The sequence below is a fragment of the Juglans microcarpa x Juglans regia genome, chromosome 2D (genome assembly GCF_004785595.1).
Source record: "Juglans microcarpa x Juglans regia isolate MS1-56 chromosome 2D, Jm3101_v1.0, whole genome shotgun sequence".
In the NCBI taxonomy this organism is placed as follows: domain Eukaryota; kingdom Viridiplantae; phylum Streptophyta; class Magnoliopsida; order Fagales; family Juglandaceae; genus Juglans; species Juglans microcarpa x Juglans regia.
This window is the reverse complement of record NC_054596.1, coordinates 18234327-18306415: the sequence shown is the minus strand read 5'-3', so window position 1 is coordinate 18306415 and position 72089 is coordinate 18234327. Positions and strand designations below refer to the sequence as shown.

The window sequence follows — 72089 nt, the reverse complement described above, 5'->3', positions numbered from 1 at the left end:
CTACTTCCCCCAATCACTCCTTTATCGATTGTGGTCTGCAATTCTTCATTCATTAATTTTCTTTTTTCATATATTGTGTTGGGTGGAATATAATTTTTTTTCTTCTTTTTTCTTTTACACAGATGAAATGAGATGAGATAAAAGTTAAAAGTTTAAAAAAATATTATTAGAATATTATTTTTATTTTAAAATTTAAAAATGTTGAATTGTTTATTGTATTTTATGTGAAAATTTAGAAAGTTGTAATAATTTAGATAAAATGAGATGAGATGGTTTGTGAAAACAAACTAGATCTAAATTTCCCTATGCAAATATCTAAGACTATTTAAAGCATATAATTTCTCCACCATAAGTCGACTCATTTGGAGAGATGTGAATTTTGAGAATAATAGTAAGATAATTTGTAAATAGTTATGAGATAGTTTGAATTGAATATTTTTTAAGTTTTGAAAAATGAGCGAGAAAAAGTTGAATAAAAAATATTATAAAATTAAAATATTATTAGAATATAGTTTTATAATATTATTTTTCTTTGAAAATTTGAAAATGTTGAATTATTTTTTATTTTTTAATTAAAAGTTTAGAAAATTTGTAATAATTAGTTTGAAAATATTATAGTGATTAGTTTGAAAATATTTATATTTAAATAATATTCGAAAATGAGATGAGATCAGATCAGATAAATTTTTTGATATGAGACTTATTTTCAAACAAGCCTCTATGATATGACCAGAACCCACGAAGCTAAAAGAAAATGCTGACATTATTGAAGAATTCTCGGACATAATTCAGTTTCATGGCCTCCATGTGTGAAATAATAATATGTGGCCAACGAAAGAAGAAAAAAATAATCTTTCTTTTCAGGTGGAATAATAATTTTTGCATCTTGTCTACGTACGTTCTATAAAAGGCTACTTTCCTCCAACTTCTATGCCATTGCCACGCCATACTGAGTTTCTAAAGAATGTGCAGAGGACTACAAGAGGAAAAGTTAGGTGGACTCTGCAGGCTGCAGTCCACCCACCTAGATGCAGAAGATACGCCGCCTGCAGGTGCCACCGCCGCCACGGTGCCTTGCGAGCTCTGTGGCTCCAGGGCTTCACTCTATTGCCAAGCCGATGATGCTTTTCTGTGCAGAAAATGCGATAAATGTGTTCATGGGGCTAATTTCTTAGCCCTCAGGCATATTAGGTGCTTTCTCTGCAACACATGCCAAAACCTTACTCAACGATATCTTCTTGGAGCTTCGTTCGAGGTGGTGCTTCCAACAATAGTAAGTTTGTCGGAGGGAAGTGATCATTCATGTAATTCGGACATAGGGAAGCAGTGCTCGAGGAAGCTAAAAATGCCTTTTCTGCTGCTCTGATCTTCACTTTTTTATTCTTGTTTCAGATCAGTATTTTCTTATCTTTCACCATGTATTTTTCTTTTTTTTTTTTCCTTTTCTTTTGAGGCTGTCAGTACTCTTTGTTTGTTCCATTGGCATAGAGGATTTGTATCTATGAAGCATATATATATATATATATATATATATATATTGGCCATACATAGAGCAGTGAATTTCATATGTTTCTGGGTTACCGGATTCGCTAGTTGCAACATCATCACAAGTCTAAACCAATATTGATGGTAATATGAACCATAAGGGTATAAAATTTAACCATATTTACTTCAACAAGACGCATATTTTTTCTTTGATCCTCACGTTCACATATAAATTGTTGAACTTTACTTCACAAAGATGGCTAGCTAGCTATATTGTGGACAAAAGTCTGTCTCACCATACCAGAAGGAATTTGTGGTGGTAAATTAAGAAGGTGATCCAATCATATGCTGGTGGGTAAATATCTGTTACAAAAAGGATGCGTAGTAGCCTCAAAATAATGAATAGATTGTTCATGTTACTCTAGATTTGATCAATGGTTGATACAGATTTATAGCTCTAAAAACAAAAAAAGATGACCCTTGAATATGATTTTGGGAAAGAAAATGCGATTTATATACTATATATCCTTGTTCCACTCGTATCTTAGTACGTTATTATTTAAGAAAAAAAAAAGAGTTAATATAATAATAGATGGACAATATCACTTCAGTATCTAAGAAGGAAATGGAACTAAAATCATATATAAAGAGCATACCCGAATGTACGTCCCAGAAGTTCCAAAAATTCATGGCTCCATCATCTGTTCCACCTTCTGTTAAAACATTTATATAGTGTAATATGGCCTCATGTATTGTTCTTATTACCCCACCACACTGTTTTGTTCTGATCATTGCTAGACTATCACAGAGATAAAACCATTCATATGCGAGAGATGTGAGATGTCCCAACACACCCATCCTAATAATACCACAAGCCAAGACTTGTAGTTTGCACTCTCTAACTTCCATTGACCCCAATGGAAGGCCCAAATCACATGACTTATATGTCAAAAGGACTAGTCAATAATGCAATAGGAGCCTCATTGAAACCTTATAAAGAGCAAGAACTTCTCCTTTTCAAGCAATGTGAAATTCCATACACCACCTACCCTTATCCATATCATATAAGGTATCACAATCTCGTTATAAATGAGGTAATTGGTAGGGTAGCACTGATTAGCCAAACGAAAAAACAGAAAAGAAAATGACGTTCGACAGAAGGGAGAGATCGATGTGGAGTAGTGAGGAATACCGTCAGCACCAAGAGTGTGTCCAAATAGCTCAACATTATAAAATGTCAGCTCAGTTGCTGCCTCGTGATCTTTCACTAATTATTTATTGGTGATTCGTCTTTTAAAGGGAGCTAAAGTTGCTGCTAAAATAGCACACAAGATTGGTATATACAGCTCCCAGATGATTGCAAACTCTTAACCAGAAAGCTTGCTTCAATTCATGTTCTGGACTTCCTTGCCATCCTTCTAAAGAAATTTTACCAAATAGCGCACTCTCAAACTGTAGCCAGTACTTTTTTCCAACAGAGGTCTTATTCATAATCTTTAATTATAAGAGATAATAGAATTTTTCCTTTGCCAATGTTCTTAACTTTAGACCAGCCAGACACTCTTGCAGTTTAATTTTTCTCTTTTCCTGTAAATGAAATGGATCATTACTTCTAGTCTTTCTATGCAAAAAGAGGACAAGAAAAAAAATCATAAATCAAATATTTAGTCAAGTGCTCAATTGGTCTGTTCATATCTGACCAGCTTGAGCAATACTGTAGATCGTACCCTCTTTTTAATTTCTAGCACAGAAACAAGAATTGAGAAAGTACCTGGAGTAGTAAACATGTACTCTAATAACAAAAATATTCCAGTAATGGAACAGAAAGTGTATTGGCTATTTATTCTTTGATATGGAAGCTGTAATTTTATTACAAGTTGTAAAATAGGAATATGGTTAAAAAAATATTACATTTGAGTAAAAACTGATTAAATATATAATGCAACAAAGACAATAGAAAATGACTTGCGACAATGTTTCTACCTTATGGCAAGGTTGCTGGAGGTGGGGGCAGCAAAAGCGAACGAGGCTTTTCGCTAGGATACACAAAAGGACATGAACCAAAGGTTCTCACAGGAGGTTCTTCGTCAATTGCATCTCCCGACTGATTATCTGTTGCCATTGCCAAAACATAAACAAAAGAGTAAGATATTGACTGGTGAAATTGGAAATAATTGCCTATATATGAGTTTATGTGACATATTAAGTATAAAAAGTAACATTATGTAAGCAATTAGTTGGAAGACTTACTAAAATATTAGGTGAGGCAGTATACGGATTCCAGAATCCAGAGATGTGAACGTCTAATTTATTCTAAGGGCTACCAGTGCTGAAGATATGCTAATGTGCACAAAATCTGCTGCCATTTGATTAAAGGAGAAAATCAAGAAAATTCCAAGAAAGGGTGCATAATCAAAATGTTTTGTTTTATATTTTGCATTGTAATGGTTCCAAAATAAAGGCAAAGCACACGTTACAATATTGGATTGGCTGAGAAAGAGACAGAGAAGGTAAACAACCTGTAGGAAGATGATTGTTCAGTGGAACGTGGACTATCCCACTCTGAGATCGGGAAAGAATACACAGGCCAGCAGATATAAGAGAATGATACGAAGTCTATAGCATAAAATGAGACAACTAGGTTCTATGCCATGTGATAAGGAAAAAGACCTTAAGATTCATCCTCATAGTAAAATTTTGCAAGAAGTTTTTTCTTTATACGTGCATGATTGAGTTGCACACCTAATCTCATAAAGTGATAGAACATAGCTTTATCAGATTAAAGTGCCCATAAATCATAAAAATTGTATTTAATATTGATCATCTTGATATCCATAATCTCAGACATGAAACATAATCTAGTTACTGTAAGGACTACCTCATCCGAGCAGGCATTGCCATGCAAGTCAAGGAGTGGACATTGGGTGATATGGCTCAGAAGTTCCTTGTCACAAGAGGGTCATAATCATATGCTTCTCCAGCTTTCACAAATCTCCCTCTCACACGCTTTCTAGTATCAGCTCTGGCTTTGCGTGAGGCATATCTTATTTGTTTACCAAACCTATACATCAACAAAAACAAAAACATAGATTTAATGAAATGATAGATGTCTTAAGGCACACCTCAGTGAATAAACAATGTACAAGGAAGATTAAAGACAATCTATGGAATTTAATCGTAACCGAGAAGCAATACCAGTATTCAGTTGGGTAGTGATAGGCTTACTACCCTATTACTACTCATCTACTACCCAAGTGTATTTCAAGTTTTTTTATTTTTTTATCATTTTCTTTCATGTATTTTTTTAACATCCTTAATCATTAAGAAAAAATTAAAAAAATATATAACTTTACTAATACTCACTTCCTTAATCATTAAGTAAAATAAAAAATTAAAAAAAAAATCAAATACAAAAAGAGTATTAAATGGGTAGTAATAAGGTAGTAAGCCTATCATTATTCTTTATCTTTTCCTAAATATATCAGGATCAAGACTGAAATGAATACCAAAATAATCCATTTTTTTAGACTTATCATATGGAGCATTTGAAAGGGTAGAAATAGAAAAAGACGCCTTTTTGAAGTACTTTTGGAAATGAAACGATGCATATATCAAGATTGTATTTATAATATAAAAACAAAAGGATGCATATACACACACATATACATATCAAGATTGAATTAAAAAATATATATAAATTGAGATCGGAGACACATACGATCGACTTTTCTTTTTCTCATTGTATCTCATCTTAGCTTTTTCCCTTGCTTGTGGGCAGCTAGCCTCCAAATTTGATTCCCAAGGTGATTCAACTGTTAGAAATACGGGTGACAATCCACAATCTTGATAATCAGCTACACTACTTTCACCCGTGATGTTGGATAATGAAAGTGACATGCTTGAGTGAACTTGCCCAGTAGGTAACCCCAGATTGAGGTTTCCAGTGCAAGGTTGATTCATTGGTAAGCAATTTGCATTACCATTAATGGACTGCATAACACTAGTTGACCCACCAAGATGAGAAGATTGAAAAGCCACACAATTTTGTTGTCCTGACGAAGATGCCTGCCGCAATACACAAGGTGAGTCTTGCCCACCGAAAAAAGTTCTCCTTTTAAGTAATAACAGAATAAAAGGTCACACCTAGCTTACTAAAGCAAAAATGAATAGTTTAACGTAGTAGCAGTGCTTAAAAGCCATATTTGAGCCCTAACAAATTAAATGGCGCAAAAATGGATCTATAGTAGACTTCTGGTTCATAAAGGAATTGAATTTCACAAAACTCATGAAAATGAATCTTATCATTTTCGATTATAAGAAGTTCTCAAAAATAGGTGCGTTTTGGAATGCAATTTAAAATGCTGATCAGTGGGACTTTGCAATTTTTTTGTGCGCTATACAGATAAGATTTGTGATAAACTATTGCTTCTTATTAGAAGTATAACTCAGCAGTAATTCACATGTCAATATGAAAATGTGTCCATAATCATGTGAGATGCAAACAAATTGACTTGGATATTTATGGACGCATTATGTTCTAGATTGGACAAGGGAATTTCACGAAAAGAGAAGTGGAATAACAGTAGCAGATTATGTGTAAAAAAAAAAAGATATAAAATCCAAGGGAAGGATATAACCTCCAAAGCACTCTCAATAGGACCATTAGATTCAGTGACTGATAAGTTTTTCTCCATCGATTGGCATTCCATTCCTCCATCCTCGAACTGGTATCTGGTAGTACCTTGTGGACAGCCAAATATCTCACCATCTTTTAAGGTTAATGGAATATCATCCATGTTAAGACCTTCATAGAGATCATTGCCATCATAAATTCCAAGATCCTTGAAATCAGAAGCATCCTGAAGCACATGAAGGAAATCAATGCATGGTTCAGAATTTCAAAACGTACTTGACAAGGAAGATAAAATGTACTTTAGGGAATTACTTTTAGTTCTTTAAATCTCAAAGAGCAAATAAAAAGGCTATATCCTTCAAATAGACATAGACACCATGTAACTATTTAAAATAAAATAGACAAAAATCTTAGCACGTAACTACCTGCTTCACCAAGTTAAGAGCAAAGAAAAATACTACCTTTGGCAAACTTGATTCTTCAGGGAAGAGAGGTGCTCGATCTCTGCAGCGTGGAATGGAATTTGGATTCGGTTGAATCACAGAAGACAGCTCCATCCAAGGGTCAGACTTAGAGCAAGGTTCTAGTTCATTCAGCTTGCTTGCCACCAACCCAAATGATCCCTCACTGTCTCTTTGTTCCAAACAGTTGCTGATGCAATTCTCATCTATAGGCAGTGTGCTCACGTGCTCCCAACCACTATCAAAACCACTTGAAGGGGGCATATCAGGAAGTGAGGACAAAATCCTTGACAACTCTTCCAAAGAAGGGCAACCTGTATAACAATTCAATGGGTGGCACCGATGCCCCAGCCTTGAACACTCACTGCCATTCCAGTCGCAGCCTTGACAAAGAGACATTTTATCATCCATGCATCGGACAATTGCAGGCTGGTAGAAGCACTTTTCACATAAGAGAGAGCGCATGTGCCTTCGGGACAAAGAATTAGCAGAATGTACACACCCATCACAGTGCAAGCAAAGGCAAGCCAAATCTGATTTACAATATACCACTGCCCTCGCCACCCTACAAAACTCACATAGAGGCTCCATACTTCCCTCCTCTAACCTAGTTTAATGGTGTTATTCCTCCTAACTGAACCTTCCACAACCACCCAAGAAGTGAAATATCATTAAAAACTGACAAGAATGAAAAACCCATAAAAATTGTTTGCAGAAGCACGTGTCCTACAAATAGTCCTCAGTATAAATTGTCATTCAGACCATATGATTACGTATACAATACTATTCTCATGGTACTTATAAAAAATGATTTGCATAAACACTAGATCAATTCATAAAACATTTTCACTCATATGCGAAAACTCAAAAATATATAACATAAATACTTATATAATCGATTCCACCGTTGCATCAGTACTCCAATGGAAATACATTGTAGGGACGAAAACTAGATCAATGGAGAGAAGAAAAAAAGCACTCACCGGTGGAAAATGCCGAATTCCCAAAAAAAAAAAAAAAAAAAAACGGTTAAAAATAATCATCCAATAATGGGGAGCGAGAGAAGGTGAGGGAGGTAGAAAAACCAAATCAATCGTTTTGATTCAAAAAAGTTCTTAAAAATATGAAGAGGGTGTAGAAGAACCAGTCCTTAAACTCTCCGCTACACCTTGGTTTTGTGAGAGTGTCTGAAGCAGCTCAATACGCTATTTATAAATGTTTTTCCTTGGCTTTCTGGGTGTTCGACACTTGGCAAAACGTGGCCACTGAAAGGTAATAGCACGGTGACGTGCTACCGCTCAGTACGGAGGACAAGCAATGGCCAGCCTTTTAACTCGGACGGTGGACTGGTGCATGGCATTGATGGTAATTTACGTAAATATAACTAAAGGAGTGAGATCGACTTGAGGTTTATTGATTTCTCACTATACAAAATAATAATAATAATAATAATAATAATTCTTATAATTAGTTCATGAAGCCAGATCAGTATAATTCTTTAAATGATTGGATTTTTTAATTCAAATTTTAAATTTTAAATTTCATAATCTTCAATATATTAATAATTAACATGTCAGTATGTATTATTAATTATGTGAGTAAAAATTACAAGTATAAATAATATTTTCCTATTCAATATATCCAGAAAAATCAAATTATAGAATAAAACAAGAAATCCAATCAAGTTATTATGAAAATTATATTTTCTAAGCTACTGACTGATCTAAATTAAAATTAAATTATTTTATAACTCAAATGACTGACTTACAAGTACAATAATTAATAAATTTACTTACAAATCAATCATTAAATTTCTCAAAAAAAATCTGGTTTTTTTAAGACCGGAAGAATGTAATTATTGGAGGAATACTCGAGATTAGATTTTTGTTTTATACCATCTCATCCTTTTGAAGGATGGAAGAGGAATAAAGTATAAACTCAAGAGATATTTACTATTCTTCGTTATTTGACTGACCTTGTTTTATGGCAATTTGTCCGTTTAAGTTGTTCATAGGGCTTTTGGAATATCTTTAATTGTCAACCCTTATCCACGAGGACACATGTTTACCTTCTATTTAGCTCCGCATCTTCAGATCTCTCTGCCTTTGCTCGCCATTTCTATAGGGCAAGATTGCCTTAATTATCTACTTCATGGATTTTGTTTTTATTTTCTCATATAAATTTGGCTTCCTTTTTTTTTTTTTTTTTGTGTATTTATTTAGGGGATTGAGCCTAAAAGTTTAAAACTACAAGCACGATAATGATAGGAAAATGGCTTATTACTTTATTTATAGTCAAATAATAAAGAAACAAACAAAAGGTCAAAAGATTATTTTTATCATATTTACTTAAAATTATGTTTGGTAGGGGTGGGCAGCGGGGGCCTGCCCCCGCATGGGCGGTGCGGGTGACCCCAGTAGGGTCCCACCCCACCCCCCGCTATGCACAAACTTGTAAGTTGTAAATAGCATAACTCGAATTTAATAGAAATATTTCGAGGCACTATGATATCAACGCCATTGAACTGAAATAAAATCTCATAATGTGTCATAATCTACTGATTAGCATAACAAGAGATACCTAATATAGGATTGAAAAGTCAAAATCAAAATGACTCGTTATGCAGATGTCTTAAACCATTAGTGTGAGGGGAGTAATCCCCTAGATTTGGGTTGGACAGAACAAACTGGCCCAGGTCGCTTGGGTGGCATGGGCCAGGCCGACCTGCAAGGCCCATATAGCAGAAAGGGGCAGAAGACGTGCCTTGTGTGGGAACCGGTCAGAGGTATGGATTGGTCCTGATCACCCACGATCAAGGTATCAGGTATCAGGATCAGATCAGGGTGTCAGTGTCCTGTATCAGGATCAGATCAGGGTGTCAGGAAGGACACTGACACCCAGGCGTTGAAAGCAGCACAGACGGAAGCGCCGACAACTCAGGAGCAGGGTGTCAGGGACAACCCCTTGCCCTCGGGTACTGACGGCATCTCGCCTGACCATGGTCACGCCACATTAAATGGAGGACAACGCCAAGCACGGCGTGGCCTAGACTAAGGTGTCAATGGTTGCCATGATCAGGCATGGGGTCCTGTCACCTTACGAAAAGCTGACAAGACACGAAAAAGCGACAAGAGGGGCGCTGGCAACACCCCCACGACCTGGCTGATAGGTACGGACACACCTCCTCGAATCCCTTTTGTCAGAAGACCACATTGGCCAGGTATAGAAATACCCCTACACCCTCTGGAGGGCTCTCTTTGATTTCGAATAGCTTTCTCCTTCACTTATTTTGGCCACCCTATCCCAGCAACTGACTTAGGCATCGGAGGTACCACGACCCTCGAGCCCCCATTCTCTATCTCAATAAGATCCAAACTGAGCTCAGCAGCGTGGAGTTTTCCAGGCCGCAAAACATGACACTAACATTGGTGCCATCTGTTAGATTCTTTTCTTTCCTATAGTAGCGTGTCTTTCGCATGCCGGCAACAACACATTCCCAAGCCTCACGTCGCGAAGGAGAACAACCTGAAGCAATGGAAGTAAGAGCCAACGAACAAGCTGAAATTATATGGAAGTTGCTGGAGGAGGTGACGGCTCTCCGCTAGGAGAATGCCTCCCTACAGAGGACCAACAGGGAATTGGAGGGAGGCGAGCACAACCACCATTCGGAGTCTCATCGAGCCCTTGAGGTAATGGCAGCTGAAGAAGAGGGGCTTAGGATGCACCTCAAGCTCCGTGAACTCAGGGAAAAATACGCTTAGATGGCCAAGCGGATGGGCATGAAGTCCACGGTGGATCACTTCTCACTAGCACAGACCTGCCATATAGCGCTAAGGTTATGGCAATCCCTTATCTCCTAAGATTCAAAGTCTCGCAGATAAATGCGTATGACAGGTCTAGAGGTCCACTAGATTATCTAGAAACATTCAAGACCCATATGACCCTGCACAAGTTCCCGGGAGAAGTCGCATGCAGGGCATTTCCTCTCACTTTAAAGAGGACAATGAGAGCATGGTTTGAGTCCCTACCGTTCGGTATCATTGACCGCTTCGTCGAGCTGGCCCCGACTCTTCCTAACGCAATTCATGGCAAACAGGAAGATGAGGCATCTTGCTGCCTACCTTTTGATTGTGAAGCAGCGGGACGATGAAAGTTTGTAGCCATACCTCTCTCAGTTCAACAGAAAGTGCATGACAACAAAAGACCAGGATGAAAAGATCACTCTGGCAGCTCTGCTAAGGGGTCTGGCCCCGTAACCCCTTTATGACCAAGATCGCGTAGAAACTCCAATTTCGTTGAGGGAGTTCATGGACCGAGTCGACGGTTTCATCAATGCCGAGACACGCTACGAGAGCTGACGGCTCCCAAGAAGATTGAGTTGGAATGGGCAGACAAGAGAGCTGCTGGCTAGAACAGCGGCATGAGCCGATAAGGTAATAGAAAGAAGGCGTGCGAGACCAAGCTCTAGGAAGAGCAGCCTAGTTGCAGGTGAGTCGAGCCATGCACACACTCCAGCATGGCTGTGGATGCTGAAAGAAACTTGAGCCCGTAGGGGGAACAACAACAGGGCTAGACCCGCCCTAAGTACTGCACCTACCACCGCACTGACAGCCACCAAACAAAAGATTGCTTCACCAAAAAATGGAAGATGGAGGAATTGGAAGCCCAACTAGACTAGTGGGGTGATGAGTGATGCGGCCGACGACGCGATGGTCTCGTGTTGTTGCGTAGGAGTGAAAGTCCAGCAAGGCGAAGGGCAAGAGGATGGCCCTGAGTAAGCCCATGCCAAAGAAGCCCAGCGAGAGAAAATGACCCTGTGGGTGAAATTCGAACAATTGCATAATGGGATCACTTCTGATCGGTTGCGCCCTCCCCAACGCCCCTTAAAGGCTTCACTAGAGACCTAGTCATCATCGCGCTTGGGGGGAGCCCAGCTCAGGCCCCCCGTGGTGAGCAGGGATCGGAGGCATCGGGGGAGATGGGGAATCCATCTCTCTGGTTGAAGGCAAGGCACGAGTTGCTTCCTTTTCGATAAGAGTATCTTCTAAGGTGGGTAGGGACTCGACTACCGGGAAGGCCCCATGGGCTGTAGGATTTAAGAAGGCATTGAGAAACATGGCTTTGAGAACGATGTCGTCCTCCTCATCCTCATCATCGCCAAAAGCGACTATTGGCTGCGGAACCACAGGCTACAGGGATGAAGGGCGAGAGGCATTGGTGGCCAAGACTTGACGGAAAGAGCTGGACAAGCCTCGATGGGAGGTGCCCAAAGAAGCTTGGGAAGAGGTGCTACCAAAGGTACTCTGAGTAGGCCCTGACAGTGCTGGGCGAAATGGGTTGTGGGAGGTACCGTGAGGGGCGCCTGACAAAACCGATCGAGAAGTAGTGCCAAACTCACTGATGGAGACCCCGGCAAAGGTCGACATGATGAATTGGCCAGAGCCCTATGAGAGGAGCTCGGTGGAACGGAGCGGGAAAATGTGGAGGGACGAAAATGAGGGCCCTGAGCTCCTAACCTAGGGGTGACCCTAGCATCGCTATTGTCGATCTGAAGTCGTTTGCCCCTATCGTCCACTGCACGAGTGGAAGGCTGGCGCTTCCTCACAAGAGAAGAAGGGGGAACAAACAGAAACTCTTGGCCAAGTACAAAGGATCGGTCGGGAGGGAGCAGGTGCCGCCTGATGTTAACCTCTTTCAACAGCGCGTCTGTCTCAGACGCAACGGGGTGGGCGGCCACCCAAGATAAAACAATGGCAACTCTGAACTCTTCTCTCTTAGACAATTGGATCGAGAGAGTCTGACTTCGCTACACATTGGCCTAGACGGCTAGAAAGGGAAATTCCTAATGAACTTCCCCTCCCTGGGGATACTCCCAGCCCAAGCTAGAGATGAAAAAGAAGCGCCGATGCCATTCCTTTATGGAATAAAAACACCTCTCCAGAGTGATGAATCGCTTCTCAGCTGCCTGAGCTTGGAAACTGCACAAGCTCCCATCAAGGCTCAAGATCCTGTAAACCGACAAGAACTCCTGAGCAGTCAACACTTGTCGAAAGATTATGCAACTTGCCACCATGATTCACCAGGCATTGGAGTGGAGTTGCGCAGGAGCCAACTTTAGAGAGTTGAGGATGTCTTGGATGGGGCGGCAGAATGGCAGCCACAACCCATTGGAGAACATCAACGGGAAGAAGGCCACCCGTGTCGCCATCCCATTTGCATCCACGACGGGAACATGACGATCAGAAATATCCATAACCACCTTAGGAGGAATGGTGTATGACCTTTGCCACACACAGAGAAAGAGGGTTTAAATAGGGGAGTGGCTAACGGTTGGTGTTCGGCAGGCAATGAAGCGATCACGGGTCAGAAATCGAAGGGACGTGATAGTTTTAGGGAAGTGAACGAGGTGATGTGACGAAACCAACAGCCGCCAGATGGGCCAATGGACGGCACAACCCAATCCCGAGCATGGCAAGCTGGCGGGAAATTCACCGATGGGACAACCTTGAGTAGAAGAGCTAAATCATCCCCTTCCAATCTGCATAGGACAACAGAAAAGTCGCATGGTCATTTCTGGTGCTCCAAACGATCGCATCCCCAAGAAGCCAAACAGGTGGGAGACACACATGTGGACGCAGCACTCCCACCCCGACTCCACACATGGACAGGGAGCGACAGTTACCCCGCCAAGACTTTAATATGACAGAATGTGGGGGAGTCATAACTCCTCTTTTTCTTTTTAGTTCCTACCTTACAAATATGCTAGGAATTCACGGGGTACTGTAAAGGGAGTAATCCCCTAGATTTGGGCTAGGCTGAACGAACTGGCCCAGGTCGCTTGGGTGGCATGGGCCAAGCCGACCCACAAGGCCAATAGCGAGAATGGGGTAGAAGATGCACCTTGTGTGGGAACCGGTCAGAGGTATGGAGTGCTCCTGACCACCCACGATCAAGGTGTCAGGATCAGATTAGGGTGTCAAGAAGGACACTGACACCCAAGCGCTGAAAGCAGCACAGACGGAAGCGACAACAACTTAGGAGCAAAGTGTCAAGGACAACCCCCTACCCTCGGGTACTGATGGCATCTCACCTAACCATGGCTACGCCACATTAAATGGAGGACAATGCCAAGCACAACACGCCCTAGACTAAGGTGTCAGTGGTCGCCATGATCAGGCATAGGGTCCTGTCACCTTATGAAAGGCTGACACAAAAGACACAGAATGCAGCAAGAAGGGTGCGGGTAACACCCCCATGACCCAGTTGATAGGTACGGACAACACCTCATCGAATCCCTTTCATTAGAAGACCACATTGGCCTGGTATATAAATACCCCTTCACACCCTCTGGGGGGCTTTCTCTCTGATTTCGAATAGCTTTCTCTTTCACTTATTTTGGCCACCCTATCCAAGCAACTGACTTAAGCATCGGAGGTACCACGGCCCCCGAGCCCCCCATTCTCTATCTCAACAAGATCCAGACCGAGCTTAGCAGCATGGAGTTGCCTAGGCTGCGAAACACGACACTAACAGTTAGTAAATCATACTTCAAGACTCAAGCAGAAGGGCAATGTATTTGTGAAGTACATGCTAAAAGAATAAAGAATTCAACTAAGAGTTTACAAAAGAGGATATTGTAGTCTTCATTTACGGATGCCTTTGTTTTGAGTATGTGAAGTGTAATAAAAAATGATATTAATCATAATTTTAAGAATTAATCTAACATTATTTATTTATGTGTTATTAAATGATTGATAAATAAAAAAAGACAATAAACAAATTTTTAATTAATTAATGACAAATCAACAGATAATGAAACCTTCGTGAAATCTAACATTTTTCTCAACATCTACATTCTTAAGAATGTGTAGATTCTTAAGAATGTGACTTGTGCATCCTATAATTTAGCCCCGAGATAAGACCAATAAGAGATAAGATAAGTTAGCTTAGACTCCTAAAAGGAAAGATACTTATACTCTTAAAAGAAAAGAGACTTAGACTCCTAAGAGGAAAGGGGTTCACAAGACAAGTTAGACTCAATCACTCCAAGGAAATAGACCTCTATATAAAGAGGAGATCCTCACAAATCTGATAGGCTCTCCACAGAAGTTCTACGTACAAACTCCACCACACATAACGACTTCAAATGATCTTCTCTCAAGGGAGACATTGATTTCAACCTCCAGAAATCCTAAATTACTCCATTGTATTGTGAGATACGGAGGCCATGAGAGATTGTAAAATCACCCATTATAATAGATTTCGCCTCCAAACGACTCGTGAATGTATGCATTATACCGAATCACATAAATCTCTGTGTCTATATTTATTTATTTTTATTCGCTTATTTATTATTTATTTTATTGATGAATGCGAATAGCACCGTATCGAAGCCCAAATCACTAACGTGGGCTGAGGATAATTCTTTCCTCCCTTCAAGTCTATTGTGCGCATTTAGGCATTAACAGTTGGTACTATTTGTGAAATTCATGAAATCTTCTGCACCAGAATTGAGATAAGGATATTATACGACTCATGAGATCGTCTTTGAAAAATAGATAAGATCTACTTAACTTTGCTATTTCCTATTATTTATTCTCTTAACATTGCAGTGGATGGTAAAAAAAATATAGATGAAGAACACATGAAGCATACCGCACGTGCAGCATGCACTGTGCATGTGTCATGCACAACTTACGTAAGGTGTGCCGATCACCACCCCCAATAGCACAATGGGATTTGAGGGCAACAGCCCTACATGGAGGAGATACGACAACGGTGAAGCCTTCTGCTGGTAACTTATCGGATCAGAGCGTTGTGCACATCGTACACAACACAGGTAGAGAAGAAAACAACTGCAGAGGTCCATGCACAGGCTTCTGTGAATTGGTGGGGACACCACCGGCGGGCACCAAAATTGCTGGCAATTTCTATTGCTGGCAGGGTGGTTCCTCGACCACAGAAGCTGATCACGCCGAGCACTGTACTGCGGGCAAAGGATGCATGTTGCTATGCACCATAAAGGTCTAGCCACTGGCCACCACCTAGCTCACCTACCCCTTCTGTCGTCGGCTTGGTGGTTCTCGACCACATTGGAGTTCCTCACCACCGTCCCTCGTCGTTCTCACCAGTACGCACCACGAAGGTCCAACCACTGACCACCACCTAGCTCGCAGACATCGTTTGTCGCCGGTGTGGTGGTTCTCGACCTCACTGGAGTTCCTCACCACTGTCAACCCTCGCCACCATCACCAAAGCTCACCGTAAGAGTCACTCGACACTGATGCCAGAACGTGCTCACCAGCCCAGCCCAACCATGAGCTCGTTGTGCCACCCACGACAATGCCCTGAACCTCCAGTGCCATCTGTTGCCTTCATAGTGATCCTCACCCACCAGATAGGTTTGCCGTAAAGCTCCGTGCAACCATCACTACAGCACACCACCGTAAGGCTCACACGACCCTTGGTCCTCGGCCACAAAAGCTCCTCTTGGCGTGCAGTTCCACATTGTTGTGAACTAGTGAGGCCCCAGCAGCTGCCGCCCAACTCGTTGGTACACTTTGTCACCATCATGGTTATCCTCGACCACGGAAACTCCAACTGCCACAAGTCGAGAAACTACTTCATGCCACGAAAACCTCCTCACCACCTTCACATGTGCTCGGCACTGAAGGTCCCCGCCACAGCAGCACAGAAGTTTCTATTGCCAGTAATAGAGCTCCTTTCTGGCTGAAAGACCATTAATCATCACTATGAAGACGTCGCTGAGAGGCCACTGCTCATTGACACCCCCACAACGGGCCCAAGATGCTAGCTTGCCACCCTTGGCGGCCAATAGATCTGGATAGATGGCACTCACAGAAAGTAAACTCATCGCTCTCGTGTCGAGCAACGAGTTCCTTGCAGTAGACAGACAGGGAGTTCCTCACCCGGCCACAAAGTGAAGTCAGTTCACCCGCGGGAAGCAGTGAGTTTGCCAATGAGTTCACAATATATGGGTAACCTCGGGCAAGCATGGAGCTTACTCTCGGTCACCAACAAAAAGCACAAACAAACCTTAGAGGAAGTACAAAAAATTTGCTCGTCACAGGAGGCGAAGTCGCCCCCCCCCCCCCCCCACGCCGGGTGTGCTCACCTAGTGTTCCGCATAAAACTCCTAGACATTCCATGAGAGTCCCAATCGCTAGACAACCCAGGAATATACTTTGCTGGAAATCACCCGCACTGCGCAGAACATCGCCTACAAAGCCCCTCTCGGGCATCTTAATCTGTTTTCATCAGAATAGATTACTCGGTATCGTGGGCACCCCCAAGCAGCCGTCACGCTCTAGTGAAATGGCTCCGGTTTGCAAATCCCAATTTGTAATTAGTATTACAGTAATCTATTTGGTTTTTGATGAAAACCTCTCAGGACAGTCGAACTTTGTCTCCCGCCACAGCGAATTCAACCTCCCACCATAACAGTGCGGTCAAGTATCCTCAAATACCGAAGCTGAGTAAAAAAACTCGTGGTGATCAAATGGGCGCGCATGTAAAAAAAAACTCCGCGACTCCCCAAAACACCAATAACGAGTCTAAAAACTCGTGATGGCCAAATGGGCGCACATGTCAGAAGACCCCGCGACCCCGTAAACACCAATGACTAGTCCAAAAACTCATGGTGACCAAATGGGTGTGCAGGTCAGAAGACACTGCGACTCCCCAAAGACCAATGACAAGTGCAAACAATCGCGGTGACCAAATGGGAGCGCAGGTCAAAAGACTTGTGACTCTTAAAACACCAATGACGAGTCCAAAGATTCTCAGTGAAACTAAATGGGCGCGTAGGCCAAAGGACCCTGCGACCCATGAATTAGGTGCGCAGGCCGAACGACCTCGCGAACTTTGCCATCAAAACAGGCACACAAGTCAACAAACTTCGCGACCCTCACACAACATCTTCTCCAGCAAATGCTGAGTGGTTACACTCATGCCACAACCGTCGCTAGCAGGTTACTTTCGAGAAAGAGTCACTGAGCTCCACAATTACCTCGCACAGGTTTCCTTCAAGAATGAGTCGATGGGCTCGGCAATCGCCTAATATGGTCTAAGGGAGTTGACGGGATTCCTGACTACTTAAGCGTGTGTTACTGCAAATAAACTATAACATCAACCCCAAAATGGGAACATCAAACAACGATTTACACCAAGGGGTAAAAAATCCACTACTACCAACAATAACAACAAGGATCACGAAATATACATAAAAAAACCAATCATGAAAATATGTATTCTTCGCTGACAATAAACCTCTCAGGCAAACATCCACACAAAAAAAAACTCAAAACTGAGCTTTGCGCTTGCGCCTAACGTGGTCAAGTGCCTCTCCTGCCAAAGTCGAGCCCCACACTCGCACCTAATGCGGTTGAGTATATCTCCCATCAAAGTCGAGCTCCACGCTAGCCACTAACGCAGTCGAGTACATCTCTCGTCGAAGTCGAGCTCCGTGCTCACTCCTAATACGGTCGAGTACATATCTAGCCAAAGCCAAGCCTTACGTTCGTACCTAATGTGGTCGAGTACATCTCTCGCCAAAGTAGAGCTCCACGCTAGCCGTTACTGCGGTCGAGGACATCTCCCTCCAAAGTCGAGCTCCGTGCTTGCACCTAATGTGGTTGAGTACATCACCTACCCAAGCCAAGCTCTATGCTCGCCACTACTGTGGTTGAGTACATCTCCCGCCCTAGTCGAGCAAGCTAACCTTCACCTACCGCCGTCGAGCACATCTCTCGCCTATTTCCAAGCTGAGCTCTTCACTGCTTAACACAAATTAAACAAGAAGACCAAGGACCAATTTTTGAAGTTAATTTATTATGCAGATTATTGACTTGAAGATTCTCAAGGCCTTCTTATTGAGCAAATAGACCTTAAGAATCGTAGACATCTGTAGGGGTCAAATCAACAGCATATAATTTGGCTCCGAGATAAAGTCAATAAGAGATAAGACAAGTTGACTCAGACTTCTGAAAGGAAAGACACTCAGACTCTTAAGAGGAAAGAGACTCAGACTCCTAAGAAGAAAGGGGTTCACAAGGTAAATTAGACTCAATCACTTTAAGAAAATATACCTCTATATAAAGAAGAGATCACCACAAATCTGACAGGCTTTCCACAGAAGTTCCATATGTACAAACTCCACCACACATAGCGACTCTAAATGATCTTTTCTCAAGGGAGGCATTATCTTCAACCTCCAGAAATCCTAAATTACTCCATTGTATTGTGAAGTACGTGAGGTCATGAGAGATTGTAAAATCATCCATTATAGTGAATTTCACTCCTAAATAACTTTTGAATATAGGCATTATGCCAAATCACGTAAATCCATTTGTCTCTATTTATTTACTTATTTATTATTTATTTTATGGATGAACGTGAGGAGCATCGTGTCGAAGCCTAAATCACTAACATGGGCTAGGGATAATTCTTTCATCCCTTCCAATCTGTTGTGTGAATTTAGGCATTAACATGACTAAGCTCACATTTGAAAAGTATTAGAAATATGATGGAATTCTCGGCATTATGAGACTTTAGGGGCGGCAATTGGTATTCGCGGGTCGTGTTGTATCAAGTCATAGATATTTGACTATATAGGTAAATCCGAACACGACCCCTAGTTAAACTAAAAGGGCCAGATCTTCAAATCCTAACACGACTAATTTAAATAGTGACTGGGTCATGTTGTGTAACTTATTATGACTTGTTTAATAATTAATTAAAAATAGGTCAACATGACACATTTATTTCAACTCGTTTCATGTAAAGATTGACATAACATGTATAACTTATTTGACCTGATTAATATAATTTTACATAAAAACTAAAATCTATATTTATTAGTAGCCAAAATATCTCTAAAAAATAATAAGACTACCTACTAACAAAAAATATTAATATTTTTCAAAATTTAACATATAATAAAATCAATATTACAAGCCGATCAATAACAAATATGAACATGCGTTTAAAATTATAATCTCAACAATAAAAACATAAACATATTGAGAAATAATAATATTACAACTCAAAAATAATAAAATTGTCATTTTGAAATTAAATTCAAACGGACTATTGCGGGTTGATTTCGGTTTAAGTGAGTTAATTCGTTATTGACCATTTTTTAATCATGTCTTTACGGGTAAGCCCACTTTGACCTGAACCCATTTATATCAAATTCAAACCCTCTAATTTCATATCGTATTTGTCTTAAGTTTACGAGTTGTATCACATATTATCTCTCCTATGAAACTTTTTCATTTTAGCAATTAACTCTTGAGTTGATAATTTTTGCAATTAACTTCCTCCATCAAATTCACAAACAACAAGAATATTTATTTATAAATAAATATAGTTATTCATGTAATTATAAAATTATAAAAATATAAGAAATGATTATAAAAAAATTCATTTGAAGAAAGGATGAAAGAGAATCTACATTCCCCTGATAAATGGGATCTAGTATGCATCGGGATTCCATCTCCCTAACTCCATCAAAACGGGATAGTCTTTTAAGATTTCCGTCCAAACGCACATTAAATATTAAAGAAAAATTTTACCAATTATCTCAATATATTATATACATCACAATTTTTTTTTTCTTATTAAATATATAGTATATGAATGATATGTAGAAGAATTTAATAAATTTAAGAAAAATAAAATAAAAAATAAAAAAATATGATGTTTGGTGTGAATCGGGATGATCATGAGTACCAAAGGTTAATATTAAATATTTGATAGTCACTTCATTCATATTAACTAGTGAGGGTTACATTTTTAACAAAAAATTAAAATGAGGTTTTCTTGCATTTTTAAATAAAATGATGATTTATTTAAAATCTTTTAACAAAAGTTTTAAATTAAATTGTATCTAATATAAAATTTAAAAAATAAGGCCTCGTTGTAAATTTTGTCTAAGGCCTCAATTTTACAAAATTCTAAAAATAAGTTATCTAAAAATATCAAGTATTCATTGTATAAAATATAAAAATTAATATTAGAAATTATTTAAAATGATGTTTGATTTAAATCTTTATATAATATAACTGTTTGCATACTTCTTTCTTAAAAAAATTAAATAAAAATATGGTACTTTTGTTTTAGGGGGCCTTATAAGGTGGGGTGTTAAGGAAATGGCCTAAGTGGCCTTACACTTGGACTAGACCTATGACTTTGTTTGGTTACACAGTTGCAGATGAGATGTTTTGTTAAAAGTTGAATAAAATATTGTTATAATATAATTTTTTAATATTATTTTTGTTTTTAGATTTGAAAAAGTTAAATTGTTTATTATATTTTATGTGAGAATTTGAAAAAATTGTAATGATTATATGAAATTAAATAAGATGAGATAGTTTAATTTTATATAACCAGCCAAATAAAATTTGAATTATTTAGCTATACAAGAGTACTTACTGTAATAATGATTTTTATCGTCAATTTCACATTTCCTTTTTATCCTAAAATTTAGGATGAGTAGGTCTATGGTCCCCATTTCATGTTTTGCAGTAGTTTCCTTAAGACATTGATTATTTAATTAAGAAAATATTCCCAATTAAATTGATTTCTACATAAAAAAGGGTGGAATTGTTTGAGAACTAAGCAAGTCTGGTCTGTTTAGTAATAGATTAGTAGTTGGCAAGTCTTTAGGATTATTGGTTAGCATGTGATGTGATTTGCTCGCTTCAAGGGAAAGCCTTCCTACTCTTTCTTTTTCGGCCAACTTGAATAATCAAACAAAAAGAAAGGCTTCAGGAATTCAGGATAGAAGCCAAGCCACAAGCTGCATGAAATGTCAATATCTTACCAATTTATTTTATATTAAATCAAGGGTACTTCTGTAGGTGTACGTATCATTACCTTATTAGTAACAGAATTCAATATCTTAACAAACAAAATAAGAACTATATGCTCATAAAATGTAATGTTTACTAGTTTTGAAATAGTAGAACACATTTGCAGAAGGAAGAGTAATGCTAATTGCTTATGAATGAGATGAAATAAGTAACTTCTTGAAAAGATTTACAAACATCATTATAATTAGTAATTAACTTTTAAATTTTTTTATATTAATGATGAAAGTAGACATGAATTGCGATGTTTAAAATCCTTTTGTAAGATAAGGTAAATTCAGAATGCATTTACTTTGCCTTTACCTAAAAATCTTAGATTGAGATCTGTTAGAATTCTTATATGAAATTCTAAACTTAAATTGAGAGAGATAAAATATATATATATATATATATATATATATAACATGTATTATACACTGTTTATTAAGCATTTAATATTATTTGAGAGGTTGTATAAATAACAATAAATAATATACTTTTTTTCTCTATTTTTTTTAAGGGAAATGCCCCCATATTAACCATTTGAAGCTCTACCAGTACATTACTGGACTGGTCTAAACTTCACTACTACTGATACTCTCTACAGACAAATGTCCAACTGACAGCACTCTGCCTAAACAAAGACTCAACCTCACTCTTTGTAGAGATTCAACCTTTACGGACAAATTGTCCAAGAGACAAATTCCTTTTTTATTTTTACTACACAATAAGGAAAATAAGAACGAAAAATGATGGATTACAGTTTAAACCAACTCTGATAGATTTTGACGGCGCGTGAAGGCAATAAACTTATCTCTTTTCAACCACAAAAATTAGATATGTGATCTAGTAGTGGTGATTCCGGTGATCCGGCGCGAGATGACCACACATAATTGTGAGCAGCCTGTGAGGACCACGTGCAGTGATTTCAGCAAAACTGCCACTATTCTCTGAACGATTTGCGGTCTGAGAGTCTTCTTGTGCTACGCGTGTCTCTCGAGAGTTGAGGAAAAATTATAGATCTAACTTTTTCGACCTTGAAGGAAGAAAAATAAACTGAGAAAAGAGGGAAGGAAATGGAGAAGGAAGAGGACGCCTCTGGCGAAACTTAGATCTAGAGGCTTTTTCTTTGGAGTGAGAGAGAGAGAGAGAGAGAGTTCTCGAAGGGAAAGATGGCTATGTGATTTTGAGATTATTTTTTTAGCCAGTCTCTTTTTTTTTTTTTTTTTTTTCCTCTATTTGGTAGCCATTTCTCAAACTATTTAGATAATTGAGCTTGTTTTTAAAAGTGTTATTGACTTCTATTTCATGCAATTTTTTGTATTGTTGCCTATTTTTTCAGATTTCATTTATATATAGTTTTAGAAAAATGATAGGGTTACTACCCTCCTACTACTCATTTACTATTCATTTTATATTTAATTTTTTTTAATTTTACTTAATGGTTAAAGAAGTGACTATTAGTAAAATTATATATTTTTTAAATTTTTTCTTAATGGTTAAAGATGTTAAAAGAATACTTAAAAGAAAATGATAAAAAAAAACTTGAAATGAACTATGAGTAGTAAATGGGTAGTGATAGGGTAGTACCCATAGTTTTGGAGGAAAAAATAAACTTTATACTCTCAGCTATTGGAGTGTGCACCATTAAGGTGGTAGCTCAGTTGCTATGAGTTAATATTTCATTGTTTCAAGGTCAGGAGTTCGAGTCAGAACATAAGTTGAAACCATTTGTGGTAGTAAAGCCTAATCTTTGGGTCATGAGATGAGCTTTGGACCAGTTGGATACTTTGAGAGTGTTGTGGTGACGAGGTCGTCCTTGGAACAATAGCTATGGTTCAAACTGGACATCCCACAATGGGGAGAGACTCCTATGATCATGCCTAAAGAGGGTTGCTATGCTGGTCGCCTCTCTCCTCTTCCTTAAGACCAAAAAAAAAAAAAAAAAAAAAAAAAAAAAAAGCTATTGGAGTTTGCAAAATGTTATTATTTATTGTTGTTTGAAACCTGAAAATGACATGTAGCCCACTTAAACATTAAAGGGAAAAGATAAAATAAGGGTTAATTATACTTTACCTCATCAAATTTTCACTTAATTCATAATGTGCATCCGAAATTAATAATTGTATCAAAGTGGACTCTCGAACTTTTAAAATTTACCAATCCCCTCTTCCGTTTATTAGCAGAGTCAAATCTAACGGAAATTCACTTTAAAAAACATACGAGGCCTAAGTATTAACATTTGCAGCCTTTTGTAAATTTTGAAAACCTCTCATCTCATCATTATAATTTTATCAAATTCTCACACAAAATAAAATAAACAATTTAACTTTTTCAAATCTCAAAATAAAAATAATATTAAGAAATATATTCTAATAATATTTTATTTAATTTTTTAACTTGAATCTGAACTCATCTCATTTCTGAAAATAAACGGAACCTAAATATTAACATTTGCAGCCTTCTGTAATTAATTTGATGTTTTTGTTTTTGAATCTCAACCGTTAAAAAAAAAAAAAAAAAGGTTCCAAAAACACGTTTCGGAAAGTGAAAACAAACACGGCTTAATTTGAAGTCAAATTCACGACCTGAACCCAACAATGAACAAACAGCCTCCTTAAATTTGAAAGGCCCGCAGTGTATTGTAATAGTTATGTTCCCCTGCTTGGTCCTTAATACTCTAATCCCCTCAACCTATTGGATCACATTCAGACAGGGAGATCCAGCAGACCCAGAAAAACGTTAGTATTGCGCCGTTCATGCAATCCAATCGCAGAAATCATCAATCTTTCTCTGTAGGTTTTCTTCAGATCTGATCCAGTTTATGATCTCTCTGTTTTTGCTTGTTTCTGACTGTTGGTTTTTCTTTGGTGGCTGTCCTGCTTTTCGGACATTTGTTTTTGATGTGTAATTCTGGGTGCTTGATATTGTGGCGGATTTTTGCCTTTTTAGTTATTGGGTGCTTAATATTGAGATTGATGTGTAAATTCTAAGGGGCCCATAACAGAGTACTTTCGAAAATTCCATTTTTGATAAATTTTGTTTCCCATGCTTGTAATTCTCATTATTAGAGTGTCAACGTACAGGAGTCAGTGATCTTATGACGTTTTCTATAGTTATAGCAACTTAATATGGCTTTTGATCTAAAGTATTCCAATTGTTAATGGGTTTGTTTGGTTGAAGTGCGTGGTATGTTGGGAAAGACCGAGAAGTCCATAAGTTAGTCAATTACATGGATGATGCATTTTGCTTGTTGAATTTTGGTAACTTGTTAGTGATATTTTCCTTTCCGATGCTTTAGTTCTCAATTGAGTTGGATGAATTTGTATTATGAACAATTGGGTTTTCTTGTGTGGATCTCATTTTGCAATGTATCAAAATAGAGATGGGGGGATTTAATTTGCACAAAGCAAATTGGGGCATTTATGGAAGGGCTTGGGTAGTCAATGATCAAACCCATACCAAGTTGATGAAATCAAACAAACCTATATTGGGCTGCCTTAGTTCTTTAACTAAACACACTTTATGCTGGGAATTTCCATTCGATTGGTTAATTTGATGCCTAGTGTGAGTATGATTGTTGTTTCTTGTAAAGAAAGGTTATTTAACTGTCCCTTCAACAATGCTGTTTGGGATTATAGGCTTCCATTCTCATGTGCTTCACATCATGGTTGGATCTAATGTGTCTTGATCAATTGCCTAGGTTGAGGCAAATTTTTAGGTGGATCAATCATATTGTTACAGAAACTCTACATTTTTGTACTTATAACTTCTGGTTCAAATCTTGGTTTCCTTTGGAAACTATTTTCCCCTGATTTATTTTTCTGTAAGTGAATGTATCAGCGGGAAAGGTAAGGAACTATTAGATAAGTGTTATATTTTTCATGCGTACCCAATTATCACACTAAAGGAATTGTGACCTTATTGATCCCTTTTAAATGATCTGGTTGCAAGATTAATTACTATTTAGCTGAGTGCCTCCCTTGATTTCCTTTGGCATTTTAATAAAAAATAGTATATTAATTTATCGAAAAGAAAATAGTGTATTAGCAGTTCTCCTATGGTTGCTGTTTTACAAATTTCGATTTCTTTCTGTAATTTTGTATATTGCAGGTTTTAGCTTTAGGGTAAGTTGCAAAATTTATTTCTATCCACTTATCTTCATCTATGTTGGGAGGTCTTCTTACTGCTCCTTCCAATAGTCCCCACTTACGGAAGTCTGGAAGCAAACCTGTTTTCTCTGAATTTGGTATGAGAATTTTTCTTCTTCATGTTTTCCTTGATGGTTGTTTTTCATTATCTCTAGCACTTATTGAATGCCTTTCGCATTATAGGTGAGCTGGAAAATGGTGCTGAGGAAGGTTTCTTGACTCCACCGGAGGCAAATGATTTGAAGGGTGTGAGTACTCCAGTGAGCACCGCTGCAATCATGCCATCGCCTATTTTATTATGGAGATTCAAGGTTTTACTAGTGATATACCAAATGTCTTTAGTAGATCATAATTATTTTTCAGCATGACTTTGATTTTAGATGTTTGATAGCTGGAAATCATTCAGTGTAAAAAAGATTGAATTTTCTAATTCTTAATATCAAGTTTCTTTTGCTTTGAGAAAATTTTACACATATCCTGGTTCCTTCTGAGGAGTTCCACTTTCATTTTGAGACAAACACATGCTTTATTACGCTCTGTTTTCCCCAAGATCTTTTCCTATGTGTTTCTATGATCCTAATTTAGACTATGTCCAGGTACTATTATTCTTTGTCTGGGGTTTCATTTGTTGCAAGGTTAGTTACATTCTGTATTTTTATTACCAATAGAGTAGTATTGGCAATCTCTTGGATTTGATTTCTTATTTGGTATATGTGAATCTTGCAGATTGGATGGGATTCTGTTATGAGAATGAGTGTGGACTTGCGTGATTTATTTCTATACGAGGCATTTTTGTATTATAATCCTCTTCTTCTTGTGGTTAGTTCTAGTTTTCTTATTGAAAATAGAATATCTTCTTAATATTCTTAAACTTTTTATCCTTGAAGTAATAAATTTTTTTCTCATTTTGGTATTGCAGACTATGACGGTTTGGCTTTGGGGAATAAATTTATGGTTTTTTTCTCAAGCCAATGTCAATTATGCAAAAATTTTTGACCTAGATCAAAATCATCTAAGTCACAGGGAAATTTGGAAGGTACTATGTTATACTGCCAAATATCTTGACCGTTGACCTTTTTTTTATTGATGCAATGCTCTTATGGCTTAACACATTTATTTTGTTTTTTTTTTTGTTGGGGGGGGGGGGGGGTCTATTCGATATAATTCTTAACTTTTTTATAAATCTAGCTTGTGTCTGGAACTGTCCTTTTCTGTTGAAGTGGATGTCAAAATTAAGTTGTAGCATCTACTGTGTTCTGTTTTTGACATTTCATCATCAGTGGAATTTAGAGATTGGTTTGACTTGTGTGTCACTTTGGCCTAAATGTCTTGTTTGGTTGGCGAAGAATTTGCTGCTTATTCCCCCATACTTTATTTATTGGTGTTTTTTTTTAAAAAAAAAAAAACCCTTTGTTACATTGTATATATATTGTGGTGTCTATGTCTTTAGACTAAGTTTGACCATCCATTTTGATATGTGCAGTGTGCCAAATGGATGACTATCGTCGTTCCAAGTAGCATGACAGCTTATCTTTATCTTTATTCACACGGAGAAGTATCATTGGCTGCTTCACAACCAGTGTAATAGATGCATCCTCTCTTATGCATTTTTGTATTGAGTTACTCTTCTCCGTTTCTTTCCATTTGTTTGAAAAAATCATTCATTTAATTATTGATTCAAGTAATTTATTTTTCAATGTGAAAAGCTAGCTGAAATATCTTGTTTATAACTTATAAACTGTTTGCAATGTGTCAAAAACTTCACCCTTTAATATAGTAAAAAACTTGGATCGTTGTAATCGTTATAATAGAGTATGCCATTGGTTGCCAAAGTTTGTAGTTAGTATATAACACTCCAGTCCAACATTAGGAATATAAAAAACTCAAAGAGTGGGTAGGTTATAAAGGTAGTCATGGGTGCTAAGTCGCACATTGGCTTCTTCTTAGGTGAAATTGGGCTATAGATGATTTTTGGGAAGCTTCAAATTGACTAGTATTTTTCGGGCTATAGTGCAGATGTGGCTAGTGCTTTACCTCGATTGTTATATATGGTATAAAAGTCACCTAGTAAGGCCAATCATGTAAAGCTGGAGCGCTACATGACAAAGCCCTGGCAAAGACATCAGGAGTTTAAGAGTGGGAGTTTGTAACACCCCAGTCCCACTTTAGTAATGTGAATAATACTCATAAACTGGATAGGTTATAAAGGTAGTCATGGGTGCTAAGTTTCACATTGACTACTTATTTGGTGAAACTGAGCTTTATAAGTGATTCCAGAGAAGCTTCTAATTGACTAATCTTTTTGGGATTATGGTGAAGATGTGGCTAATGCTTTCCCTAGATCGTTACATAGTATTTTTGTTAGTAGTTTATACGATATTCAATTCTTCGTTCAACTATGAGTGCATTAAGGTGGATGGAGTGAGTATATTATTTTCTGGGATACATTTTTCGTAGGGTTCTTTATTCAGTTCAAATGGAGTAATTGTATATATAGATTAGGGATGTTTATGTTGAAAGCTTTTATTTGTGATTTGATGCATTTACTGGATTTTAAGAATATCTGCACGGGAATTGGCTGCACTCTGGAACATGAGTTCGTCTACAACAGAAAACAGCACATACTTTGTCAGATGACTCGACCTACCAAACATAAATGATATATTCATTGAACATATGTTTTCTTTCCCCTCTGTGTAATTCAGTTTTAATGCTCATGCATTGTGTATATCAAGGTCTACTTTAATCTCATCATAAGCTGATCATGCTGTATTGCTTATCATCAGTTATCCATTGACTTGTAATTGATTTGTTTGTTATACGCTTATTAGTATGTTTTTTTAATGAGTTACTCTTATTACCATGTTAAAATTGGACTAACTTTTAGTGGGACCCATCTGCAGGTTCTCTTATATTGTGCCATCGCAATGATTTTGATATTCCCATTTGATATTTTTTATTTGTCATCCCGCTTTTACTTGTTAAGGACTCTTTGGCGAATAGTTCTTCCACTACAGGCAAGTGTGTTTTTGTTATTTTTTTTATCTTCTTTCCTGGAACCATGGTTTTTTTTTAACTTGCTGTTGACAAAAGCTGATAAGTACAAAAGTTATGTTGCTGCTCACATATTTTCTAGGATGTCAAAAGTTGTGACTTTTTCAATTGCTGTATCTTGTCAAGAAGGTTAGTGACTTAGGAAACATATCTATTTTTGGATAATTAGAAATACATATGTACTGTCATTAGATTACATTCCCATGAATAGAACTAAAAGTATTCATTTGCTTGTCTTAATTCTTCAGTTGATCAAATAAGGAGGATGCCAGCACTTGCCAATGCACGATATTTTGTAAAAACCTCAAAACTAGAAAACTCACTAAACAGCATAATTGCCAATCAATCAAAATGAACAATGCCTGGCAGGACTTGATCCCGATGCCTTGGGTTTGTGTGGTCATGTTAGACACCACAAATATGTATCAGTTATAATTGAGGGTGTAATAGCCTTAGGAATCATGCTGACCCACAACCTACCTTAGTTGTATAGAGCACCGTGGTATCACCAACCTTGAGATATCCCTTCTTTCATAGAGGAGGGATAAAGAAAAAGAAAAGGCAGTGATTGTGCCATTATACCTTGTTTATTTTGCCTAGAAGGGGAATATATATTCTGCTCTATTTTGGTGGTATAAACCCTTTGTTTTCAGGCCTTCATATGCTGTGTTAAATATTTCAAGTTTGTTTGGTGAATACAGGCAATATCATTTTCTGATTTTTTCTTGGCTGATATCTTGACCTCCATGGCAAAGGTATGCAATCAATTTGAACTCAATTGTTCTCCACTTCAATTCCCTTTTTAGTATTTTGATAGTGTTGGTAAAACTGCACTTAAGCGTAAAGCGCAAAGCTCCAAGGCTGAAGCGCTTTGCCTAACAAAAGCGAAGCACACGCTTTAGGTGCGTATTTTGGCCCCTTTTATGTTAGGTTAAAGCACATTTTGTAAATTTTTTGAAAAAAATATAAAATATCAATTCAAGGCCTAGAAAATGATGTAAAAGATATTCTTAAGTATTAGTTGATATTGAAGACCATTTACATACCATGGCGCCACATGTTTTCATATATGGATGTATAAGAGGGAATCATGTACCTAATACCATACGTCTTATATAATCACTGATATATGTATATATATAAATTTATAAAGATATTAGCAAAAAGTCAAAGTTTGTCAAATTTGTAGATAAAGTTATAAAGTACAATCTAAATAATCTATTTTGTCAAAATGAAGTAGTTCTTGAACAAACTCAAACTCACTCGAATATTAAATGAGACTCCGTGATAAGCTTGAGCTCAATTTGCGTTCTAATAAAAATTAAATATACATGGCTTAATCACCTACTTTTCGCTCGAACTTGGCTCGTTTACATTCCTAGCGCCTAGGCTCTAGATAACATTTGAGCTTAAGTGTGCCTATGCTTTCACCAACCTTGTTTCGATAGCATAATTATTGTATCAAGCAGGATTATATGATTGTTTCTTATATATGTAATAAGATACACGTGTACACCTATGTATAGACACATATGCATATGTTTCTCCTATTGAACCTTTTCTTTCGCTGGAAAATGAAAATGGTATAGGATAAGCGTAAATATACAGTCACAGTCTACTCACATCTAGTCTTTGGAAAATGCTAGAAACTACACCACCATCCCACCATTATCTCACTTCATTAACATGACAGTATGTAATAACCCTGGGATTTATATTTGTTTTTTTAACAAGGATTGATCTAAGGACTAGACCCTGCCATGTCAACAAAGTGAGACATGGACCACATGGTCAAATAGTGGTGTAGTTTCTAACATTATTTAACCTTTTCTTTGGGGTGTAGAATCAGGAAATAGTTTGCATGTCTATATTCAGATACATACATATCACTATACCTTTTTGGTGCTTATAATTGTGACTTTCTGCAGGTTTTTTCTGATTTGGAGCGTTCAGTGTGTAGAATGGTCCATCGACAGGTTCGTATTCTGTTGTTTAGCTTGGTTTTGTGCATATTATCAGAATACATCTACTCTGCCCTAGCTTTTTTAACTTTTCATGGGATTGCCATCTTTATGTTTTTTGCTCTGATTCAAAGCCTAGTTTTTCTTTCCTGTCTTTGGTTTTTCCAATTTTAATGTTACACGTTAGATTTACTCATTATATATTATTGTTAATTGTACTTATTAAAAAAAATATTATTGTTAATTGTTATTTTCTCTCATGTACAGAACTTATCAGAACTTTTTGTTGGTGTAACCACAATTCAAATTTTCATACCTAGTTATAATCTGTTGTCTAGCTTGATGGAACCTACTTGAGTTTTTATTTTCTCATTTTTTCTTGAAATTTAAGTTGAGTTAAATGATGCATTCTGATAAACTTGAAATGCACTTAATCACCCTTGAGAAAATCAAATAAGTGCTGACAGTACATTTGTATGAAAATTGATAATGAGGTTACTGATATCTGAAAGCAAGGGAGAAGACTGTTTGATGTTGAATAGTCTGTCACTAGTTCCATGACCCCAAGTCATGGACCTTTTTTTACTACTAAAATTTCTAATGGAGTTTGTTGATTTTCCTATTATTTTATAGTAGGTTTTATTTGATCCTGCACTTCTTTACTCGTTAGAATTGGTTTAATATAAATTTGATGCTTTACTTATATCTTATTAAGGGATATATTTTAACTCAAGCAGGTTGCCACTATTGCCTGGTTTGAAGCCGATTCTGTTTGTGGCAGTCACTCCATTGCAATACCTATTGTTCTGGTTTTGCCTTACCTTTTTCGTTTCTTTCAATGTCTTCGACAATACAAAGATACTGGGGAGAAAACAACCGTTCTGAATGGTAAGATCTCATGGTTATTTCACATATATGGTATCTTACCCAAAATTTTTCTATCATTAGATGTCTTTTGAGACAGCATATTTGCTGCTTTCCATTATACAGGCTCATTTGGTTTCAACTTCTGGCTCTGCCTTTCCTCTAGCATATATGAATTTCGAGTTCATTAGATGTCTTTTGAGACATTATATTTGCTGTTTTTCCATTATACAGGCTCATTTGGTTTCAACTTCTGGGCTCTGCCTTTCCTCTAGCATATATGAATTTCGAGTTCTTTAATATTTTTAGGTTTGTTTATAAGTTATTTTTTGAACTATTGAATCTAAATGTGTTAACTTTATCTGTTATATTTATATGTTTCTATGGTTTTATTGATTAAAATTTATGGTGACTTTATTTGCTCATGGTTTCAGCTTTGAAATATTCGACCGCTGTACCGGTGATTTTTCTTTCAGCCCTTAAATATCATGTCTTCCCTGAAAGATGGACAAATTTTTATCGGCCTCTCTGGCTTCTCTCTAGTTTTTTGAACTCCTTATATTCATTCTACTGGGATGTGACCCGAGACTGGGACTTGAGGTATGTCAAATGTTGATAACTTCACAGATCATGTTCTAATCAAATTTATCCGTGATTTTTTCTTACCTGTTTTTATTTTTTGGAGTAACATTAACCACGTGCCACATAGAAATCTGTTTCCTATGTGGTTTTCGGTCTAAACTCCTTTATTTGAAATCTTAACACCTCTGGATTTTATGTGCACAAGCAAGCACGTTTCTTTCTTCTTGTAATTCTGAAAAGGTTAAATAGCATTTGATAGTCATGTGTCAGTTCAGAACATTTTATCATATCAAATTTATTATCTTGTGATTTGAAAGTTAGTTGCCTCAAATGCTCTTGTTGGAAGTGTTGGAGCTAAATTAGGAAGTTACTGATTTAGAAAAGGTGTTGGAGCAAAACTAAAAATAGCTGGGTTTCTTATTTGGTAATCATGATTTTCAGTAAAATTACTGCCGTCTTTCACGTTTTGTTCGGGAGTTGTGCACTAAAATTACTTATAGGCCATGTATAGGACAGTTACCATACGTTTTTAGAACTTGCTACATCTTGAATATTCTCTTTTGATTTGTCGTTAAATATCTCCTCTTTGCCAGTGGCTTCACTCGGATATTCAAGTTCAGCAAACCACATCTCTTCTCACACATGTTATATGGACGAAAATGGGTAAGGCTATGCCCATCTTATTGTAGTAATTGGGTTACAAAAGTGTTTTAATGACCTTAAATGACTCGTTTAGCTTAAGAAACCCAGAGACTTTTAACCTGACAACAGAGCAAGTTTGAACTAGTGTGGACTGGACGAGTAACGCTACATACTGTTGTGGAGTACGCAGCGTCATACAGTAAATAGTGGGATCCATTATTAAAAAATTAATTTTTTTAATGTGGGTCCCATATTTATTTATTTATTTTTCAAAGTGATTGCGTGGCGCTTGCCTGCAACTATGATTTCTAGTCCTGCGTGACCAAAATTACCCAATCATAAATTGTTGGGAAGCCTAATAAACCTGATGTCTTCGTTGCCAGCTCTAGAATTCCTTAGAAACTTAATAAAGCTGATGTAAAGGTTTCTTTGCTAATTAGCATTCCACCTTGTCTGATTGGTTCTAAATACTCCGTGTCTGAAATAATTTTACGTATGGATTGCAGGTTTATTTTTGGGTGATAGGGAGCAATCTTGTCTTGCGTTGCACATGGACATACAAGCTGTCTGCGCATCTTCGCCATAATTACTTAACGGTGTTTGCTATAGCTGCTTTGGAGATTTTTCGTCGCTTCCAGTGGATTTTCTTCCGTGTGGAAAATGAGTGGAATAAGATGAACTCCAAGTCAAATATTCAGCTCTCAATGAACGACATCCCAAACGAGGAAGAGAAAAAATTACTTGCTTCTAGCGAGCACAATGTATAGTGAGCGAGACAAACAATCAATGTCTTGCTGGCTGCATCATTCGAGGTTTTTGTAAAACATTTTAGCGATATGGATCTGTCATTCCATTTTTTACGATGTTAATTTTCCCTCTGTTGTTTATAAAAAAAGAAAAATAGGTCGTTCAATCATTAGTAGATATTTGATAGACGATATATTGATTCAATTTAATACAATATCATTGGTAACGATGGAAATTGTTTGTGGGAAATCTGAATTTCTAGTGCCTAACAAGAGCAGATTTATGATGAAAAAGCTCAACATGGTTCCTAGATATTACTCTTTATCATTTTGAGTACAATTTTCCATATGAGGAGTGCTTACATCAACATTAGAATTATATAAAATTAATCCTACAAATTGATAGTTCATCTGATCCGTTAAATCAATTTTATAATATGATGAATTATATTCAGTCGTCAGTTTGTAAGATTATTTTTATGTAATCTATTTGTAGGTGCAGTATTTCCCTTAGATTCAGGCAGGTAAAGTGGCTCTAGACCACATACCACGATAAAACTATTAATGGAAGATTTCAGCCACTCCTTATAGCCCACGCTTCTGCCTTTTCAACCAATTCTACACCCTCTCTCTTCTTCGGTGACCGGCCATTTTCAAGTTCCGTGATTTACAGAAACGTATCACATGTTTGTGGAGGTACGGATATTCCTTTTTGCGTTGTGAAAAGATCGTTCCTCGGTAATGATCCCAGACTTTGCATTTTTGCTTGTCTCAAGCATTGTCTCGTGTTTTCTGGTAGTCCTGACAAGGAAGTTTTGTAACACCAATATAAGCTCTAATTACATGGCTTATGTTTTAAAAAGATTAGTTAGTGATATAATTAGAGTTATATTAAATTTTTATAAAGAGCAAGAACTTCTCATTCTCAATAAATATAGTATCTTATATACTACTCACCCTTATCTTTGTTATATGGGGCATCACAATCTCCTCTCCTTAAATTTCCGACGTTCTCATTGGACCTATCCATTATAAGTGACACGGCTCAAGTCTCACATTTCTAATTAGAATAGACTCTGATACTATTTGTAACGTCTCAATAGAAGGTCCAAACCACATAGCTTATATTCTAAAATGATTAGTTAATAATATAATTAGAATCCCATTAGACCCTTATAAAGAATAAAAATTTTTCATTTTTAATAAATGTAAAATCTCATCCATCATCTATGTTTATCTTATCATACAGGGTATCACATGATTCGACCGTCAATTTGGTGAATTGTTGCTGTCCGGTTAAAATCCGTAGTATATTTATTCCCATGCGCATGTGTGATCCCTTCAAATCCAATGGCTCGAAATCATTGTCTGCACCCCAATATCTCATCAACAGATCACCCAAAATCCAGCTTCTAATTGATATATAAAGTTCAAAAAACCTCTTTCTATAGATACACAAAGCAAGATGTACACGTGTCAAAATCCCAGTTCACGACCCTCCAAACTGGATAACATGTACACCCGGAAGCACACACCCTCAAGTCTAACCAACCAAATGCCTAAAAATTCTTTCTCACACATCTGTGAGAAACCACAACAATGGCCTAAATGTTGTCTACCGTCGTTGGTGGTGGATATACAAACCAAAGCCGGCAGCCGGAGCCGAGCCAAGCTGAGACGACCACGCCTAGAGTGCTAACCATATTGTCTTCAGTGTTGGAGAAGCTGGTGGCTCGAAATGACCGGCTCATGGCCGACTCCCTCAGTCAGAAGCTGCATGAGGTAAGCTGCGGCTCGTGTCGACTTGGGAAGGGCTTGAATGCGTTTCATGGTGTGAGAGCACCAAGCATAAGTGTTTCGAAGTACTTGGAGAGGCTGTACAAGTACACGAATTGTAGTCCATCTTGTTTTGTGGTTGGGTATGTGTATATAGACAGATTGGTGCACAGGCACCCTGACTCCCTCGTGATATCCTTGAATGTGCATAGGTTATTGGTTACAAGCGTTATGGTTGCTTCTAAGATGCTAGATGACGAGTAAGCTCTCTCTCTCTCTCTCTCTCTCTCTGAGGTGGAGTCTTTTGTGCATCTTCCTTCCTTTGGCTCGTTTTCTTGATTTATTGGGGATGCTTTGAATTTAGCTTGTTTAAAACATTTTTGGTTCAACTGAACTATATATATAAACGAACACTGCTCTGAACTGGGTTGAATGGATTTGATAGATATACTATAGCTATCTCTGTTTAGATATTCATATTAACGTGTGTGAAAGACGTACGTGAGTGGATAATCCACTGTGGATTTGAGGAATTATTGCAGACACTAGCATATATATCTAGTGAATAAAGTAATTGTATCATCTATCCTATATGGTGTGCACATTTCAATTAAGGGCATATATTTTGCTAAAAAGGCTACATGGAGGACAGCATCTTTGATGATTAATTGATTTGTTCTCCTATTATAGGCATTATAACAATGCATTTTTTGCTCGAGTTGGAGGAGTAAGCAATGCCGAGTTGAACAGGCTGGAATTGGAATTGCTCTCTCTATTGGATTTTGGAGTTACAGTAAGCTCCCGGGTTTTCGAGATCTATTGCTTGCATTTGGAAAAAGAAATGCAATTCAATGCCATCGGGAATAACATCGAAAGGGCAATAATTTCCAGTGCTGTCGACGATGTGACTGAAATATCAGTAGAAGATACACAAAGTTCATCACCACCTCAGATGGTGGACTGACCTGCATTTTTCTGCTGCATCCGGTTTTCTCTTGGCTTAGTGAATTAATCTTGAATTGTTGGCCATGGAATCATTGGCTGCTTTCTTGTTTGTATGATATTAATTATCATGTAACATGGTGCTTCACCTCTTGCCTTTTTGCCATATTGATGAAATAAAAAAAGAAAAAGGAAAAAAATGAATTAAGTTGACTATTCTATTAAGTCCACAAGGAATTAGCTGTAAGAGCAGCTGGTTCTGGTTGCATTAGGAATTCTAGCTAAGGGATCTTTGTCATTGCAGAAGAAATATTGCAAGTATAAATAACACAAAACATATTTTTTTTAATGGAAATAGATTTCATTTCATTCAATAAAACCGAAATTACAGCTTTGACTTATCAATACAGAGAAAAACCTGGATTATAAGTCAAACTACATACCTGCTCTGGGGCACCCCACACACAAATTTCTTTATGACGTGCATTGTCTTAACTTCTATAAACTCTCTCCTAATAGTGAAGAGCGCTATGTCAAAACAGAACTAAACGACCATTCTTCCAAGAGAAGAAAAGTACTATCAACCTTCATCCTCCCAAAGAGGAGAATTACTATCTCTCTGACTCCTTCCAAAGGAGGAACGAGACTCTGCTGCTATGAACACCAAGTCTAATAGTCTATTTCTTTTATTAATTAACACACATAAAGAAATAAATTACAAATACTAGGAAAACACTGCAGAAACGGAGAAAACATTGCACAAAGAGGTTGCAAGAGTGCGTGCAGGACACGCATGGCACCAGAAAAAGAAACTGCATGGAGTTGTCGGAGGCACTAGATCCAGCGGTGCCACGTGTGGTACTAGAAAAAGAAACTGCATGGAGGCGAGTGGTGGCGACGAGCGGACTTCAATATGGGCGTGTAGGAGTCGCGCTGCTCCTTTGGACACTGCATTCAGTAGGCTGATAGATTGGCAGCCTTTGAATCCACATGTGGGGCGCGTGGTGTCCTCTGACCACCAGAAGGTCTCCAACCGGCACTCCTCCCTTATTTGGCCCAAAAAAATAAAAAAACAAAAAAACAACAGAAAACACAGAAAAAGTATTGGGCTGAGAGGAAGAGAAGGGAGGGGGGAGGGGGAGGGGCTGAATCTCCCACCCCCATTAGAGGAGTTTCAAATTTTTTTTTTTTGGTGAGTTTTCTAGAGAGAGGTCAGAGTTTCTCTCTAGAACTTGGATTCCTCACTAGAACTAATGCTTTTAAAGTTCTTGGCAATTATTTATCTCCTTCTTCTTGAATTTAGTTGGCTTATGGGCATGCATGCGGTCTAAACCATTTCACACTACTTTAATCAAATGCTGTAAACTCCCCCCCCTCCTCCCAACCTCAACCAACAAAAAAATATATATATATATATATAATTAAATATTCTATTTTGAATTATGTTTAAACATTGTTGATGCATTTTTTTGATGGGTCAGAGTCCAACAATATGGTTGAATGGTCCACGATAATGGTTTGGACATTGATAAGGTGCTTAGATGCTTTTCCAAGAAATAAACTATAAATAAAGCATATAAATTGTAATTAAAGAGAGAGCATAGAGATTTGCGTGGTTCGGCAAAAAATCCTACGTCCACAGATTGTTTGGGAGGGGGGGCAAATCCACTAGATTGGGTGATTTTATAGGAGGCAAAATCTCTCAATACAATGAAGGAAATAGAGTTGAGTAGAGGTTGAAGAAGATGCATTCCTTCCTAGAGAGAGATTCTCGTGATGGTTGGGAAGTCTTTCCTTATAAAGTTGTCCGATTCGCCACGTTTGTAAAGTTCACTTTCTTTTACAAAGATCTCATTCCTTCTTTGGAGTACCTGAGTCATACTTGCATTGCCCTTATTTTTGTTATTGTCTGTGTGATGCAATGAAGATTTCCAATATTGAACTACAAAAAAAAAAAATTCTAAGAGCTTGTCCTTGACTTTCATTGTTGTGCAATGCATCTCTGAGGGTGGAGCATGAGGAAACTTTTGAAATCCTTTGTAAGGGCCTCTGAGGATGAGCCTCTAGGAAGTTTGTTTATGCAAGCATATGACTGTTCATATTAGCGAAGTGCGTGAAAAGTGTGTGTGTGTGTGTTTTTTTTCCTGAATTTGACGATCATTTTTTTTTTTCGTTGGTGCTAGTGGATTTCTTGTCCTCTTGAGGTGATTTCACATTGGTGTTGTTGTTTTGATATTAAAGTTATAGTTTGTTTGTTGTAACCTGTACTATGTGGTAAGGGAGTCCGTTGACCCCCTAGGTCCATCTTAAGTAGTTGCAGTTATGGAACTCAAATGCTCGTTCTCGAAGGTGACCCACTGGCAGTGGTTAAGGCAAAGAGAGGTAGCCCAGTTGTGTGTGCTGACACTTCTCGTTGAGGCAGTGGGAGTCTTGCTCAATGTGGTGAAGGCATATACATGTCTTGTTTGTTAGAGCTCGGCCTACATGCTGTTAGGCTTGGTTGTTGTGGCGAAGGTGTATGTATGTCTTGTTTGTAGTGGTGGTAGGCTTGCTCGACCATGTTATTGTGACAAAGACACATGTGTGCCTTGTTTGCTATGGTGGGAGGCGTGCTCAATTGTGCCGTTGTGGCGAAGGCGTATGTTTGTCTTGTTTGTCATGGCGGGAGATTTGCTTGACCATGATGTTGTGGTGAAGGCATACGTGTGCCCTGTTTGCCTTTTTTCGAGGCGTCTGAGTGCTTGACTCTAGGATGGCTCGACTATTACGAGAAGGTTTCACCAAAAACTATAACACCACGAACTTTTGAGATTTCTATTTTAGGAAAGTTAGGGTTTACACTATAATTAGGTTTTTTATTTTTATTTTTAAATAATAAATTAGGGTTAGATCTAACATTTGGCACTTGAGCCCATGTTCATTTCTTGAGGTTAATTATTGGGCACCTAGAATTAGTCCCTCATTGTGGATGATTAATTTCATGAAGATATAGAATCCCACTAGGCCCATTAGGCCAAAGCCCACTAGGTCCATATAAGGATGAGCAAACCTGAGTATTATTCTTGCCAAACCCATATAGCCCATGGAGGTGAGCCCACGTATGTTATACCTAAAACCTACTTGCATTGCACTTCTAATTGCAAGCATAAGTCTAGTTCTACTCCAACCATGAGTCACCTATTCCTATCCCAACCACAAGTTCTAAGGCATTCACAATGCCTAGGGCAACTATGACTTCAAATCTCATTCAGACACTCCACTAAACCCACAACACTAGGATGACCACACCCCTTAGACTCTACACCCTCTAAGCTCTATTTATAGACCCCATATGAGAGCCTACCAACCATTAGATGAGCTCCAAGTAAGCCCACCAAATTCTCTTATATTTTGTGGTAAAATAAAAAATCCTAGACCCAAATTTCCTTTGACCCGACCCGATTAGCTATAAAAGGTTCTAGGATGCAACACGACATACATACTTTTCTACCCTAAGATTTTGGCCTCAACCCTCCTTTTCAAACCATTCTCCATCTCTCTCATCCGACCACCATATCTCCAATTCTTCCACGTCATGCAGCACCCTTGCTGTTGGTAAGTTTCTTTTTTACACACACATGGATCAGGTTGAGATGCACCATGCACTCATGCACACACCCCATGCCACGCAAACAATCAACCACCACCACTACCACCATCATGACACCATTTTTTCTAACCACATCCATTCTATTTCACGTCCACTTGGATTCTTTGGATTCACCCTTAATCAACCTTCAAGCCACACGAGATTAGGGTTTTAAAATCCTAACACTCAATCTCAGCCTCTACCCTCCTTGGGTGTATTTGGATTGCCCTAGGTATATAATTTTTTCCTTCACTATATGCATTAAAACCATAAGCATATCATAACATGATAGTAAAAATCGAAGGGAAAAAGAGTTAACTTAGGATTAGGGTTAAACCAAATGCATGAGAGTATGTTACATACAATCCGTTGGTGATTTTGGATGACATGTATTTCACATGCCATGGGAGTAGTCTCGAGCCCTAGAATAATTCAATTAGGGTTTTTAACATGAGAAATTTAGGTTTGGGTTGAGTGGAGTAATACAGGAAGGTGAGTGAGATTAGGCGAGTACGGTAGTAAGTGGGCAAGTTTAGGTGAGCAACATATCCGATGATTAAGGTTAGGTGAGCAACATATTAAACAACCAAGGTTAAGTGAGCATGGTACTAGGCGAGCAAGGCAATGAGTAAGAAAGGATTAGGCAAGCAAAATGATCAGGGAGCAAGGTAGCGAGTGAGCAAAGTGCTCGGTGAGAAATGTAGGTTAGGAAGAGTAGTAACCGAGGGACTTAGACATCTTGAGAATTCATGCATAATGTTTAACAGACCAAGAAGCTTACACTTTAGCCTAAAATATAATAAGTTCAATTTAAAGATTAGAAATATGCATGATTAGCTTAATTTGCACAAGGATCAAGGTAATTGACTACTATGATCATGTTCTTTTACACTACGCTTTGTTGTAAATTATAAAGGTCTTTTACAAATGTATATCTATAGTAAAGTTTTACAAATGAATACACACACACACACACATGAGCATTTGTTGACAGGTCCTTTTTACAAACCCTAGCTATAATGAAAGATATTACATGATGTTAGAATTGCATGAGTGATGGTTTGACTGAATACTATATAGTATGACTATTTATTTTAAAGAGTGAAAGGCAAGGTAAAGTTAAAGAAAATAAAAGAAAATGAGAATGAGAATGTATAATTACATGTGTTTGATGAGATTAATGAATGGGCCATATGAGGATGTGGACGGTACCATGAAGTCAGGACAAATGACAACGTTGGAATGCATCATTGGCAGTGTACCTAGTGACGACCCAATTTTGACGTTCGATTCTTATCCGCTAGCTACATGAAGAATTATTGTCGTAAGGGTCACCAACCCTAACACACAAGATTAACAATATGTAACGACCACTAAGGATGAGGTTAAAGTAACAAATGATTAATACTTGAGGTTGAGGAAACGAGAGTTTTATTTTCTTTATACTTTGAGGTAAGTATTTTACGCATGCTTAGAGGTAAGGTTTTTCTTAAAGAATGATGGTGTTAATTGAAAATCATATGTTTATATTATGTTTACTGTATGATGTGACTTTTATTGAATATTCAACTCTTTTTAATTGTTTTTTTAATGTTTTCGTAAGGTTTTGAGGATATTATAGGCGAGGATGTGGTCTAGGAGGGTGACATTGGCAATAAGGCTTAAGGCATTAAGAACAAGATTTTATTTTATCTTAACCATTTAATGCTTTAGTTTCCACAATGTGTGGAACTTGACAAATTATTTTCTTTTAATAAATGCTACTGAATAAATCTTTAATTGATAGATTTCATTCAATGAAATATTTCGGTGATATTCTAAATGTATGGAATCTTTTATTTGGTGCAAAGAATGAATGTTTTATTGTTAGAAGCATATCGTTCCTCTAGCTTCACAAGCTTTAGAGGGATGGGGTGTTACAAAAACTAAACCGGTTAATATAACTAATCCAAACCACGAGTTTAAAACTTGCAAACTTGAGCCAAGTGGCCTAATATTTGGTAAGGACTCGGTTTACGTACTTCTTAAGTAATGTTGGAGGCACCCAGGTGAGGCTTAAGGGCGGCCTTATTTTACGAGGAGCTTTGTTGCTCGGTGTGTTCCTTTGTTGATTGGGAGAGCATCATTGCTGGTGTAGTCCTTTGTTACTTAGGAGAGTATTGTTGCTCATCATGGCTCTTTGTTACTCGGGAGACCAATGTTGCTCAGGACAAGTGTTGTTGCTTGGCGAGTTCCTTTATTGCTTGGGTGAGTATTGTTGCTCAGCATGGTCCTTTGTTGCTAGGCAAATTCCTTTATTGCTTTTGCTACTCGGGGAAAGGATTGGTACTTGGCAAGATCCTTTGTTGCTTGGGCGAGCATTGTTGCTCGCCGAGTTTTCTTACTGCTCGGAGTAATCGATGTTGCTCGAGAGAGCTTTATCAATGGCTTTTGATTAAGCTCGTGAGCAAAGTGTGTTCTTTGCTGACCTTTGTGTTCACGTTACTCTATTACTTTAGATTCCAATAGAGACTTGAGGAGCCTTATAAGGAGAATATCCAAATATCAAATTTGTTAGCACAAATACATTTAAATAGCAAGTTTTAGGGAAATAAAATTGAGTATCTGGCTACTGTTGGTGAGCCCAGAGCTTAGCTCATGAGGCTCTAGGTGACCAAAGTGTTTGCTAGATTCTTTCTTCTCTCTCTCTCTCTTTTTGAGCTTGCTGGCCCAAGTCTCTTGTGTCTTAGGGAGAGCAACGTCGCTCTCAAGTCTTTTCTTGTGTCTCAGGGGTGAGTATTATTATTTGGAAAGGCCCTTCCTTGTTGTTTAGGGTGAGCAATGTTTATTGTTTAGGCTCCCTACTTGAGGGCACAATATTTTGAATCACAACTGTCCTTCCTTGTTGTTTAGGGCGCGTTTGATTGCTTGCCTAAAGTTTTCTCGTTGCTCAAGGTGAGCAGTCATGCCCGCATGTCCATCCATGTGTTCCTTTTAAAGCCTTGTATAAAAACCTAAGGAATTTTATAGTGAGACCATCCAAAATTCAAACTTGTTAGTACAAATAAAATTAAAATCACATGCTTGGGGCAAGCAAAACAGGGTGAGCTTCATTGTTTGGGTTGCTCGGATGTTCTGAGTGTTTGTTGCTTAGCTTGCTTGTAGCAAGTTTCTTTTCTCACCATGCTTGGGCAAGCCTCATTGCTCAACTTTTGTTGTTCAATGCTCGGTGGGCTACACAAACACCTAGCTTCGCTAGGAATGTGCCTCGGGGCGATTTTCATTGCTCACCATGGTGCGGGCGAGCAATGGAGCTTCATTGCTCCCCTAAAATGCTCCCTGTGTGGGCAAGTTAAGTGCTCGCTTTGCTTCCCTTCACTAATCCTTGCGAGGGCGGGCTAAGCTCCATTGCTTGCCTAAGACTTTCCAAGCGTCGACGGTTAAGGGCCTGCTTGACTTGTTTTATGGGCAAGTAATGGAGCTTGATAGGGATGTCCAAGTGCTAATGTGGTCAATTCTTGCCAAGCTTTTGTCCCATGCAAGTTGCATTTCTCGCCTGAAAGTTTCCTAGCGGTCTCATGGGTGTTCCCAAAGATGGCCCATGACTCAACGATAATCCAATGAATGAAAGATAAAGAGAAACAATAGTGATGCTTATTTGTTTTTGTCGTGTAAAACAAGAGTTACGGTGGGACTAGTTTTGAGGTGTTGCGGTGCAGGGAACTTCCTGGCCCAAAGGTGCTTTTTGTGGACTAGGCTGCGTCCATGGTAGAGGATGTGGGGACCACTTTTCCAATGGTTTCAACTTTCTTTGTTTCTGGTGTTTTAAATAGGGGTTGCTACGACTTTAACTGATGGTCATGGGTGAGCTCTTGGCCATGTGTGGATCAATATCTAGTGGACATGCTGGGAAGTGGAGAGGACTCTATTTCTCCTCTCCCACATCAGTGAAACTTATCTATTTTCGTTGTGCAAAACAGGGATTGTGGTGCAACTAGTTTTGAGGTGTTGGTGCAAGGAGCTTCCTGGTCGGAGGTGCTCAGTGTGAACTAAGCTGCATGCATGGTAAAAGACGTGCAAGACAACATTTCTAGTGGTTTTGACTTGCTTGTTTAAAACAGGGGCTATTGCGGCTTTCACTAGTGGCTAAAAGGGGGCTAAGAGGGAGCTTTTGGGCGGTGAACATAATTTGTTAAAGGTTGCCTTGGCTCCGGCCGTGTGTGGAGCAATCTCTAGTGGATGAGCTAGGTTGCCGCTGGAACTCTATATCTCATCCTCCACTGTAACGCTCCATTGAGGGCAATGCCTCATTTGCGTTGCACTAGCTTTTGTTGGATCATACGACCTATTGTTTTAAGAGTGATTTTTCGGATCCCACATACGGTGCCAAATTGTTGATGCATTTTTCCAATAGCGTTGAAGCCCAACAATACAGTTAAATGCAAAGTTTTGAATTTTGTACTGTACCACCCGGTATGGCCGAAATATTTTATTTCTATGGTGTATCTGGTATAGAGAAGAGTATAGTTACAAACCGATCAGAATTTCGGCCTATATTTTGGCCCGTACCGACCGATATTTTGGCATTTTTTTTTTTTCAAACTGCAAGCTTACTTTTTGACCCCCAATTCAGACCAGACTATTTATAATTTATTTATATATATTTATATATAATTTATTCATATATAGACTATTATTTTAGAATATAATTTATTCATAAATATACTATTCAGAAACGGTATCTGAGATAGTACCGGTATCAAAATATCTCGTTTCAATGCCTCGATCGAAATGGTCACGGATACGGTGTTCAAAACATTGGTTAAATGACCAATGATGATGGCTTGGGCATTGATACGGTGCTCGGGTGATCGTTCATGAAATAAATGATATAAAAAATATATAAATTGGAAATAAAAGGAGAGATAGAGATTTAGGTGGTTCGGAATCAAAGCCTACGTCAATTGATCATTTTGGGGGTGAAATCCACTATATTTGATGATTTTATAGTCTCTCATATCTTTCCTTATAGAGTTGTCAGATTCTCCACATTTGTAGTGATCATTTTCTTTTATAGAGATCTCATTCCTTATTTGGAGTAGCTAAGTCCTACTTGCCTGGTATCATTTTTATCATTCAACTGTCCTTTTATCTATAATAATAATAGTGGGCTGGACGGAAGTTCATTTTATATCCAACAAATATAACATTCTTTTGTTTCTAATTTACTAAATTAAATATTGAAGAAAAAACGAGTGTTTTAGAGGCAAGAAGAAGTATTTGAAACATTGTGCATTTCAAATCGTCTACTATTTATTAACATGGCTTTTTATATTATTTAAATTTAAAAAACCGAATTTATGGTTAGTTAATCCGAGAATAGCTGACGTGGCCCAATAGAAACAAAGTTTTTGCTTAAAAGATTATGTATATTATAGTAAATTCTATTCCAATTATATGGAATTCTCCATGACCAGTCATGTACACCATCAAACATTATATATTGTTGTGTGGTTTGTCAAAAGCAATGCCTGCCCTGGCCTTGTGTCGTTCCTGCACGGTTGTTTGATTCTTTAGCAATTCATAACTCCCCCTCTGTCTGTTCTTCTGTTTTTCTTTTCAAATGATCCGGTTAAATTGAGAGAAGTTTTGGATAGCTAATTGAGAAGGAAGTTAAATAAAATATTATTATAATATTATTTTTTAATATTATTTTTGTTTTGAAATTTGAAAAAGTTGAAATGTTTATTGTATTTTGTGTGAGAGGTTAGAAAAATTATAATAATTAGACAAGACGAGACGAGACTCTCTCAATCCAAACAACCCAAATCTTCCGTTTTTGTCTAAGGTAGTAACTACTACCCTATCACTACCCATCTACTATTCAAGTTGGTTTCAAATTTTTATTTTTTATTTTTTTTAAAGTATTTTTTTAACATCCTTAGTCAGTAAGAAAAAATTAAAAAAATATATAACTTTATTAATACTCACTTCCTTGATCATTAAAAAAAATAAAAAGGAAAACACTATGCCCACAAAAGATTTCTACTCAAATCTTCTACCGAAATTTTTTTAATTTTTTTTTACTTAATAATTAAGTAAATGTTTTTAAATGAATATGTGATTTTTTTTTTATTTTTAGAAAACATCTAAATACTTTAAAAAAATGGTGAAAGAAAAAGTAAAAATAAAAAATAAAAAAAAGAGTTGAACTGTTCGGTAGAAATTCTCTGTGGACATAGCAACGTCCAAATAAAAAAAAAAGTACAAAAAAAGTAGTAGATGGATAATAGTAGGCACTACAAGAAAATTTGACTTTTAGGGACGAAATTTGTTAGAGACAAATTAAATTTCGATCCCTAAAAGTCATTTTTGGAGGCAAAAAGTGCCTGAGTTACTAAATTCGTTCGAACAGAGAAATATCCATTCGAACAAGATATTTTGTGATGAACAAAATCGTCTCAATAAAGTCAAACCATTCGAAAGGAACAAAAGAGATTTGACCATGGAATTAATGTATGTTGGAACAATATATAATTTGTTTGAATGATAATATTGGCGAGAAATTAATTTATTTTTTCCTGGGAAAGTTAATAACCGTTCGAACTTAAATTTCTTTGTTCGAGCGGACATTTTTTCAATTAATTTTTTTACTAGTATGGATTTGTGCATATATTTTTTTCCATTAAAGTAATAAACATTTTTTTCATTAATTTGTTATCATTTTCAAAATATAAAAATGTGTATATATTATATTTTATGATTTGCGGTGAGTTAAAATATTTATAAATTCATAAATTAATTTTATGTAATTAACTTCAAAACTTTATAATGATTTCTTTTATGTTAAATTTATATAAATATAACTTTAAAGATAGTATCATTTTTTATATTATCATGAACGGCAAGTAAAATGAAAAAAATAAACAAATTAGTAAACACGAAAAATAAAAACCATACATTAATTACATCTTAAATATATAATGTTCAATACAATATAAAAAAGTAAAATAATAACTAAAACGATCACTATTGTCTAAGTAGATCAACATCCTCTTGCAACATTTTAATACTTCCTTCTAGATCCCTAAGTTTATCCATGATGGGCTCAACGAACTCTACAAACAGAGCTTGTACCTGATCCAAAGTTGTCCCAGGAGGCTGTCTCTCAACAGCGGCAGTACTACTAGAAACTGGATCTGTGGGAGGAGCACTAGATTGTTCTGGTGCAGTCTTCCGCAAGTGCCCTTTGCTCTTGCTGAATGTGATCTTGTTAAGGGGCCCCATTTGTGGCGACCTCCGCTTAGTGGCCGACACTATAACCCCCGATCGAAGTAGGAGGTTAGATATCAGCAGTGCAAATGGTAGACTATCTCCACTGGAAAAGCGTGACTCCGATCGAATGTGGAGGAATAAATCTAATGCCAGATCAATGAGATCCCCTCGTGCTATTCACAGCAAAAATCTGGCTCGATCGATCCCGAAATCAGTCTTATGTTTTTTCAGATCGATGTTATAGCCAACAATTAAATTAAGCATTCTGAAAAATGCTATACAATCGGCTTGTCGGATCACCTTGCTCCCATCATATGAAGGAGCCGATGGGTCTTGCACTAGCTGACGCACCTGATGATTTGTGAGACCATTATCAGGTAGATCCTCATCCTCACTATCATCCGAACTAACATCCAAATCTACATTCAGGGCTAGCGTGAAGGATGCGGCCGGTGTGTCGGGATCAGATGGTGCAGCTGCTGGTCCCCATGTAGCCACTGTAGGATATGCGTTGGCCATGCGCAGGATGTCAAGGAACTCAGCAATAATGCGGGGAGAGAAATTAATACTCACTCCCCGGACTGATAAGGTGTAGAACAGAGCATCAACGCTAAGTTCTTTCATGGCACGGTAGAACTCACCGACCATCTCAGGATATGCAGTCCCCTGCTGCTCACAAATCGGTATCCATCTCTGCTCGGTGAAGATGACTTGTATGCTTTGTCCCTCCCATGAAAGATCAGAGAAGTCAGACAAATTGACTGGACGCTCGACAAGTATAGGCCTTGTCTCCTGAGTATGAGTTGCTCCATTACTTTGGCTTAGCTGATCTCTCGCACGTTTTCTTCTGCTGGATGCCATTGATATACTGTTTAACCATAAGGAAAATAATAATATAATTAACCATAATATTTAAATTATATTATTGAATAATTATACTATATTGAAATTGAATTGAAATAACTCGTTCGAACGGAACATATTCTGTTCGAACTAGTAAAATCTATTCGAATGGACTGTTCTATTCATTCGAACCGGCAATTTTTGTTCATTCAAACGAATTTATTTTGTTCAAACAGAAATAATGTTGTTTAGCAACTGAGAGTTCGAACAGAAATAAGCCAAACAGCCATGACTGAGTAGACTCAGCCCCGAACTGAAAAACTTTCTATTTAGATGTTATCTTTTGTTTTAATCGGTATAAATGATTAAGGAGTGAAACCCAATCATTTCTACCGATTATTTTGATGTTATTTTTACGGAATACACCAAAATGGAGGGATTTTGAATTTGCAATCCATACCCCCCAAACACAACCATTCGTGCAAAAAACTAAACAATAGAGGTGGGGAGTTGACCCATACCTCTTAGAAGTTCGAATGTGGGATTGTTACGGCGGTTGAGTGGTGGTTTTTGCGGGGGAGATAAGGGGCGAACTCGGAGACTCTTAGCGGTTGCTGGTTCGAATGAGAAAGTTTTGTTTCATCGTAATCGAACTTGGTATATAATGACTGTGGCGTCTCATTCAAACTGGATAAATATCCGTTCGAATTGTTATTATACTAATATATTTATAATTATATTACTAATAGTAATATATAATAATACTAATATTAAAAAGTACAAAAGTATAAAAATAAAACTAATAATAGTATTATAATACTTTTAAGTAATATATTTAGTATATTATTTGTAAATATATTTATTTTATTATACTAAGTACATACTAAGTACTTAGTATAATTACAATGACTTAATTATATAGCTATTATATATAAGTTATGATAACTCTACTCGTATAGTTTATATAATATTATAGCACTAACTATAGTTACTAATTATATAACTGCAATGTAAGTATTATATATAGTTACTATATAGCTATAGCTATTATATGTTATGATAACTATACAAGTTAATATAATTAATATAAATATAGATATAATAACTATTAGTTATATAGCTACTACAGTGTAAGGATTATAAGTTATGATAACTATACAAATTAAAATAATTAATATATATATATAGTAGTTATTAGTTATATAGCTACTAGACTGTAAGTATTATATATAGTTATTATATAACTACAGCTATTATAAATTATGATAACTATACAAGTTAATATAATTAATATATATATAGTAGTTATTAGTTATGTAGCTACTACAGTGTAAGTATTATAAGTTATGATAACTATACAAGTTATCATAACTACTATAGTTACTATATATAGTTACTAGAGCTACTACAGTGTAAGTATTATAAGTTAGGATAACTATACAAGTTATCACAACTATTATAACTACTATGGTTACTATAGTTACTAGTTACTATTATAAGTTATGATAACTATACTTATTATATTTTATATTACAAGGTAGTAAGTTATATAATATATAGTGCAAAATTAGAAGACCAAAAGTGTATATATATATATTAATAAGTACTATATATTAATAGTTAGTATATAGTATAAGTATTATATTAACTATTAGACCCAAAGTATATTATATATTATCAATTATAATATAAAATATAAGCTATAGTGAATATATATATATATATTATATACTATATAATATTAAAATATTGTATACATTAGTTCGAACCCAATAACGTCCTGCTCAAACGGTTTTATCTTGTGGAATATGTTTGGAGGAAAACTTCGCGCCAAATATTCTGAATGTTTGTTTATTCGAACGTGAAAATTCGTCATTCAAACGCACTAGTCAAATAGTGTTACGAAAATACCCTTTATGCTTGTCTACATTTGAAGAATATTCTGATTTGTTAGTTCGAACAATAATATTACATGTTCGAACGTGAAATAAATCGCGGCAGATTTGACGCCTATTCGAAATTTTCGTGTTCGAATGCGTAAATGTCTAGTTTGAATGGGACTTCATAGATTCAAATACCTCAACCTCTAGTTCATTTTCACAATTGATGAAAATTTCTTTAGAGGCAGAGCACAACAGGCGATTTTGTGTGTGTGAGAGAGTGTTGTGGAGATTGAGAGAGGAACAAACTTGAATAAGAGAAGGGATTCTTGAGAGTTTGAAAGGGTTTATGAAATGTATTACTTTTTTTTTTCTATGTTTTTTTTTTTTGTATTTCGAGTTTCATTATTGTTAATTTATTGTATATGATTTATGTTTTCTCATAATGTGTTTTATGCTTATGTAGGTATTGTGGATTCATATTTTGTTTGGATTGCTTAAATTCGAGATAATATTTATAATTTTTAGATTTTTGATAATTTATAGTTTTTAATTAATTATGTTAAGATTTTTGGTATATTTGTTTTTGTGCAATCCTATTTAAAATGAGCACTTTGCCAATATACATCTTATGAGATTGTGATTGTGAGAATTGTGTTTTGTGCCAACCATTTTGTCTCTGTTTCATGTCTAAAATCTGTGTTTGTCCCGTTCGATCACTATAATGTTAGTTCAAAAGAGATCCCATCCGATAAGAATCTTGTTCGAACAGGATCCTAATATAACGTAACAATTATAAAATTATAAGATATAAAAATATAAAATAATGTAGTACAATTACAAAATATTTTGCACTAAAATTAAAATAGAAACTTAAAATATAATATAACATTGTAAAATAATTATACTTAAATTAATGTATTATACTTATAAAATATTTAATTAAAAAATAATATAATATAATTAAAAAATGTTTTGCACTAAAATTAAAATGGAAACTTAAAATTTAATATTAAGTATTTAATTAATGTACTATACTTATAAAATATTTAATTAAAAAACATATAATATAATTACAAAATTTTTTGCACTAAAATTAAAATGGATATATAAAATTTAATATAACATAATAACTATTAATACTAATTAATGTACAATACGAATAAAGTATTAATTACAAAATAAGATAATATAATTACAAAATGTTTTGCACTAAAATTAAAATGGATATATAAAATTTAATAAAACATAGTAATTGTTAATACTTAAATTAATGTATAATACTTATAAAATATTTGTAATATTTGGTGATTAAGAATGTAATTTTGCAATATATTTGTGATTTTGCATGTCATTTTATTGTATAGAAGTTGGATAGTTTTGAATTTTAGGGTTATTTTTATATGTACTTGAACCTTAGACTCGTTTGAGAGTTGTGGCCAAATATTCTCTTAAAGAATGTTTGGGTACAACTCTTGAATTGTCCAAAGTGGACAATTTTGGATTCTATCATCTATACGACAGATATATTTAGTTTAAACTCTTGTGTTAGTCAATTAAAATTTTGGTTCAGCAATTCCTTACATTCTTTGGGTATGTGGTCTGTAAGTTTCTTGGCCCATAAATAGGGTTGACGACTTATCGTGACTAGCATACTTGGAGAATTGTAGGGTAATGCTGCTGAAATTTTTACTAACATTAGAGTTTAGGACTGAGTATATATGTGATATAGATGATAGTCTCTCGAATGGGATAAAATTAACTACCTTATAAAAGTTGGATATTTTTTTATAGTGTTTATCCCATGAATTAAGTGTTTTTTAATAGACATATGACAAGTTACGGAAATACAATGGATAAAAGTTGGATGTTACTGTGAGATAGACTTGGGCGAGACTATAAGGAGTATGCACATGGGGTGAAGTGTTGATATTCGAGAATTTATAAGATGTCTGTGCAAGAAGTGCAAAAATCTTAGTTCTTATAATTTAGTAGTAGTGGAGGATCATTTACATGTCATCATGTTTTAAGGTAAACCAATGTCTAGGTGTTGACATGTGTACTCTCCTCCTTTCTCTCTCTCGGGAAAAAGGGTGGAGCGAAGTGAGTGGGACATGGAAACGATTATAACGAAAGTAGTGGAAACATGGTGGTGTGGGATGGTAAAGAAGAATCGTACGGGGGCTGTAGGCGTGTGAGTACGGTGGCCGAAAGTGTTGGCGAGTGGATCTGCGAAGAAGTTTCTCGTCTTAAGGGACCTAAGGTGCTCGGAAGGTGGTCTCTGAGAAGGAAGTTGGCGAGCAATGGAGGTTTTGGAAGAGAATTGGAAGAAACTGAGGTTACGGGAAGAAGAGTTTTCTGATATAGTTATAGAAGATAATGTTCCTGAGGAACTGAGATACAAGGAGCAAAAAAGCTTAGTGGGGAGAATGGTTTCATCCAGAACCATAAGCAGGGAGGCATTGGAGGCAACAATGGCGATGATATGGAGAATCAGTAAAGCAGCTAAGTTCATGGAGGTTAGTGTGAACATGTTTGTCTTGGCTTTTGAAAACCAAGAGGATAAGCAAAGAGTTTGGGCAGGAAGGCCTTGGCTCTTCGATAACAACCTGTTAGTATTGAGGGAGTTTGAGGGGCACATTCCTTTACATCGCATAAGTTTTGACCATGAAAGCTTTTGGATTAGAATGCACAACTTGCCTTTATCATGCATGATCAAAGAAAGAGGAGTACAGATCGGGAGTACAGTTGGTAAGGTTGAGGAAGTTGATATTCAAGACGATGGTTGTGGATGGGGAAGCTATCTGAGGGTTCAGATTTATATGAATTTGACACAGCCTTTGGCAAGAGGTTGTACCCTGAAGATAAAGGGAGAGAGTGTCTAGGTCCCGATTAGTTATGAGAAAATGCCACGCATCTGCTTTTCCTATGGATGCATAGCTCATGGGACAACTGGTTGTTGTAGTGTACTGGAGGATTCAGAAAACAAGGAGGAGCAATATGGTGCGTGGATGAGGGCTTCACAGTTTCAAAAGCTTAATAATGCTAGTAATCATTTCTGGAGGGAGGAGGGGGTAAAGACGTGGAGGAGGGAAGATACTAAGCAGTTTCAAGGTGAGGATAAGAGAGAAAACAAAGATGATAAGAGGGGTGGAGGTGAGGGGGGAAAACTGAGTGGTGAGGAAGAGGAAAATGAAGATCTTTCAGAAAGCTATAATAATGTGAGGGAAGAGGAGGTTGCTCCTACTACTAATATAGAGGAGGTGAATATGAAGGCAAGATTAGGGCAAAACAATGTAGAGAAGGGCCTGATAGAACTGTTTGAGGTGGAGCTGAGAGACGAGGTAGGTTTTCAAGCCAGTGGTATGAGCATTGAAAATGGGGAGAGAGAGATATGGCCTGTCGAGGAGGTAGCTCAGAATAAAGGTTGTAAGGAAGTTGAGCACGACATAAAAAAAGGAACATGGAAGAGGAAAGCAAGGAAAAAAGGAAAGAAGGATTGTGCAGCAGTTACCATAGTTAATAAAAAGAGAAATGAGGATTTTGTGGTAGAAGGAAAGGAAAATGGGACAAATAGAAGAAAAGGGAAATGGAGCAGTGGTGCGGAAGGAGAAGACAGCGTGGTTGTAGTGGCGGAGGCTGAGTTTCAGCCCTGCCAAGAATTATGAAAATCTTAAGTTGGAACTGTTGAGGATTGGGAATCCTCGGACAGTTCAAGATCTCTGCAGGATGGCAGAAAATAATAAACCCAGCTTGGTTTTCATCATGGAAACTAAGATTAGAAGAAAAAGGATTGAGTTTCTAAAGAAGAGGCTAGATTGTGAGGGTTGTATTATGGTGGATCCAGTGGGAAAAGGGGGTGGTTTGGCATGGTTAATGTGGAAATAAAAATCTTGAATTACTCCCAAAGGCATATTAATGCTTGGATTTGGGATGAAGGTGTTGAGAAACGTTGGTTACTGACTTGTTATTATGGTCAGCCTGAAACGGCTAAAAGGAAGGAATCATGGGACTTGTTAAAATCCATTAAACCACAAACTCAAGTTGGATGGTGTGTGGTGGGGGATTTCAATGAAATCCTTGTTAATAGTGAAAAGGAAGAGGAAGAGTGAGACCTGAGGGAGGAGGTGGAAGAGGCAGTAAAGCAAATGGGACCTCTAAAGTCCCCGGGTCCAGATGGATTTGGAGCTTGTTTTTCCAAAACCATTGGAAGGTAGTAGCTGAAGAAGTATGCCAGGTAGCCTTATCTATTTTAAATGGTAACTGTAACACCCCGTATTTTAGTGTATTTTTACTGAAGGATTATTTTTATTTATTCAAAAATTTATTCTCTTGTTTTAAAATTGTTGGATTTTTAGTTGGTTTATTTTTATGATTTTTAATTTTGTGAAAATTAATTTGAGATGTTTTCTTAATATTTATTATTGTGATGCATTTAAATTGTTCTTCTTTTAAATTAATTGATTGTTGGATTTAAATATTTTATTTTCATTGTATCATTACGTTTAATTTATTTTAATTGATTTGCTGTTTTAAAATCATTTTCGTTGGATCATTTTCTGTGACCCAAGATGTGAGGATTGAACCTCATTTCTTTTCCCCACTTTTCTTTTTTTCTTTTTCTTTCCCTTTTTCTTTTCTTTTCTTTTCCGCTGCGTTCCCTTTCCCCCGCGCGACACCCTTCTCTCTCCCTCTCTCTCCCCATGCGTTGCTTCTTCCTCACCCAACCCACCGTCGTCGCGCCGCCGTGCACGACACTACCCTTCCCTTCAGCTCCCCCACCGGCCGGCGACCACCACCCTTCAATCTCAGCCCCTATCTTGCCACCGTTTGCCCCCACGAGCCCCTCCAAGCTGCGGTGCATCTGGAGCTCCTGCGCTGCCGTCGCGCCACCTCCGGCCACCATCTCTTCACCGCTTCCTCCTCGACCTCCTAGCAACCCAATGGGCCCAACCCCAGCTCCGATTCGTCACCGGTGAAGCCTATCTATCTCCATTTTCGATTTCGACATTTTTGGCCTAAAACCACCCTTTGCGCCGCCACCCACGACAAACCACCACCGCCATTGGCTTCACCGACCTCTCTAAGCCATACCCTATCAATTTCGGGTTTTAGTTTGTCTCCATTAAAAAGTGAGTTTTTGAGACCCACGGCTACAGTGTATTTTACACTGTTACGTTGCTGTGTCGCCACCTTTTGCACCTCCATGATCCTTCGGAAATTATTATATAATACTGTAAGTATTTTTCTAAATAACTATCGTGATTTAAATGTATTTTTGCACTAACACATATTATTGTGATCTGGTTGGACATGCCGGACTGAGTCCGAGGAGTTCGGGGGTCGGATTGATTGTGGATGGAGTTATGTGTTTGGTTGGTATTGTGAAATGTTGGTTGTTGGTATGGTGTTGTTCATGTACATGGCATATTGCACGCATGATCATGTCTGTAAAGGAAACTGGGTTTTCGTGTACATGCATTCATGTTCATGTGTTTCATGAAAACTGGGTTTTCATGTGTTAAAGGATTTTGGATGCGTGTGTATCACGACCCCAAGCCGAGATGGGGTATTATCTCGGTGGAGCTCCTCTGGTCACTCGGGAGCGGAATATACTGAGTGACGTCCCCTGGGTTGTCGCTGGGCAACAACGGGATCGGACTAGATGGTCTCGTGCCGACTCCGTGACCCCTCTGCTGGCGGGGGCTAGAGGATGCTCGGCCACTAACGCGCTGGGCGCAGAACTGGGTATTGCTCGTTGGGTTGTGGGTGCATGGCCACGAACGCGCTGGGTGCGGAACTAAGCATCGTTACGAAGCCAGAACGTGTGAATGATCCCTAGGGGAGATCATGGTACATTGGTTAATGGATTAATAGGCTGTTTTTTAGGAAAATAGCGTGTGTTGATTAAATAGTTTTATGTGATTCATTTTTTGGGAAAATGAGATTTTATTGATTTGGGTCATTTTCTAGGAAAATGACGGATTATTATTTTTGGGCCAAAATGAGATTTTGGCGTGTATTGGAAAATATCTATTTTCAGGAAAAATGATATTTTGGATTTGATGCATATTTCATCATATGCATGCATGTTGGTTGCATCAATATGTTTTTATCTCGTAGTTGTTTGGTATATACTTACTTGCGGTACCGTTCTATGGTAACGCAGATTTTGATGCAGAGGAGGACGAGGGTGAGCCTGAGGATTCGGCTTCGCCCGATGAGTGATCTGGGATCACTCGTTTGGTTTGGACTTGTAATGTATTTATTTTGGATGACTGTATAACTTTTTAAAGATGCTTTGTTTTGAATATTTGTATTAAAATTCTGGTACTTAGTTGACTTGTTAAATTTATCCGCTGCGTTGTTTATTATATATTGTTTCATGTACACACACTTGGCACTATCGTTGGGATGTGTGACCGCGTTGTCATCATCCTGACGTCACGATTCCCGTATTTTTTGTACGTGGGAGTCGGGGCGTCACAGGTGGTATCAGAGCAGTTCGGCTCTGGGTAAACCCACATGTCCCTTAGGTGAAGTACCAGAAATTTTTATTTTTTTAAAGTTGTAAGTTAAATTATTTAATTTAAAATATGTGGTTTTTATTGGTTTTGTTTAGTTTATTGTTTACTAATTGTTTGTTTATTTATTTTATTGCTTTATTTTATGGTAAGTTATTTTATTGTTTTAATTATTTTTTGTGAACTACTTCATTTGTTTTATTCATTTTGTCTTATGATATTTTATTGTTGGTTTTATCCTATTTTATTTTATGTCGTATTGTCGTATTTTAATTTATTTTGCTATAGTGGTATTTTAATTTACTTGAGTTAAAAGTGGGGTTAAAGGTTGTGCTATGGCAGGAAGATGGTATGACTGTGAATGCCATTGTTAGGTTTGAACATTTGGTGTAGTAGGTCTGAACTCTTGGTGATTGGCTGTTTTTAATATCGAGGCTCGAGCGACATGGTCTGGGTGAACTCTTTGGAGTAGGAACTCAAGTTGCTGCTAAGGAGAGGATTAGTTTTAAATTGCTTAGGATAATTGAGGTCTTAGGTTTCGTAGAATTTATGTAATGAGTCTTTGGAGTAGGAGGTTATAAGTTCAACGAATTTCAAGGTTAGATTTTTGAGAAGTTCATCTAAGGTTTGTGATTCTATAGTTTTTTTAGGAAATAAGTTTATGGGATTTAAGGTGGTAGGTTCAACAAGCAATTAAGGGATTACTTAGATTAGAAGTTTTTGATCTTGTCGACCTTGATAAGCAGCTTGTTAACATTTGGGACTTTAGAATTTACAAGCTTTATATGGTGAATGTTTTAGATTTAAGGTCGTCGATCTTGAGGATTTCGGGGAATGATTCTTATCTGGTTTATGGTTTTATAATTGCAGAGTTAAAGGGTTGAATTATAATAGAATTTGAACTCTTAGTTTTGTAGACTTGGTACGCTAGCTTGGTCTATTCTATCAATTGATTAGTTGGTAACCATTAAATTGGGATTGATAAGAGTTGAGTTACTGATATGAGAATTTTTAGGAGAGAACTTCTTTGGGAGATGGAAGGTAACGATCTAGTTTGTGTATTATCTGAGGATTGAAGATGTCGATCTAGTTCAGAAAATAATTGTTTTTAGCTCAAGGTTATATTTTCTTTGGAGATTGAGCATCCGGTTGGTTGAATTAAGGACATTGTTATTTAACTTGAAGAGAGATTGATGGGTCATCATGTTTGGTGTATGATAAGATCTTGGAAGTTGAAGCTTAGACATTAGTGATGAATAATATGATCAAGTATGTGAGTTAATCAAGCATTAGGATCCTTGGGTGATTTGCATTGGCTTTTGGTGGATTGATGATTTGAGCAATATGGCTTGCCTTGAGGTTTAATAGTGATGTGCTATTGAAGGAACTAGCCGTACTAATACTAGCTTATAGGAGTAGAAATAGGCGGGAGAGTTACCAAGTAGGTTTTGATAATGTTTTGGCGAAGTCAATGATGGTTCGTAATGAGTTTAGTCACCGCTAGATTAGATGTTATTCAGAATGTAGGTGATGAGCTTTTGAGTTTAGGTTGTCAGGTAGAAGTTTATAGGTACTCTTATTGGTTGGCCGAGTTGGAATCGAGCTTTTTAAGGTATGTTCCTTATCTTAGACGAGATGGACGTATTTTGGGGTGATGTTACTTGTTTGCAATTTGAGATGTTGAGATTGATTGATATTGGTTCCTGTCAATGATCATGGATGTATTTTGCGGAATATTGATTTTGTTTAAGGTAACAGGAGTTAATTTAGGAATATGAGAGATAACTCGTAGTTTTGGGGAAGAGAGTATTTTCTACCAAAAGATGGTAAGAGTTTTCTGGTTAGTAGGTATGGAGCCACCTTGTACTCGATGGTGTCTTTTTATGAGGACATAAATTTTATGCATGTGACGAATTATCAGAGTGTGCAGCAGAAGCGTGATATTTGTGGTTGTAGTTAGGAGTTCAGATTTTGTGCTGATATTGAGGAATTAGTGGTGACTTGAATTTTTTAGATGATGCTTGTAGTTGGAGATTAATCTTTTGGTTGTGCAAAATTTGTTATTGATGGTTAATATTGGAAGTGGCCATTAGGTTACCAAAGGTAGAATTCAATGGAGGTTTAGAAGTTGTAGCATAGGAGCTGATTGAGGTTAACATGGGTTATTGTATGGAGCTATTGATCATTGGAATTTTCTGGATATTGTATTAAGGTTCTCGAGGAAATGAGATTTTGGATAGCATAGTCACCCTAGGAATACTGGTCATGATGTGCCGCTAGGGGACTAATACGAGTATGTTGGATATCGCCATGTTTATTGAGAAATGTGACACGTGCCGTCAAGTTAAAGCTGAACATCAAAGACCTGCTAGTAGGCTTCAACCTCTCCCTATTCCTGAGTGGAAGTGGGATGATATTTCCATAGATTTTGTTGTAGGTTTACCGAGGACTCCTAGTAGAAAGAACTCAGTTTGGGTGATTGTTGATCGGTTGACCAAGAGTACCCATTTCTTGCCTATTAATAATACCGACTTGTTGGGTAAGTTGACTCGATTGTATGTCAAGGAGATAGTGCGTTTGCACGGAGTACCCAAGAGTATCATGTCAGATTGGGACTCGTGGTTCACGTCCCATTTTTGGAAGAGTTTGCAGGCAGCTTTAGGCATTAAGTTGAAATTTAGTACTGCATATCACCCTCAAACAGAAGGTCAATCAGAGCATACTATCCAGACTTTTGAAGATATGTTGTGAGCTTGTGTAATGGAATTTCAGGGGAGTTGGGAGAATCACCTGCCGCTAATTGAGTTTGCTTATAATAACAGTTTTCATTCCTCCATTCAGATGGCCCTGTATGAAGCTTTGTATGGAAGGAAGTGTAGGTCACCTTTGTGTTGGGATGAAGTTGGCGAGAGTAAATTGATTGGGCCTGAGATAATTCAAGAAATGAAAGATCAAGTTCGGTTTATAAGAACTAAAATGGCAGAAGCTCAAAGTCGCCAAAAGAGTTATGCAGAAACAAGGAGAAGAGACTTATCCTTTGAGGTAGGAGATTGGGTTTATCTCAAAGTCTCTCCTATGAAAGGGGTTAAGCGCTTTGGCAAGAAGGGAAAGCTTAGTCCAAGGTATGTTGGGCCTTTTCAGATTATAGAGAAAGTTGGGCTTGTTGCTTATAGAGTTGCCTTGCCGGACTATTTTGGAGATGTCCATGATGTATTCCATGTGTCGTCATTGAAGAAGAGTTTGGACAGCTAGAGCTGCGTTTTGTCGACCCTGAACGCATTTAACTTCAGCCTAACCTTACTTATGAAGTTGCCCCGATGCAGATTGTGGATTGGAAAGAGCAAAGGTTAAGGTATAAGACAATACCTTTGGTGAAGGTGTCATGGGGCGATCCGTTGGCTCAGGATTTCTCTTGGGAGAGAGGAGCTGACATGAGAGAGCAGTATCCGTATTTGTTCAATTGATTATGGCGGTATGTTCTTAAGTTTGCCCTTAGTTGAATTTTATTCCTGTCTTAGCCTTAATGTTGACCATGCCAATTTCAAGGACGAAATTTTTTTTAAGGGGGGGAGAATGTAACACCCCGTATTTTAGTGTATTTTTACTGAAGGATTATTTTTATTCATTCAAAAATTTTATTCTCTTGTTTTAAAATTGTTGGATTTTTAGTTGGTTTATTTTTATGCTTTTTAATTTTGTGAAAATTAATTTGAGATGTTTTCTTAATATTTATTATTGTGATGCATTTGAATTGTTCTTTTAAATTAATTGATTGTTGGATTTAAATGTTTTATTTTCATTGTATCATTACGTTTAGTTTATTTTAATTGATTTGCTGTTTTAAAATCATTTTCGTTGGATCATTTTCTGTGACCCAAGATGTGAGGATTGAACCTCATTTCTTTTCCCCACTTTTCTTTTTCTCTTTTTCCTTCCTTTTTTCTTTTCTTTTCCACTGCGTTCCCTTTCCCCCGCGCGACACCCTTCTCTCTCTCTCCCCGTGCGTTGCTTCTTCCTCACCCAACCCACCGTCGTCGCGCCGTCGTGCACGACACCGCCCTTCCCTTCAGCTCTCCCACCGGCCGGCGACCACCACCCTTCAATCTCAGCCCCTATCTCGCCGCCGTTTTCCCCCACGAGCCCCTCCAAGCCGCGGTGCATATTGAGCTCCAGCGCCGCCGTCACGCGACCTCCGGCCACCATCTCTTCACCGCTTCCTCCTCGACCTCCTAGCAACCCAATGGGCCCAACCCTAGCTCCGATCCGTCACCGGTGAAGCCTATCTATCTCCATTTCTGATTTCGACATTTTTGGCCTAAAACCACACTTTGCGCCGCCACCCACGGCAAACCACCACCACCATTGGCTTCACCGACCTCTCTAAGCCCTACCCTATCAATTTCGGGTCTTAGTTTGTCTTCATTAGAAAGTGAGTTTTTGAGACCCACAGCCACAGTGTATTTTACACTGTTACGTTGCTGTGTCGCCACCTTTTGCACCTCCATGATCCTTCGGAAATTATTATATAGCACTGTAAGTATTTTCCAAATAACTATCGTGATTTAAATGTATTTTTACACTAACCCATATTATTGTGATCTGGTTGGACGTGCCGGACTGAGTCCGAGGAGTTCGGGGGTCGGATTGATTGTGGATGGAGTTGTGTGTTTGGTTGGTATTGTGAAATGTTGGTTGTTGGTATGGTGTTGTTCATGTACATGGCATATTGCACGCATGATCATATTTGTAAAGAAAACTGAGTTTTCGTGTACATGCATTCATGTTCATGTGTTTCATGAAAACTGGGTTTTCATGTGTTAAAGGATTTTGGGTGCGTGTGTATCACGACCCCAAGCCAAGATGGGGTATTATCTCGGTGGAGCTCCTCTGGTCACTCGGGAGCGGAATATACTGAGTGACGTCCCCTGGGTTGTCGCTGGGCGACAACGGGATCGGACGAGATGATCTTGTGCCGACTCCATGGCCCCTCTGCTGGCGGGGGCTATAGGATGCTTGGCCACGAACGTGTTGGGCGCGGAACTAAGCATCGCTACGAAGTCAGGACGTGCGGATGATCCCTAGGGGGGATCATGGTGCATTGGTTAATGGATTAATGGGCTGTTTTCTGGAAAAATAGCGTGTGTTGATTAAATGGTTTTATGTGATTCATTTTCTGGAAAAATGAGGTTTTATTGATTTGGCTCATTTTCTGGGAAAATGACGGATTATTATTTTTGGGCCAAAATGGGATTTTGGCGTGTGTTGGAAAATATCTATTTTCAGGGAAAATGATATTTTGGATATGATGCATATTTCATCATATGCATACATGTTGGTTGCATCAATATGTTTTTATCTCGTAGTTATTGGTTTATACTTACCTGCAGTACCGTTCTATGGTAACGCAGATTTTGATGCAGAGGAGGACGAGGGTAAGCCTGAGGATTCGGCTTTGCCCGATGAGTGATCTGGGATCACTCGTTTGGTTTGGACTGGTAATGTATTTATTTTGGATGACTGTATAACTTTTTAAAGATGCTTTGTTTTGAATATTTGTATTAAAATTCTGGTACTTAGTTGATTTGTTAAATTTATCCGCTGCGTTGTTTATTGTACACTGTTGCATGTACACACACTTGGCACTATCGTTGGGATGTGTGACCGCGTTGTCATCATCCTGACGTCACGATTCCCGTGTTTTTTGTACGTGGGAGTCGGGGCGTCACAGTAACTCTATGGATTCTACTTTTAATTCTACTTTCATTGCTTTGATTCCAAAAGTGAAAGACCCCCTAAGTTGGTCAGTGATTTTAGACCAATTAGTCTTTGTAATGTCATATATAAGATTGTGTTAAAAGCTATCACCAACAAATTCAAGAAAGTGTTATCAACTATCATTTCTCCCACTCAAAGTGCCTTTCTTCATGGGAGAATAATTAGTGACAACATTATGATAGCTTATGAAATGCTCCATTCAATGAAAACAAGGAAGAAGGGGAGGGTGGGAAGTATGGCCATCAAGTTGGACATGTCCAAGGCCTATGATCGAGTGGAATGGAAGTTCGTAGAGGCAGTAATGACTAGACTTGGTTTTTGTGAGAGATGGGTGAAGCTTATTATGAAATGTGTATGTTCAGTAACCTTCTCGGTGTTGATTAATGGAAAGGTTGGTCACATTTTTAAGACTTCAAAGGGGTTAAGGCAGGGTGACCCTTACTTTTTCATCCTTTGTGGTGAGGGGTTGAGCTCGATGCTTAATTGCTATGAGAAACAGAATCTGATTAGAGGTGTGCAAGTGACTCGAGGGGGGACAAGTATCAATCATCTACACTTTGTAGATGATTGTATTATATTTGGAAGAGCCAAGTTGGAAGACTGGGATAAGTTTCAAGAGTTGTTAAACAAATATGAAGAAGCCTCAGGACAATTTCTGAACAAAGGGAAGACTTCTGTTTTTTTCAATAGTAATACCAATGAGGAGAAAAAGAGAAGGATTATGGGGGCTGGGGCTTTTGTGACTTGTGGTAGTTATGAGAGATATTTAGGTCTTCCAGCTCTGGTAGGAAGATCTAAATACAACTCTTTCAGAGTATTAAAAGATAGGGTCTGGCAGAGGATTTCCAGCTGGAAAAACAGCTTCCTTTCACAAGCTGGAAAAGAAGTGTTGATAAAGGCTGTGCTACAATCCATCCCTACTTATACCATGAGTGTGTTCAAGCTTTTTGTGAAGTTGTGTAAGGACATGAATGGGTTATTTTCTAAATTCTGGTGGAGGAAGCAGCACATGGAGGGGTTTATCCAATGGAAGAAATGGGAATCGTTGGGACTGCAAAAAGGAAAGGGAGGCCTGGGTTTTAGGGACTTGGAGAGCTTTAATTTAGATCTATTAGCAAAGCAGGGATGGAGGCTTCTTAAACATTCTGATTCTCTAGCAGCCGTGGTCTTTAAGGAAAAGTATTTTGGGCAATCAAGTTTTTTGGAGGCAAAGCTTGGCAGTCAACACTCTTTCATTTGGAGAAGCATTTGGTCAGCAAGAGATTTGCTTCTTGAGGGATTAAGGTGGAGAGTGGGGGATGGTAGTAAGATTCAAATATGGGGCTCTAAATGGATGCCAACACCCTCATCCTTTTCAGTCCAGTCACCAGTGTATGTGCTGAGGGAAGATGCAAAGGTGGAAGAGTTGATTGATAAACAGAATAGGGTATGGGATGAAGGTAGAGTGAAAGCCATTTTCTCAAGAGAAGAGGCTGAGCAAATTCTTAATATTCCCTTGGGTAGAGGGATTGCACAAGATAAAATAATATGGGGTCCATCAAAGAAAGGGGCTTTTACTGTCAGTAGTGCATACTACCTGCAACTTGAAAGATTTAGAAACAGTAGAGGTTCAAGCTCAGATGCAGAAATGGAAGATAAGAGATGGAGGAATTTTTGGGATTTAGAAGTCCCAGGAGTGGTCAAGCTGTTCTTATGGAAAGCAGCAAGTAATTTGCTTCCCACAAAGAAAAATTTATTTAAAAGGAAGGTTGTGCAGGATCCAAGTTGTCCCACCTGTAATGCAGAAGAAGAAACAATTATGCATGCTCTTTGGGAGTGTAAAGTAGCAAACGATATATGGGCTGATGAAAGAAGCATAGTACAGAAATGGAGCTGTAAGGAGGCGGATTTTATGTAGTTGTGGGAGAAACTGATGGCAAGTCTGAACATGTTACAGCTTGAAGAGATGTCAGTCCTTTTTAGAAAAGTGTGGTTTAGGAGGAATGAATGTGTTTTTGAGGAGAAGCTTTCTTGTCCTAAGAAATTCTTTACTTCAGCTTTGGCAGGGCTTGAAGAGTTCAGGAATGCTCAAAGGGTACAAAGGCAGGATGTTCATCCATCAAGTGCAGACGGGGAACAGACACAATTGGCAGTTACCAGAGGCTGATTGCATGAAGGTTAACTGGGATGCATCTTTATATTTAAAGAGGAAGCGAACGGGAGTGGGAATTATGATTAGAGACGAGAAGGGAGAGGCAGTGGTAGCTATTTGTGATCAGAGGAAGCATGTGCAGGATCCATTAGTGGCAGAATGCCATGCACTCTGGAAGGCTTTGGAGTTGTGTAATGAGTTGAACATTCAAAAGGTTATGTTTGAAGGAGATGCAAAGGCTATTGTTTCATCTGTTAACAATGAGGAGGAGGATCTGTCCAGTGTTGGTTTTATAGTTGATGATATACGTTCAGTGTTCAGAAATAGACCAGATTGGTCTTTACATTTTGCTTATAGAGAAAAAAATACAGTGGCTCATACATTAGCTAAGGAAGCTTTGAAGCTAGAAGAAGCTAAGATATGGATTGAAGAAATTCCAGGTTTTATTGTAAATTTCTTGGAAAAAGATAAACTTTGTATTACTTAAAGTTTGTTTAATGAAGTTTCGAGGTTTATTTTCAAAAAAAAAAAAAAAAAAAAAAAAAAAAAAAAAAAAAAAAAAAAAAAATTTAAACCAACATCCAAGTAAAACAAAGCAATTATGTTTAGACTAGGATTCAGTAATCGTATTAGGTTTAACTTCTTCGCTATATATATCTATAATACAAGCAGTATTTTCTTGAACAATCTCAATCAATTTACTGAAACCGTTTCTTCTCCTTTTCCTTGGAATTAGGTAGATAGCGATTGCGCGATAACCAAGGCAGTGGAATCCTTGTACTTTACTGAAACAGACGATGGTTCCCCTTTATCTGAGGATGCGTTTATTAAGACATCTCAGCTCACTGCACCAGCCACAGAGCAGTCCGTTGTGCATACCCAGCTCATGTAGCTAGGCACCAGCAGAGTACCATGCTCATCTTTCTTCACTGCACCAGCCACAGAGCAGTCCGTTGCATATTTCCAGCTCACGTAGCTGAGCACTAGCAGAGTACCATTACATGCTCTGCATCAACAGAAAGCACTATTTCCGTCTTGCACATATAGCCAATGATTCTTCATAGCCACCTGTCAATATTTGAGTGGCACACTTTGTAAAGATTGTTATAGAATACACGCTATAAATAGACACTCGGATGTACACAGAAACAATATTGGAAAAGAAATGAGATACTTTTTCCTATGCATTAATTACCGATAATATGTATGGACTTTTCTCAAACATCTCTTGTGCATTCTTTTCTTCTTTGTTCAAACAGAGTTGATTGTCAACTTCCCCGTGTTGAAACTGCAGCACCCACAAGAGGAGCGCCGGCTGTATGTGTTTCGAGTGCAGCGCCGGTTTTTAGCGTTCGAAGAGTCAAAAACCTTCGTACCCCATCTACTTTCCAACACGAACATCCTGCACTTGTTTCACGATCCTCAATTCATCGAAGCTGTTTCTTATAGTGTTGGTTTGCTACCTGGTGACACGAACCGCTTGAATGTCTACAATGTGGTATTAGACGTTGCAGAAACAGTATCCGAGTCTTTTTGGGTTTTCAATTTTATGAGAAAGAAGCCGAGCACTAGTACTAACGAGGAGGTGAAACTTGAAGTTGAAGACCCTTTGGATTGCGCCATCTGCTTACAAGAGCTGCAGGCGGCTGGGACTGAAGCTGCAACAATTTTGCCATGCTCACACGTCTTCCATCCCAGTTGCGTTCTTAGTTGGTTTCTTTGAAGCGATAATTGCCCCTTGTGCCGCTCCGGTTGTACATTGCAATTGCAAGTTTTGATATGTAGATCTCTCTAACTTACTAGAACGAATGTGATTGTCAATATACAGAGAAAATAAGCGTAATATTAAGTTAAAATAATTCTATTTATGATCATCTCCTACACCACATACCAATATGTGATTTATCATTTTTATCTTTCGATTAAAACACACACATTTATGTTATGAGATGATAAGTAACATTTCTCTTAAAGTTATAAGTGTGGGCTCACAGGATCTGGAAACTATTGCACATATAGTACCTAAATATTGTGGGTTCACATTATATATCTATCTCTTTATATAATTTGACCATTTGTAAGTCAAACAATTTGAGAAAATCTTTATTTATTAATTTCATGTTCTTTCTCTCATTTTTATTTTAAGTTATTCTTTGTTCTTTCCATTTATATTTATTTTCTCCAATGAACCAATTTTTTTTTTTCAAAGAGAAAATGTCAAATGTTCGTGAGAGACCGACCCCCTCCCACTTTTATTAAAACCATCGCTTATAGCGGAGGAATTCCGTGTAAATCACAGCCTAAGGCCTTTACACATATCCTATACCAACCCTCACAAGCAACAAAACTATTAAAACGAAAACCAACAGATCTAGCAAAACCTCTATAATACCCAAAACAAAATCAAACTGAGCCAATCCTAGAATAAATACTTTAATTACAGCCACAAACTTGGAATCCTGAGCTTATCCTTACGAATAAGTCCTCTCATTTTACTAGGCATTTCTTCACCTGCAAGATATCTCTTCGTGTTGCCTCCCTCTCCTTGACGAGCCAGAAAATCCGCCACCTGATTCTCTTCTCTAAATTGGTGCTTTATAAAGACACAAAGGCCATTTAGCTCCTCCTCTAATCGTTCCCAAAAATCCCATAAGTACCGAATCACTTTTAATACAAATATTCTGATATCCCAATTCTTTATAAAGTTGAACTCCACTAATAATAGCCCTCAACTTCGCTCCATTATTAGTACCCGGTTCAAATTTTTTAGAGAAAGTGGCATTCATATTACCAGCTGAATCTTAGATGATACCTCCACCACCATAAGAACCTCGATTCCCTCTACAAGACCCATCAACATTTAGCTTCAACCAACCTTCAGGAGGCTTTTACCAGCTCACTTTGCGAGCAATTTTAACCTTTGGCTTGCTTGTATTCACTTGTAGCTCTTCCAATATTTTCTTATCTAAATAGGATGGTGCCCCCTTCAAGCCATCTGCAATTTTTGCCAACCAACATCGCAGAGCTAACCAAACTGCCTCTCTCAATTCTTGCTTATCCTCCGTGTGCACTTTACAATGCTGAAGCCCGAGTCTCCAAGAAATAATAGCAACCAACATCTCAGGGCTCTGCATCCACATTCATAATCCCAAACACTGACCCCGCTCTCTTCCATACCGTACTTGCAATTGCCCCTGTGCTCAGAACATGATTCAGGGTCTCCTTTATTTTTTTCAAGTAGCAATTCACCCTGAGACTATCGAAATTCCTAGATTGTGCACCCTCTTGTCTAATGGCAAGCAACGAAACAAGGCTTTCCACATACACAGGGATAGTTTCTTAGGCAGGTTTGTGCCATACCCACTCCATCCACGGCCACTGTACCCCTTTAACTCTTATTACCTCCCATGTCGAGGCTGTTGAGAAATTTCCATTAATAGAAGGTTTCCAAACAAAAACGCCAGGCCCCACTCTCTGCTTTGAACTCGACATCAGAATGTCATTCTTTTTTCCTGCCCCAACCAACTATTCCAGAACGTTGGCATCCCATCTCCCCGATACCCAGTGATCTTAGACCTTTCACTCAGGTTGATAGATCGTGCTAGTGATCTCAGCAAGGGGATCACTACTCAACCACTTATCAAACCAGAATGAGGCTTTCCCATCTCTAATCTTTACATATACATTCTCATGCACCTTTGGAAAAACCTTTAAGATTGATTTCCAAAATCGAGAGTCTGTGTAAGAAGTAGTAACTAACGCCATGCGACTGGATCTAACATACTTTGCCTTAAAGAAACGAGTGTACGGATTATCTACTGTCAAAAGCCTCCATGCAAACTTCATGTGAAAAGATCCTTGAACTTCATTTAGGTCCCTTACCCCAACACCCCCTTCATTCATTGGTTTGCAAACCTTTGACCAAGCACACCATTTCTTTTTTTCCTTGCCATTAATCTCCCCCCAGAAGAATGACGAAAGACTGGACTTTATCTTCCATATCACGACCAACGGAACTACCAGAACTGCAAGCGTATGAGTCGCCATGCATGATAACACATGTCGAATAAGAATGAGGCGACTTCCTTGAGACAGCAACCTCCTATTCCAACTCGTCACCTTATCTCGAATTTTAGAAACCAATGGATCAAGCATTCTAGCCGTAAGGCGTCCCAGACTCAAAGGCAATCCAAGATATGTCGCAGGAAATTTACCTTCCGCAAATCTCGTAAGATGGAAAAGTGCCCTGCCTCTGGCTCTGCTTATCTTGTTTGCCAAGAATAGTGTTGAGTTTTCCTTGTTTATTAATTGACCAGACCAACTTTCATACACCTCCATCGTTTTCCTAAGCATCCTCAATGATCTCCTTTCTCCATTAGCAATAACCAACAAGTCATCCGCATATAAAAATTCGCAATTCTCCCCTTCTCAAATTTCTCTTAAAAGTTGAGAGAGAATTTCTTCCATTAAAATAAATAAATAAGGCGATAGCAGATCACCTTGCCAAAGGCCCTGTTGAGACTTGAAAAATCCCTTATAAGTACCATTCATCATTATCGAAAACCATGGAATCGAAATGCATTCCGCTATTAACTTACAAACACGGCTAGAAAAACCAAACCCTCCAAAACCCAAAGCAAAGACTGACAGTCAACCCAATCATAAGCCTTAGCCATATCCACTTTTAATACCACATTTCCCCCTTTACTCTTCATGTTAATAGAATGAACCATTTCCTTTGCTAACGTAATATTTTCAAAGATGCTTCTACTAGGGAGAAAAGCCCCTTGTTCCAGAGATATTCTTAGGTAGGCAGCGCGTCAATCTTCCTAGAATAATTTTTGAAAAAATCTTATAGGTGATCGAGCATAAACTAATAGGCCTAAACTTTTCAAAGCTTCTTGGATTCTTCACTTTAGGAATTAGAACAAAATACAAAGAAGTGAAAACTTTAGTGAGCGGCGCCCCACCGAAAAAATCCTTGGCAACTTCCAATAAATCTTCTTTGGCAAAATCCCAACACGATTCGTAAAATCCCAAACCAAAACCATCGGGCCCTAGACTACTATCTTTTGGGATCAACTTAATAGTCAGTTTTAGCTCCAATTCCAAGGGCTCATTAACATTGCACACATTTCCTTCATTTGATACCACCATCAAAATCAGTTGACTCAAATCAGGCATCGCACTGGATGATTGTTTAGAAAGAAAAACCTAGAAGTGATTGACTGCACGCTCATGAACTTCCTCAGGTGAAGCAAAAAATGTACCATCCTCCAAAACCGTAGCGTCAATCATTGAAAATTCCGTCATTGATTAATAACCGCATGGAAAAACTTGGAGCTTTGATCACCCACCACTAACCATCACTCCTCCGCAATCTGGGATACATGAATCTCCTCCCTCTTCTCCCAATAACCCAATTCATATTTTGTAACTAGGAACTTTGTTTCCACCTCCTGATCATATTCCCTTTTCAGTTGCTCCTCCAGATACAATATGCGCGACTCTAACTCCTTGATAGTAACATCCACCTGTCCAAAGACCTCTTCATTCCACCTCTTTAAAGCAACCTTAGCCTTTTTGAATTTAGCCGCCAACTTACACATTCTCGCACCATGCACTAGTTCCATCCAAACCTGTTTCATAAAGTCATAGAATTTTGCATGAGTACTCCACATATTCTGATTCTTGAACGGAGAAATATTCTTGATCTAGGCTTTGAGAAATGTATCAACATCGGTTTATGATCCGACGTCTTCCTCTCCAAATATTCCAAGCTAGCCGATTGAAAAGTATTGATGAACAGCACATTCACTACAACCCAGTCAAGCTTCACCCATCTCCTAGTCTGACCAGCATGCCCATTGAACCAAGACATACTGCCACCTTGTGACTTCAACTCCACCACCCCACAATTATTTAGACAGTTATTAAATTCTTCCATAGCAACCAAAGGTCTAGGCTGCCCCACAATTCGTTCTCCGTCCTCTCTAATAATGTTAAAATCCCCCGCAATAATCCAAGGATTCAAACCTACAGATAAAGCTTCCAGATCAGTCCATAGCCCCTTACGATCGGAAAAGGAGCACTTCGCATAAACAAACGTGATAAGCACTTTTGACCCATTAACGACCACCCAACTCGCGACCATTTGATCCGACATACTCTCCACCTGAAAAACATCCTGTTAATTCCACATTACCCACATTTTACCTCCAATTGCTTCATTTGAGCAATAGTTAGAAAAATCTAAATACTGTGCGAAACGAAACATTGAATCCACCTTCATGAACGGTTCTGAAATGGCCAACATAGATATTGAATATTTCTTGACCGACCTCTTCAAGCGTTTCTTTGATATGCCTATGCCACGCACGTTCCACACCATCATTCTTGTAGTCATAGATTGAGTTTAGCACGACGGGTAATAACCGATTGGGATTGTCGCACACCATTATTGGGATTTTCTACCACCGGACTTCTAGTTTGAGTACCGTCCGAATCATATCCTTTATCTGAAGCCAAATCATCCAGTCTGCTCTCCTGTTCATACGCTAACTGAAATTGTTTTAAATCCAACCCCTTATTCTCAACCATGAACTGATTTTCCTGTTCCAGAATTTTAGACACCAGACTAAACTGGTTACTCGCATCATCACGTGGTGGAATCATCTCCTCATCGCACCACCACACAGCCTCTTCATGATGTGGAATCACCGGACAATGAGCTTTACAAGCAGGTTCACAAAGCTCCCCTTCCTCTAGCCCTGTGTTTAGTCCTAGGGAATCAGAATCAATAAGAACCTCACCACCCTACCCTCTTTTGCTAGACTGAAATGCCCTGCAATCTTCAATCACCTCTAGAACTTTATTTTCTCCCTTCTGCCCGTCCTCCCCCACCACGTCATTTACCTCGCTTTGATCATCTTTTCGAACCATCTCGCCCCCCTGAACTGTCTGAGCACTTTTACTAGATCCCTTCCCAGCAGACCCCCAACCACAAGGAACTGAAGAGGACTTTTCTTATCTAAAATTAGTTTTCCTTTATCCTCAACTGATATTACATATGTTCCACCTTCCTTATTTGCAGACATTACAATGGGTTCTATCATCACCTTTCCACTTACACCTTCATTTAAATTTTTTTATCCTTCTTTCCTACCTCCTTCCAAGTTTTGACATCCCCTTTCTTCCCATCCATCCAAATCTTGTGTTTCGAAATTGGTTTTGCCTTGGCCCCATCATCCATCCTACAAACAACGTCTGTATGACCCTGACAGAAACACTTGTTACAATAAAAGCCCTGTTTCTCATACACGACTTCCTGCCAAACATGATGTTCTTGATCGACCACCAGTGGGAAACCTTAAACTGGCTCCACGTTCAGATCCACTTCCACACAAATCCTCGCCCCTATAGCATGAGTCTAATACAACTTGGCATTATCTGTACCAAGAAACTTTCCAAACCGTGAAGCAACAATCTAAAGACAGTCCAACCGATACAACAACATCGACAATCCAGGAAGGTATATCCATTGAGTAGCAATGGAAGGCTCTTTCTTTACATCAAAATCCATTGACCAGTTAAACAACTGAAACTGACAACTAGCCACAACCCTTCCCTCCCTCGCCCATGCATGCAGATAATCTTTCTCATTAGCCAGGTGCAACAATATGTGAAAATCATCCCTAAAACTAATCATTGGCACCTCACAGAAACCCCACGTCTTAATAATCTTCAGCCTCAAAACATTAATGGATGATCTCTTCGATAGGAATTTCAAAACAAGTGCAAACTTCAGATCCTCAGCCGCCTTATCCATGCAACATCAGTAAACACAAATTCTTATTCCCCATAAATGATCTCAGGCTTCTGTAAATG

General features: G+C 37.9%; 4 protein-coding genes across 6 annotated transcripts; 3 read left to right on the top strand and 1 right to left on the bottom strand.

Annotated features, from left to right (window-relative positions):
• Positions 1–964: 964 nt before the first annotated feature.
• LOC121249322 (B-box domain protein 30) lies at positions 965–1366 on the top strand. Its single transcript, XM_041148030.1, has one exon. The coding sequence runs from the start codon at positions 965–967 to the stop codon at positions 1364–1366; it is 402 nt and encodes a 133-aa protein (XP_041003964.1).
• A 2154-nt stretch (positions 1367–3520) lies between these two features.
• On the bottom strand, positions 3521–7867 carry LOC121251213 (zinc finger protein CONSTANS-LIKE 12-like). Of its 2 annotated transcripts, none has more exons than XM_041150578.1 (6): positions 6580–7867; positions 6123–6344; positions 5204–5550; positions 4364–4546; positions 3736–3844; positions 3521–3597 (listed from the first exon to the last, which is right to left on the bottom strand). In XM_041150578.1, exons 1-4 carry the CDS (start codon positions 7168–7170, stop codon positions 4420–4422), a joined length of 1287 nt encoding a protein of 428 aa, XP_041006512.1. In that variant the 5' UTR covers positions 7171–7867; the 3' UTR covers positions 3521–3597; positions 3736–3844; positions 4364–4419. The 2 variants fall into 2 exon arrangements, with proteins under 2 accessions (XP_041006512.1, XP_041006511.1); XM_041150577.1 differs by having other exon boundaries at positions 3736–3841; positions 6580–7866.
• Positions 7868–24022: 16155 nt separating this feature from the next.
• LOC121250325 (SPX and EXS domain-containing protein 1-like) lies at positions 24023–33685 on the top strand. Of its 2 annotated transcripts, XM_041149427.1 has the most exons (14): positions 24023–24244; positions 25563–25698; positions 25784–25911; positions 26197–26235; positions 26327–26419; positions 26520–26636; positions 27084–27179; positions 28504–28617; positions 29356–29409; positions 30583–30630; positions 31353–31503; positions 31914–32079; positions 32655–32724; positions 33210–33685. In XM_041149427.1, exons 2-14 carry the CDS (start codon positions 25617–25619, stop codon positions 33468–33470), a joined length of 1419 nt encoding a protein of 472 aa, XP_041005361.1. In that variant the 5' UTR covers positions 24023–24244; positions 25563–25616; the 3' UTR covers positions 33471–33685. The 2 variants fall into 2 exon arrangements, with proteins under 2 accessions (XP_041005361.1, XP_041005362.1); XM_041149428.1 differs by lacking the exon at positions 24023–24244 and having other exon boundaries at positions 26186–26235.
• A 1239-nt stretch (positions 33686–34924) lies between these two features.
• On the top strand, positions 34925–36386 carry LOC121250974 (cyclin-U1-1). The gene is made up of 2 exons (XM_041150242.1): positions 34925–35485; positions 35916–36386. The coding sequence occupies exons 1-2, from the start codon at positions 35058–35060 to the stop codon at positions 36187–36189; spliced, it is 702 nt and encodes a 233-aa protein (XP_041006176.1). The 5' UTR covers positions 34925–35057; the 3' UTR covers positions 36190–36386.
• The last annotated feature ends 35703 nt before the right edge of the window (positions 36387–72089 follow it).

Excerpts from the sequence above, each read along its gene's own strand:
- LOC121251213 (XM_041150578.1), bottom strand. The coding sequence starts at position 7,170 with ATGGAGCCTCTATGTGAGTTTTGTAGGGTGGCGAGGGCAGTGGTATAT. Across the intron at positions 6,345-6,579 it reads AAGAATCAAGTTTGCCAAAG|GATGCTTCTGATTTCAAGGA; the intron begins GTAGTATTTTTC and ends CATGTGCTTCAG. Across the intron at positions 5,551-6,122 it reads CTATTGAGAGTGCTTTGGAG|GCATCTTCGTCAGGACAACA; the intron begins GTTATATCCTTC and ends GTATTGCGGCAG.
- LOC121250325 (XM_041149427.1), top strand. The coding sequence starts at position 25,617 with ATGTTGGGAGGTCTTCTTACTGCTCCTTCCAATAGTCCCCACTTACGG. Across the intron at positions 26,637-27,083 it reads GTCACAGGGAAATTTGGAAG|TGTGCCAAATGGATGACTAT; the intron begins GTACTATGTTAT and ends TGATATGTGCAG. Across the intron at positions 27,180-28,503 it reads CATTGGCTGCTTCACAACCA|GTTCTCTTATATTGTGCCAT; the intron begins GTGTAATAGATG and ends ACCCATCTGCAG.
- LOC121250974 (XM_041150242.1), top strand. The coding sequence starts at position 35,058 with ATGTTGTCTACCGTCGTTGGTGGTGGATATACAAACCAAAGCCGGCAG. Across the intron at positions 35,486-35,915 it reads TCTAAGATGCTAGATGACGA|GCATTATAACAATGCATTTT; the intron begins GTAAGCTCTCTC and ends CTCCTATTATAG.
- LOC121249322 (XM_041148030.1), top strand. The coding sequence starts at position 965 with ATGTGCAGAGGACTACAAGAGGAAAAGTTAGGTGGACTCTGCAGGCTG.